This window comes from Astatotilapia calliptera, chromosome 10 (assembly GCF_964374335.1).
Source record: "Astatotilapia calliptera chromosome 10, fAstCal68.1, whole genome shotgun sequence".
Classification (NCBI taxonomy): domain Eukaryota; kingdom Metazoa; phylum Chordata; class Actinopteri; order Cichliformes; family Cichlidae; genus Astatotilapia; species Astatotilapia calliptera.
This window is the reverse complement of record NC_137431.1, coordinates 14,856,315-14,925,794: the sequence shown is the minus strand read 5'-3', so window position 1 is coordinate 14,925,794 and position 69,480 is coordinate 14,856,315. Positions and strand designations below refer to the sequence as shown.

The following is a 69,480-nucleotide window of genomic DNA, read 5'->3' as shown; positions in this document are numbered from 1 at the left end:
GGCTCAGAGCCCTTCTGGTTCTCGCTGACATTCCAGCCACCCGTTGCCCCCCCAGTGTTCTTCCCTTTAAACTCCCAGTTTTGATCATGTTCGCTGATGTCACAGAGCGAGTCGGATCCCAGCGTTCTGGATTTTACATCCGGAATGAAAATACTGCCTGGTCCACCAGCTGGACTATTGCTTCCTGTTCTGTCATCATCTGCAATTCAAAGTCCAAAAGTGATAAATATTAGCATAAGAAAATGTCATGCCCTTTTACACACACGATTTCTGAGAACTACAGTATATGCAATGGTACTCTCTTATAACGAGGCAAAGAGAAAGTCTTTTGCTAAATTAAAACATCCAAAATTTATGCAGTTTGTTTCAGTTCCATGCAAATAGTTACAACAAGGTTTAAGCCCCACCTGTGTACAAGGACTCCATGCTCCTGGATGGACGGAGAGCAGCTTTTTCTGTAAGAAAACAAAAAAGAAATATTAAATTAACACTAACTAGCATGGGCTGGATATTCGCTTTAAGGCCTGCATAATTTTGAAACATCATTAAAGAAGGTCAAAGGAAAAGGCAAATCATGTTGTCCAACTGTTTCTAACTTGCTTGGCTGTTCATGTTGCCCGGTGGGGACGTATATTTAGCTAGTTTTCCTTTAAATAGTTCTCTCCTGTGGGAATCTTTACCTGTCATTCCCTGTGCTCTTATGAGCACACTGCCATTCCGGCTAAGTTTTCCCTTTGGGTCCAAAGACCTTCCGATGTTAAAGATAGACTTCCACTTCTTCGATTTCCCAGAAAACTTTCTCCTGACAAACGAAGAGAGAAGATTAAGCTCACTGGCATCTGTCACATGTCACAGCATCACAGCACTTTAAACACACGTGAGGCTGAGGCCAAATCTTACTTGTTGTCTGATATGTCTATGACGGTGTGATAGAGCGTGGCCGTGCTTGTATCAGGCAAACTGTTCTCTCGCTGGCGTTCTTTATGGAGAGGGTGGTCTGGACTTAAGGAGCGAGCCTGAGCTTCTTCCAAACTCATCAACTTCATTGGCCCACACTGGCCACTGATGGGGAGCGTGGCGTACTTTTCCCCACACTTCGAAACCGGTCCTGGAGAAATATAAAATGTTGTTTTTTGCGCTGGTAACTGAGAAAATGCTTCAGCTCAACATTTCTCCTCAGCAAAAGAAGTGTCATACCTTCTTTGACTTGAATTTGTTCACTGCTGAAGATCTGATCTGCGTGGTTTAAAATAAACTCAACCACCGACTGTTGTATCCGCACCTCCTGGAAAGCCATGTCTCCATTACCAGATGAAGCCTCAATGTCTTTAGATCTAAAAAAGGAAATACAAAAACAAGTGTTGAAACCCAACAGTAAAAACTTGCATTGACACTGGATGGCGTATAATGTGTCTCAACCACATCTAAACGCACCTCAGCAGATTTGGAGCCCACACCAAAGCAAGGTTACGTGTATGCATGTTTGTTTGGGTGCTCAGGGTAGCGAGGTGAGACAAGTGCTTTGCAAGGTACTCCAGAGTCCTAAGGATAGGTGAGAAAAAATGTGTTTTCACACTTATTTAAACACGATTAGTCAAACACAGTAAAGAGTTTGTCAGCAGGACGACTGTCACATCCATTAAAGTTTAAGAAGTTAAAGGTTCACCTGAAGTGAGCAGTCGGCAGTTCTTTGATGACCTTCTGAATGTGTAAAAGTCTCTCATGATCGTCCTGGACTGAGACCACTTCCTGCATGCGAACCGCACAAAATAATTCACGTCAGCCTAATTTTGTTACTTTGAGATACATGAACGCCAGCATTCTTTTAAGTATATGTTAGAGGAAGTACATTAGAAGATTGTTTGAATTATAGAGTACCATTATATTTTAAAAAAAGCATTAGCGTTTTCTCTGCAGCTCTCTAATCATTAATCAGAGAAAACCTTAATATAGCTGCAGAACGACTAGATTGCCCTGCACTAAAACAACATTGAACTTTCTTTTTCTTTTCTTTTTTTTTATCTTAGATTACACTCGATATGATTAATGTTATAATTATCTGTAGGGTAAAAAAAAAATCTAGCTGTCAGGGCTGTTAGCCCTGTTAACAGACAAGCATAGGTTGGTATGTTTGCTGTAAAACTAATGCAGTGGAGCTTCAAACAGCTGAGCTTTTGTAAGTTGCATTTAACTCAAACAGTCAAAGTACAAACCGTCCACCTAAAAATAACGTTTTATGCAAAAAAAGGAGCAACGTTTGCAATCTGAAAGCAATTTAGCACCAACTTTGTTCTTTTAAAGAAAACAATAAAGTTTTCTAAACTGTTCTTATGATGTTTTTAGTGCACCGTGCGAAGGGCAGATTTTTCCTAAAACACTGGAGTCCTGCAGTTTTTCAGGAACCAGCGGCACGAAATGTACGAATGCCAAGGTATGCAAATGCCCCGTGAAAGTACACAGAACGCTGGGCAGAAAATATGATCCTGATCTTAGAGTTTGATATTCCTGTTTCCTTCTTTCCTACTTTCTTGCCTGCATTTTATCCAGAAAATTCACAAATGTTCGGTGCTAAAAATCTGAATTTATGAAGATGTGATTACACTTTAACTGTGTTTTTCTAACTTCGTTGTGCATCTTATGCAACAGTGAAACAGACAAGATGTTTTTCATCTTTAAATTAAGTTTTTTTCATGAGTAACACATTTTTTGGAAGTGGTTATTGTTGTCATTACTGTAAAATTACAGCTGTTATAAACATGAAAAACTCTTTATGAATAGTGTCATTAGGTCAAAAAATACCATTTAAATGCAAATTAGCCAATATGAAGCTGATATCTGCTAATTGTACCCTTGTGAGTGACATATGAGCAGCTGAACGTGCAGTCAAACCACTTCTGTGTCACACAGGATCCCCCCTCCCCCATCACGACAGCAGATGTGACTTGAATGTACTCACGGTGAATTTGCTGTAAAGCTCATATGTGAGCAGAGGATTGGGTAGCTCCCTGAAGTACAGCTTACATAAGGAACCCACACAGTGGATGTCCTGGAGGTACACTTCCTTTGTAAGGTCAGGGCACGCCTCAGAACAAAATTCCTGCCTACACACAAACACACACACAGACTTAGCTGAATGCTTTGATTGTTTAACACCCCTGCTAACTACGATTGCAGAATGTAGCTGGTAAGATTTAAGTCTATTCAGTTGACTTGTGTTATTTTGGGGGGGGAAAAATCACCAGCAAAGATGCAAAAAAGATGCAAAAAAGATCTAAGGAAACACTTGCATAACGCAGATGATTTATGTGTGTTGTTTCTTTCAAGAAGAATACATACACCAGTAACTGTTCAGAGAAGCTGCATATAAACAGAGGCGATACATACAGACCATCAGGATTAGTCTAAGATTTTAAATCGTAATTCTTAGCATGTCATGTCTAATTGTTGCAAATCTTCAAAAAAGTATGGTAGGAGTACCTGAGACGCTGGATATTTGAGGTAACCCCCGACAGTCTGTAGATCCCGTCCACAATCCCATGTTTCTCAATAAACTCTGCACATTTCTTCAGGACCTGAGGAACTTCATTAAAGAAACAATGTTAATTGTAGAGAAACCTGAACGATTATATTTCATCGTGTTTCACCTTTTTTTTTTTCCTTTACACATATCCACATTGCATTAATCGGAAAAGCAAGGGGAGGAAATTGCTATACGTTTAACTTTCCACAGTAACAATGCATACGGTCGACTTCATGGTATGTGGTTTGTTCCACTATGACCGTTTTCGACTCCTTGGGGCTGGTGATTGTAGGTGGACAGGAAGTTAAAAATGGTTTGTTTGTTTCAGAGGAAAGTTGACACACCCAGTCCTTGTAGCTGGGATTACTTACGACATTTCCTCTAATAGAAAACGGCTTTTGAAATGTTACCACTGACCTGCGCAGCTTTCTAAACGACGGCACATCACCTTCTGAACACAACTTTGTCTTGCTCCACTATTTTAAAACCTTATGAGAATGGACTGCAACCATACGATCCGATCGCAGCTTCCCTTTAACTAATTATGAAAATAAAAATTGACTGCAAGTCACTTCCTGGGTCAGCTTACTCTTGCTTTAAAAAACTTCTGAATAATAGAAATGACCTCCAACATTTAATCAGATTTTTCATCTTCCGAGTTTCACGCAGATCAGCAAACTGCTGTCATTAATTATTATCATTAATTAACTGTGCATTATGAAGGTTTATAGAATGTATTTGACATGTTGATTTGTCGTACTTAAAGATGAAAGAATTTAATTAAGGCATTATTATTTTAAATTAGTATTTAAGGTTCCTATACTGACTTACAAGTCTTAAAAGTATATTGCTACTTATGACTGAATGTCAGTCCCCAACTTATTCCATTTGTAGTTATATTGACTGTACAGTAGTGTAAACGCTTGCTGATGTTAGCCTATCAGAAAACGTATGATAGTGGCAGGTGTTGAACTGTTTAACTGTGTCTTGTCAGTTTCATAGGCTAAATAGTCAAAGTGTGACAGGAAACTGAAAGCAGTGTCCGAAATCAACTTTTTGACTTATTGCCAAAGGAACTGGTAGCTTGGAAAAAAGCCATGCATATTTTTCACCACCACAGTTCCTGAAGAATTTCTTTTTCATAGATACTTACATATACACACTTGCCATTGCTGCAAAACTACGTTATTAGGTTGAATACAAACTTAAAGAAGAGGCCATAATATACTTTATTACAATATTGTGACATTATTGTGTTATGTTGTAAAATAAACACACTGCCCCATAGAAGGACAGACTTCTTTAGTCTCTACAAAGTTTAGTCTTTATACTTATCTTTATACTCACTCATTAACTACTTCCATATAGCTTAGAGAAATTAGCATTGGAAAAAAAATGCAACTTAAACATAAACACAGGTCTCAGGAAGCTAAAGGTTACATTCCAAATTAAAAGTCTACTCATATCTGTTGATTGGAAGGTGTTCTTTTAGGACTCTGACTGATAAGGGCTGAAATAGTAAAAAAAATAAAATAAGCATACCATGTTTTTGTTTGCCTGAAATAAAAGTTTGAATATAAAACAAATTAAAAAGTTTTAATCAACATTTAGCTTTTTTAGATATTGAATTTTATGTAATGTTTCAGTTTTTTTCGTACAAAACGAAGGATCTCGCAAACAAAACATAGACTGTGTCCTCAACAAAATGAATGCCTGAATATTACTTGCAGGAGTTAGTCTCTCATTCATCACCACAGACACCAACAATCTGCTATTTAAATTCTCTTCCTTCTGACTTAATTGGACTTTTAATAGCATGCTTGTGGTTAAATTCTGGACGATGAGGCACTCTGGAGTTTCCATTTTGTGCCTCCGCGTTTCCCGACTTAGAGAAGATTTCTGCCTCTCGCAGAAGGACAAAACGCAATTTGATTTTCATCTGTTTTACAAAGAAGCCTCGGAAACAGGATTTGACTGCATGTGGCAACAAATCAATACACGAAACTTTGTAAAAAAACAGGTATTTGCACGTCTTGCTACTGTCATCTTAAATGTTTCATTAAACACTGAACATGTTACAGAAACAGTTGTACGTGGACCAAAGTATTTGATGCTGTTATTTTACAGAGCCAACATCACATTCCTAATGTGAAAAACTGAAAAAAACCTTACTTCATCTAGACAGGAAGTGTATGTTTTAAACTTTCTTGGCATCAAATCAATATTTATTCATTAAATATTATCAACTATTATTTATCATTTGTTTTTTTTGACAGTTTAGATTAAAGTTAATCTTAAAAATGCAAAAGTTGAGAGTATTTTCTGTCAAATACCATTTATTGTAGATGTACAAGTGTGCTGAATGCATTATTGTCACTTGTGCACAACGCTGTGCTTTTAAAGCTGTTTCAGCACTTAACCATACCAAGAAGAGCAATACAGAAAACACTTTCAAATGCGTCAAAATATATAGGTTTTTGAGCCTTTACTCAACTTATCATCTATGTTGTGTTGCTGTGAGTTTGCCGGTTGCTCTCAGGGGTGTTCAGCTACTTTCATGGAGAGTCACTAAGAGTACAAAAGCCCAATATGCTTCCATGACATAGGAGTACAACCTATACCTCCTCCCTCACTTCCTGTGTTGAATACCCCGCCTTGCAGTGTGTCCACTGTAACAGGTCATCTTTAAAGTTACCCTCTGCGTAGCTATTCATATCTGCACGTGGGAGGGTTTTTTCTTCACTCTTTTCATATTTAACATATGATGTCAAACCTCGCATATGACGGTGGTGATAAAAGAACGAGGATGACATAAACGGACACGAAAAACCCCAGAAAGCTAATGAAAACCCGGTTAGTTGAACAATCTGTTGAATGAGTCGGGAAGTCTTTGTTTCTGGTCTGTTTTTCTTGGCTCGTTATTTTCTCACAGAAGCAGGGAGCCGCAGTCCTAGCAAGTCTTTTGGTAGGCACAGAATTACTCATAGGAACTATAGCCACCATAGGAAACTGACACAAAAATGTAAGAGCCACACCCAACGTCGCAAATGACCATTTAATTTAGTCAGTGGGTGAATGAATGACCTTACTAAATGTAAAAAACTTGGATACATACAGTGTGTATATGTAACCGCTGAACAAAGACTGTGTTTATTACATGAAGGAATGTTTTGTCTTCTACTCATACAATTTTTCTGTTAAAATAGCTACAACAACATAAGAAACGACTAGTAAAGCCTATTACCCTCATTATCTTCATTAGCCTCTATCTGTATGGGAAATACTTATTAATAGGAATAGTTTGAAGTTTAGCAACAGTTCTGGTAAAGTAGAATTAGATTTCAAGGAAGCAATTTTTAAAAAGAAAGAAAAGAGTTTACCATCTTGTCCTGAATTCTGGAGATGTTCTATCAGGTCACAGCCGAACGCATTTTCACTTCCTTTCTTCTTGGTCTTCTGCTTCGTCCCTTTATTCTTCATGTGGATCCAGTTAGTAGTCCAGATGATTAAAGCAAAAGGTTCCTTGAGAGCACACCGAATGATCCATATGACCTCAAGAAAGTTGAGTTAGTAGATCAAAAAGCAGCCACATAGAAATCCCAGCAAACAGCTCCCAAAAAATCTGCATCCGCTCACATTCTGTCTGACCACACTGCTGGAAGAGGAGAGGAGAAGTGACGTCACTTTTTAAACTTGAAGTCCTTTAGAGTGTTGTCACTTTAACAGAAGACCAAACACAAAAAAGACACGGTGTGACTGTTGGTTCTCTAGAATGTGGCATTATCTCTGAAAGCTCTGCAGAAACTGTGTTAGGATCCGTCGGTTTCCTGTCGTTTTTCTTTAACCCCCAACCAGTCTCGCTCTGCTCCTTCTTTCTCCTCCTCTTTTCCTTCATTCCACACTGTCTCCTTTTCTTCACAGATTCTCTGTAGCTAAGACGAACATGCGTCAAGAGGGGCAAGAACCCCCCCAATGAAGAATGGCCCTAGTTTTACACAGATTTCTCTAATTTCACAAATAAATACATTCACGTAAACGTGTTGATTTGTGGCAGTGGTATGCCTGGGATTTTTTAAATGCTGAGACTATGCAAGGGGAGGGATGTGACGTTAAGGGAGTGAGAACAGCTGACACTTGTGTTTCTCTCCTAGTTTAGTAATTACTCTCTTCTTCTCTGTATTTTTTTTTTGATGTGCCCAAACCTGGAGCTAACGGGAAAACTTCTCTCTGCCTTCCTGAATGCTCCCAATGTATACAGTTTCCTGTGCAAAGAGCCCCGGCTCGAAAACAAAAACAGACGGGTTCTGAAGGAAGAGGGAAATGGGAGTTGACTGAAGTAAGGGCCTGAAGGGCACAGATGGGAAATGGGGGGAAATGGGGAGGGGTGGCGTGGCGAGATGGACAACACATGGTTCTTGTTACTAACTGCTACATATGTAATCTTTGTCTTTTTCAGTTCAGTTTCTATTCAAACAAATAATGAATTAATGGCTAAAACACTGAGTCGTGTTAGTTATAGAATGTAAATGATTTCTATGTAATATTTTCCATGTAATACAAACACAATTGCAGGGGTCATTATGCCCAACTCCATAAATAGTGAGTCTATACATTCACCTGCCACAATATAAGGTACACCTTATATGTATTGGGTTGGGCCCTACTTTTGCCTTTAGAACTGCCTTAATTTTTCATGGAAACATTCCAGGGTTTTGTCCGTATAAATATGACAGCATCACACAGTTATTGCAGATTTGTCAGCTGTACATCCATGAGGTGAATCTCCTGCTTCTCTCCAGACATCAGAAGATGAGTACGCTGTAGCCCTAAAAGTATGGGCATGGTCAGCATAATATTCAGGTAGGCTGTGGTGTTTATGCTCAGTTGTTACTAAGAGGCCCATAGACCACTACACCACTGACATCATTATGAACTCTAAATCCACAATTTCTTGTTTTTCAGACTATTCTCTGTAACCCATAGAGGTGATTGTGTGGGACAAAATGCCAGATCAGCGATTTGTACAACAACCATTCTATGTTCAAAATGACTGAAATCAGCTGCTACCCCATTCTGATGCTCGGTGTGAACTACAGCAAATCATCTTGACCATGACTACATGCCTTAATGCGTTTAGTCACTGTGATATGATTATACCTAATAAAATGGCCAGTGAGTGCATTCTTGAGCGTTGTGGAACTCTGACGGTTTAACAGGGAAAATTACAGACCCCAAGAAACATATTCCGCAAATGAGGCTTGGAATTTTAAAGCCGTGAAAAACTGAATTTTCCATGAAGTGACATTTTTGGACATAATCGCCGATTCCCCCTGACAAACCACCGAGTGCAATGATTTATTAACTGTAGACATTTATCGAATTAAAACCATTTACTCCTGCCAGAAAAACATGCATATGCAGACACCAAAGAGCATGTTAAACCAGCCTTACGTAACTTGAAAAACTGATTTGGAGTAAAAGCAACTTTTTCCTATACAGAAATAAAAAGCTATAAAATAACAAGCTGCAAACCAAACATTAAAAACATAAGCCTGGTATCACTTTTTAATGGTAAACCAGATAGGGAGTAGTGCTGCCTTTTACACGTCTAGGAGATATGCAGTAACGTTAGCATTAATCTAGAGTTTTGCTTTTTGTCCACCCCATAACTTAAGCCTAATAAGTCTAATAATCATGCTTCTTTTAGCTGTGTTCTGGCCTCCTCCTGCTCCCTGGGGAAATATCTGGCTCCTTGGCTGTTAAATGCTCGGCTCTGTTTACCAGCTCATTGCTGACATTGTCTGCCTCCCGCCCAGTCGCTAACACAAGCAGTGTGAGTGAACCAAAGTAAAATAACAGGCCGGAAAACCAAAACAATGAGTTGACAGAAGCTCGAATTCTCAGTAGAGCAGAGAGAAAACGGCAGACTTGGGTGATGATTCTATGCGGATTCTTTACATACAAATAATCCTTTCTTTCTCTAAAACATTAACCACCACTTTTTACTACAGCTGTCAAAAATGCCAGTTTCCATGTCTTTCTTTTTTTTTTTTTCCCTCTGAGAACATTTTGTTAATCCATCCATCTGTTCTCACTTCTACGTATTTATGAAAAGAAGGAATCATTTTCCCAGGATCTATTTGTTCTAAACAGACATGGCTGATACTGACATCCAGGCACAAACACACCTACACACACACACACACACACAAAATTCTGATTCAACTCATCTGACCTGCGTAACTGAACAGTTTGAAACAACTGGAGCAAAAAGAGGAAACTTCCACATACTTAAATGACTGTTCTGCTACAAATAGAAATGAGAACATCTGACAAAGGAGCTCTTACACAAGCCATATAGTATTTAAAAGCAAGAACAACGAGGTACACACAGCAGGTAGCTGTGGACCTTTTTTTTTTTAATATCTGCACTGTGTGGTTTGTTGAGTAGATCACAGCTCGCAGAGTTGATATTTTTGTGAGTGTTTTGTGAATGTCACATGTGAGCTACATGACCAAGCTTGGCCTCAGCAAGACAAAGCTTTCATTCTGCACCATAGGAAGAGGAGATGACATCATGCTGTTCATACAAAGCCTCAGACATCCCGCTCTTTCTTTGCACTGGTTAATAATAAAAAAAGTGTCTATGCTAAGAGACCATTTCATTGTGTGTGCGACTAATAAGGAGTTATTCTTGTCCTTACTTTGAGTCTTTTAGAACAAGTTCTCCATGTTCTCAGAGTGATGCAATGCCTTGGTAGATCTGCAGCACAATTTGGCTCCAGCTAAATGTGGAAGAAGGGAAATGACACAACTAGGTAGAAAATGTTCTTTATATATACAAAAAACTGTTGATTTTGCATGAGGATATAAGGTTTTCAAGACAGAAGATTGATATTTCAGCTGTATTTGATGCGAGACAGGTGGCTATGTTGGCTTTAGTGATTTAAATAGGCGTGAGGTGCTATGTCAATTTGCTTAAACTATATCAACAGAGAGTCTAACCCTTTGTTTGCATAGCCTATTCACGCCAAACCTGATTAGGCCATGTTTTCTAACTAAGCAGGAATATTAGAATCCTAGAAAATAAGATATAAGTTTACATTATTTGAACATCAAGAAAGATCATTTATTGTTTTATTTTCTTTTATTGTTCCATGTCTGAGCTTAATCCTGTTATTATTATTATAATGAATTGAGGCCACTGTTGTCCCAGTTGTTTGGCAATAAATGCAATTTTCTTAAATACCTTGAGATGTCCTCTTTAAACTGGAAGTTGTGCTCTCCACGCCCTCCTCTGGTCAAATCTTTGCACTACAGCAAGTTGCACAGTGAGGTTGTGCTTCTTATGTAATGCACAGTTACAACAAATATGCATAGGGGCGACCGTGGCTCAGGGGGTTGAGAATCGCATCTGTAACCGGAAGGTCGCCGGTTCGATCCCTGGGCTCTCTGTCCTGGTCGTTGTGTCCCTGGGCAAGACACTTTACCCTACTTGCCTACTGGTGATGGCCAGAGGGGCCGATGGCGCGATATGGCAGCCTCGCTTCTGTCAGTCTGCCCCAGGGCAGCTGTGGCTACAACTGTGGCTTGCCTCCACCAGTGTATGAATGTGAGAGTGAATGAATAGTGGTATTGTAAAGCGCTTTGGGTGCCTTGAAAAGCGCTATATAAATCCAATCCATTATTATTATTATTATTATAGATATGTACAAAATTGAATGCGTCACAAACAGCTGGACATTGCACGTCTTTACTGAACACATTCAGTGACCGTTCACTGTGTAGGGCAGTGATTCTGGCAACTCAGACCTCTAGTAGCAATAACCTGCATTTTCTTTACCTTCTTATTAATTATGAACATTAAGTGCCTAATAGTACTTTGACTTGACCGTTCCCATTTTTTTTAACAAGTGCATAAGATCGGGGTCCTGTGGTAATCACAGGAGGCCCAAACAAGGACATTTTGGTATTTTGTGTTGATGTGCAGTGCACTTTTCCTCCAGATATGACGTTAGAAATCATTTCCAAAAAGCAAAGCTTCCTTCCTTCGTCCTCTGAGATGAACACTTGCTTTTGGTTAATTATTTTCCACAGTTGTTTTTCCTGTTATCCTCAGGTTCAGCTTTTCATTTCTCTCAGATGTGCATGGCGTGCACTGCATAAGATCTTTGCAGACTGTTGTTACTAAATAATTTAGAGCAGGCCCAAGTTCCCTTCATTTGTACATAATTTGTCTTATTGTGAAACTGATAAACACTCTGCTCTCCTGACGTGCCTTTGAAGTCTTTTCCAGCTTTGTGCATATTTATGGTGCGGGAAATAATTATTTGATCCCCTGGTGAATTTGTAAGTTTGCTCACTTAAAAAGAAATAAACTAATACAAAATTAGAGACTGTTTAATTTTAATGGCAAGAAAAATAAATAAACCAAATAAACTAAACCAACTAAAAATCCAGAAAAAAAACAAACAAAAAAACAATACATAGAAGTTATAAGTTGGTCACCAGGTCTGCACACATCTCAGGAAGGATTTTGGTCTACTTCTCTTTACAGAAACTTGAAGTCCTTTAGTTTTCTTAGCCAAGCTTCAGCTTCCTCCACAGATGTTCTATGGGACTGAGGTCTGCAGACTGGCCTGGCCACTCCATGATCTCATGACCTCTTTGGCCTTACCCATGAAGATTGAGTTTGGACTGGAATCAACTGATTCTATAGGAAGCTGTGCTTTATAAACATAAGTTAAGTTGAGATCAGAAGTATTGTGATCGATTGATTGTATTCTGTGTGGCAATGTGGGGGAGCCATAATTCTAGCTAAGACTCAGAATCTTTCATTCCATGCACACAAATCAAGAGTATCTAATAAATACAACATAAAAATATAAATGCATGCGTGTTTGAGTAATTGTTGATTGAACAGGTTAGTGGAAGGGGGACAAACGGATGTTCATTAATTGTTTACTTACTATTGTAACAACCCTGGCAAATGTACTTTTTCCCCATTCTGTTTGTTTTAGTTTTATTGTATTGTACTGCCTTCCTGGAATAGGTGCATGCTGGGGGATGTGTCCTTCTGGAAATCTTTTCATAACCTTGGAATTTTGGGGGAGGTATTTGATATTTTCTCTCTCTTCATTAAAATAGAATTACCATAAAAAATATTGACATAATTTCTAAGTTCTCATAAATGAATCACTCTTTCCTTCTGGCTTTCCAAGCAGACAGTTTTTTTTTTTTTTTATTGCTCCATTTAGAGTAACTTGTCTATAACCCATACCTCCACTCTCACAGCCTTATTTGACACACTTCCTTTTTGGAAATAAACAACTCATTAATCTGAAGGTTTTAGAATTTTTCAGCCAGTAAATGATAAAAGAGTGTTTTTAGTAAAGATGAGAAAACTGGTTTTGTATTATTAGTTTAGCCAGACTGTATTTTTTATATTAAAACAGAGAAATACCTTTTCCCCATAAATTAAACAATACAGTATATTGTACAAGATGATCCCAAACTGTATTTTAAACACTGAAACACAAAATCATAAAACTGTTCATAAGAGAAAATATTTTTATTACGTTGTCTAAAGAGAAAATACCATTTCAAGTCAAATTGTATCCCTTTTCTTCTTCAGAAATCCCATAATCCAAAACAAAATTCTAAACAAAAACTACACAATAAAACTACTTTGAATTTCAAAGTATAAACTGAATTCAAGAGAATTTAAGTTTAAGGTTCTTAATGCTACAATATCACAACATGATTTTGTCAGTCCTGATCAAGTTACAGTTGAAAATGTAACTACTTCAAATGTTTCAGTCATATAAAATAAAAGATTTTAAACCACAGTACATATAAAAACAAACAAACATACATAACATTCATCAAGGAGTGGAAATAGAACTACAATAACAGACAGTATGGCCACCAACACAGAGAACTTGTATTCATAATGGCTACAACACACCGCAGATTTAAAGAGTAGTTGGTTCATGAGCAGTGCAAGAATTCACACACACACACACACACACACACACACCCACACCTCATTGCGACCTGTAACTCACAATCGTGTAACAGCAGAAGTAATCTATATCCCAGTATAGTTACTAATATTGCTCATTGAAAAAGATACAAATAAGAACATATCTTAATAGCAAGTTCACAGCTATACTACCTTGCGTTCAAATAAAAAAAAAAAAACATGACAAATTTGTGTATCAAACAATGCAATGATCAAAGCACGTATGCAATTTGCTCCAGTCTGAGATGCCAGTAAATAATAATAATAAATAATCCACCACCCAACATTTTCTACTAGATAAAAATCATGTTAGTCGTTATAAGAACCATGCTGCATCACAAAACATGGCTCATGGGGCTAATTTTGTAGTTGTGTGTATTAATGCAGCAAATCTGTTTTTCATAGCAATTTTAATGTAGGATGATTTACTGTGATCCTAGAGGAGCTTACAGTGTGCACTAAAAACACTACTTAAGCATAGTTGACCTTCTAATTGACCAATATTCACAGTATTATGGTGTGAAAATGCACAGGTTTCATCAATAGCAATCGTGATAATAAGGCAGCTTACTGTCCTATACTTGTTTTCAGAATGACTGGTATAATTAACTCTTTGAATTCCTTTATTACATCACCCTGTTTTTTTTTCCTAACTCCTAACTCTTAAGTCCTTTCATTTTCAAAATGACATATCTGAATGGAATCCTTTATATATTATTGCATGAGATTTTAATCTTTCTGCTTAATCTGATGTAGTAGTGGTGAAAAAGACGATTATCATGCTGCACTTAAAGTGGTTGTTTACCACTCACTGAACAAAGCAAGCATAAAAAGCATACAAACGCTAGAATACTGCTGCCAAATTTAGAATAAGGAAGACCTTAGATAGCATCATTACTATGATTACTGTGATTTTACTAACATTCCAAACATGTCCTTGTTTTTGCTAGAAAAGTGAGAAACCAAGTGTTGAATCCCATAAATACAGGTGTAATTTATCTATAAACAACTAAATGATGATTTAAATGTGTGCTGTTTATTAGGCACTTTGTGCTTTTGTATTCAAATTACTTTTTAAGTAGTAATTTAAGCTAGTTTGTAGTTTGGGGATGTATCAAAATTAATAATACAGCTTTAGTGCACATTACATTCATAATCCAATAATCAACCGCTATCAGACTTGAACACTAACTGTGTCAGATGTCTTCTCAGTTATCTGACTCATGAGCCAGTTGCTCAAGTTAAAGTTAAAGCTGGGGGAAAATATACTGTGACGTGCTGGGTTAGTGGAGTGGAAAAACAGAAGCAAACATCTAAGAGGTGTTAGATTGAGATGCATGTCAAAAAAAATCATAACAATCGTAACTGCCAAACTGTAACTGTAGGAAGAGTTATATGATATTGCACTCATAATAAAAACACAAGATACACTCTGTTAACAAATGTTAAGGCAGGAACGTAAATTAATCAATGTTTGGCAGCTGAAGCCCTATCAAAATATTTGAAATTGCCAGGTAGGGTGAGGCAGAGCTGCAGATAAGAAAAGAGGTTTATCCAGCAGTAGCAGCACATCATAAGCCATCAGTTTGTTTTCTGTGGTTTACTTTACTTGCACCCCTCCTCTCCACTGCTGCACTGTGTATGTGTCTCTGCTGAGCTCGGCTTGTATTACAGAGACACGGATAAAGCAGAGGGTAGGCCAGACAGGTGAAGAAAGTGTTCCTCGAATTGATGGGAACTTATTACATGTAATAAATGTGTAATAAATATCAATGACTGTAAATCCATCTACACAGTTTAGTTTAGTTTAACCAGAACCAAGCAGTTATCCAGTGTGCTCCTGGCACTGTCAATACTGATGTCCGCCATGATATTTTCTCTCCCCTAAGCATTTGTTTTTACTCTGCTTCTTAACATGACAGACTGTAGAGGTGTGGACCCGAGTCGGGTCTCTCACAAGAGCAGAGTTGAGGAATGCTCATAAATCAAGAGTTAGCCAACTGCCAACCTAGCAGCCAACTGTGAAATGCCGGGGTCGGGACTAAGTTGCATATTTATAGTAGATAAGCTCATAAAGGTTGATGAGGAAAATGTGTAATTAGCCATTGTAAGGCACAAAGATTATTTAAATGGAGAAAGAAAAATGTGCACCGATTTTAACTATCATATATGACTTTTTAATGCTTTAGACCATTTCAAATGAGGGATTTGGATACTTTTCTGACAAAAGCTAAACTTTCCTTGTCAGAAAAATCTTTTGGTTTTTTTGCATGCTGGTAACACCATGAAGATTGGACGTAACTCAAATGTTTCAGCTAACTCTGAATGCAGCTGCTGGTTTAATTTGATTCTAGTATTTAAACTAAATCAAAACAATGTGCATTTTGCATGCTCAACATATTGTCTTCTGCATGTGTAGCAGTTTTCCTGCACTCTGGTATCTGTAAATATAGCAAAGTATTTTTGGTCACAGGAAGGCTTTCTATTTAAGACTTCAACTTCATGGCTTGCCAATGTCCACAGTAACATTCACATAGAGAGGCATCCTCTCAACTGATAAAGTCTTATATGAGCAGCTGTTGAGTCCATCTTTCCTCCATGACTGTGGTGTTCGACCCAACAACCTCATCCTGAAAAGCACAAATCCATACTATGAAATGACCTGTAACATGCTACACACACGTTATTGCCATCTCTACACTACTGACCTGTCCCGGTTTACTTCATTGCCACTGTCTCGTTTGTGAAACACCATCGTGTAGCGAGCTACGTCAGCGGGCGGCCGAACGATCTTCATTTTCTGTAGCTCAACCCTGCATGAGACAAAAACATGCATGCTGAATGAATACGTACTACCAGCAATGTTTAAAATGTAGTCATGTTTTCACTTATTCATGCCTCACCTGATGCGAAGGTCATCATCTTCTCCACCCCAGCCCCAGTATGCATTTGAAAACCCATTCACTTTAAAAAACTGGTCTCTGCTTAAGGCAGTGACTCCTCCAAAGTAGCCTTTATAACGCAGCCTGAAAGTGAACAAACATGAGAAAAAAATTAAAGACAATAAAACCTCTGAATGTATCATCATAGGAAAGAGAATGGCACATGTGGAAAAACAAAGCATTGCTTTTTTCCATGACTCTTCATGACTTACAGTAAATTTCCTCTTAGTCATTCTTACCTGTATCCCGTTACATTGCGGCCAACCACCAAGTGTTTGGGCTGCATGTCACAAACATATAAATTATGATCATTTTCAGGTACCAGGTCCACATCATGGAAGATGAAGCAATCCCAGTTGTAGTCTTTTAGTGCCTCCAAGTATCCAATATTTAGTAACTTGGCACGATTAAAAGTTACATCACCAGCCTTTAAAAAAGAAAAAAAGAAAGTACAAAGATTACAACATGCAAGACACTGTGGAAAGTTCAGAGCTTGTTGCAGATGTCTGTGTTCTCCTGGTGTATGTGATGGGCTGCATTACTCACTGCAAAGAAAAAAAAAAAAAAAAAGGCTTTTACATGTAAAAGTGATTAGGGACAAAGTATGATTTAATGCTGCATATCTTTCTTTATCAAGAATAAAGCTATTCATTACTGAAAGTCACCCTGAAAGTGCCAAAAAAAATGTGTTCCTCTAGTCCAGTTTTGGGTTCCTCCTGTACAGAAGCCATAAGGTGGGTGAATTCATTTCATATCTAGGGCTACAATAATTCACTGACTAACTCAAATAACTCCATCCATCCACTTTCCTCCGCATATCAAATACAGTGATCCGGGGGGGTGGAGTCTATTCCCAGCTACCATAGAGCAAGAGGCAGGGTACATTACTGGACAGCTCGGCAGTCTGATGCAGAGCTATCATAGAGAGACAGATGACCAGTCACACCCACATTCAAATCTGTGGTTAAATTAGAAACACCAATTCACCTAACCCCACTAACTGTGGAGTGTAAGAGGAAGCTGGAACACAGAGGGTTAGTGTTAGGCTGAACAACAGAAACTTTGCTCATAAAGCCCCCGGCCAGATGGTGGTTTGAATTGAGGGCCTTCATGTTGTGAGGAAACAGTGTTAACCACTGTGCTGTCCAACTCCAGCTCGAACTTAATCATATAAAAAAAAATAAAAAGAAAGAAAAACCCCATACATAGGCCATAAAATTTTAATCCACTGAGTGGGACTATTAAGTTGGACAGCGAACTATTATTAGCATTGATAAGATTAACATCTTTACTTATTCTTAACTTCTCCGCAAGAAACTTTGGAGACATGAGAGAACAGATCAAATCTGACATACTTGCTTTTTCTGTTTGCAGTCACTACATACATGCAGACACACCCACCAAATCTATGTCAAGATGCCAGTCCCTTTTGGAGGACTTTTAATGGAATCAGTTAACAAACACTACAGCTTGCTGTGTGGTACTGACTGTCCAAGAGGTTTGTGCTTCAGTTTTAGTGATTGAAATTCTAGTACTTTACTAACAGGGGTGCCTGTAGTATTTTTTTTTTATTGGGATGGGCACATGGGGCCATTCGGCTGGCACATCAAAAACAGAATTTCCAGTTTAACCATGCTGTTGTCAAATATAGGTTACTTGAAAAATATGGCAAAAAGAGAGAGAGAGAAAAAAAGAATAAAAAAAAAAGAATATGGCTCGTTAGTTTCTTGCTATTAAAAGTGGATATCACTGAAAATAGGTACATATGAAAGCAGAGCTGAGAATCATTAAAGCCATGAGCAGAGGCAGTTTAAGATTCACTCTGCCAGTTAAGTTCAAGAGCTAAATTAAAGTTAACTCCAAATAAAAGTATTAGATCATGTAAGAGTGTGAACTGTTGCCTGTTGGTTTTTCAGAACACAGTTCCTTCAGTGTTACCGGTTATATTTTTCCTTTATAGTGTTACAAAGTAACACTATGTATGTAACCAGGAAGTTTCAACAGCTTTATGCAAAATAAAACAGAAATGTCTGTTCCACAAGCATAAGAACTGAATTAGCATGACCTTATATAAAAACTGTGCACAAAGGTGACAAATACCTGCTGGATGACATAAATGGCATAGTGTAGTTGCTGTCTCTGCAAGAAGGGGTGCAAGTGATGCAGGAGGTAGAGGAGGTGTCGCTCTCGGTTGCGATGAGGGATGAGGATTGCTACACTCTGCCTCGCTGTGCAATCCGAGGGCTCATACTCGCCTTCATTTACTTCTTTGTTGTCTTTCTCTACATCCTTCAGTTTCAGAGACGACTCAAAGGACAGTTTCACAGCCCCCACTAGAGAAACAACATTCACATTAGGGCTGCACGATTAATCGTTAGAAAATGGCGATCTCGATTCATACTTATGTGCGATCTCATTTCCAAATGACAACGATTTTAAAAAAAAAAAAAAAAAAAGAAAGAAAGAAAAAAAGACGACGACGACTGTACCGCGTTTTGATCCGGGGCGTAATCTGCATGAAAACAAGCGCTCACTCTTCCTGCTCAACAAATGACAAGCCTTATACCACGTGATACAGAAGCTGTGCCATGTGATGCTAAAATTAGCAGGGAAAAAACAACGGAGAGCACGTCAGGGATGACGAGAAAGTGACAGGAGAAAATCCGTTCCGGTCAACCACTCAAATATCAATATCGGGAACCTTATACAGTGCTTCCCTATACACGTCGAACTCCCGCAGGCACAAAGAAATTACGGAGGCTATTACTTATCACCTGACCAAAGATATGGCTCCCATCAACACTGTGCTAAACGAGGGATTTAGGAAAATGATCAACACCCTAGACAAACGCTACACAGTGCCGTCCCGCAACTATTTTTCTATTGTTGCACTACCTGCTCTATACACGCAGTGTCGAGCAACGGTGGAGACGGAATTTCAAGCAGTACAACAACAAAAAGTGAGACATTTATTGTTTTTATGTTCAGTCTCAACTGTTACGAAGTTGATGTGCAGTTATTAAGTGCAATAAATATTTATACTGGAAAAGAAAATCGTGAGAGAATCGTGATCTCAATTCTAAGCCAAAAAAATTGTGATTCTCATTTTATGCAAAATCGTGCAGCCCTAATTCACATGTTTAACAGTGAACATTTGTTTTAATGTGTATTAACACTTGTTAACAAACTAACATAAACAATCTAACATAAAGGGTTGATTGATGGATTCCTTGAGTTACATGGTAGTTCTTTCATCTATACAAAGGCATCTAAATAGCATTTTGTTCTATACTTACTCAGCAATGGTGACTCCTGAGGGCACTTGGTTTTTTGTGGTGGTGTATTTATTTCATTAGCTGCTTCTATCTGCAAGTCGACCTCGTTCCTCTGACTCTCTTCTTTGACATGAGTTTGTTGAGTGCCGGGGTAATGCCAGATAGGTTTCACCATCTCTCTTGAAAATATTGCTATCCATGCCAGTACTGACAGCACAAGAATCAGCAGTATGACGTACTTGCTCTTGCGTGAAATCTTCCTCGAACTTGAACAATAGCCCATGGCTATGTGACTTTGCTGATGTGAAGGCAGAAAAAGTGAATGTAGATTCTGTAAGCTATAGTTTACGCTACTTCTTTCACAAAGAACGTTTCAGCAAAAACAGTGACAGCCATAGAGTTGCTGACCAGTCATCCCATGCTGATGAGACATGCTCCTTGACTATATAGAAACTAATTATTATAGTCACTATAATATAGAGCAAGCACTTATTTGTGAAATTCCATTGGTGAATCAGAAAACTCCACTTTTAGACGGGGGGCCATAAGCTTGGGCACTCCACCAACTGGGAATAGATGAACAGAAAATAAAAATGTTAGAACCAAAAAAAGGGTGCATTTTTGCTTGGAAACATGCAACACATTTTGAGGGCAGGTTTTAGCTAACAATATGTGACACATTAGCAGGAAAAGCCACATTAAGGAACCAGCTTACCGTGTTACTTGAACTGATACGTGTACTTTCTGAACCTGTATTACCACTTGAGCAGATTATTGCTCAGATGGTAGTTTCACTGGTAAAGTATTCATTACAGAAAATGACTGCATAATAAAACAAACTATCCCGTTTCAAAAACAGAAAATGCCCAAAGATATAGAAACAGCTGATAAGTTGATCAAAACTGTGGACTGCTTGTTAATAGTAGAAATTTTCTTTAGATCCTCCTGAGAACCGAGGGAAAAAAAAAAAAGCTGAACCTTTTTTGTGATTTCCTTCCTCTTTCGAACTAAAAGAGCCCAGCCAAACACACGAGAGACCAATTGAAAGCCCTGGATGGCCTCCATTGAGTACATCAGGATTTAGTAGGGTAGCTCAAATAAATCAAAAGACATAGACCAAAAACAAATGTCCATTACAGAGGAGATTAATGAATGGGCTTTTTTTTCTAGGTCTCCTATTTAAACCAAAAACATGTAAAACAGAGTAACACTCCAGTTTCATTGACATACTACTATAATAATACACTCTCTCCATTAAATCAAACACAGATGCCATCAGCTGACATAACAATTAACGCTAACTCTTTTTCCGTTAACATTATTATGATAACTTTTTAACTCACAACCAGCGACAAACAAAACACATGAAAGCCATTATGCTATTGCTAGCATGGTTGTCCTCTCTTGGGATGCTAGCAGGATCGTTAGCAGGAAAGCGTTTTACAATTTAAATATTAATGTTCTGCCATTTTTAGTAAGATTTCTCTGAGTTAATTTTGAGAACACAGTCAAGCTAACGTCGACTAGTTCGTCCATAACACGAGGTGCAGATCAACGAAACAGTACCTTTTTGTTTTCCTTATACTTGTGCCAGCTCCTCTCTCTTTTGACTGCAGTCCTTTTTATGATTGCAGAAGCTCACAACTTACACGTTGATGCCCTCACATAAACGCCACCTGTAGTTATAGCTTACCTGCTAGCTAGCTGACGAATGCGGATATAACGGCTATTAAAAATAAAACATTAGCATTAAAAGAGACACGTGTCTTGGAAGCCGAGTACAGTCTGGCCTTATTTCAATTTAGCGCAAAACACCAATTTCCTTACCTGATACTTAAGTAGCCTTTCATAGACTACAACATCGCTGTAATTAGCCCGTCTACAAGCCCACCAGTCAAGTAAACGTAAATTAGTAAGGACTTCCGTTCCACGCATTTCATAATAAAGTTTTACCTTTAAGACCTTGAAGAGATCTCGGGCGGCGGGGGTTTAACGGTTATATTATTTATTATGAGTAAATCTTCTTTAATTTCTGCTTTTTATATTATTTGCTTATGCCTCATGAACGCCGTTTTTCTGTTGAGGCAGAAAGTCTGCGAGTTGATGATGATGATGTGCGTCACATAAATACTTCCGTTGTGAAAATTTCAAAATTGAAGTTTGCGATCTGTTGATGACACCAAAAACTACTGGAGGACAAAACTCACGGATACATTTTTAACTGTTGTTACGTTAGTTTATAAATTTTCACTACTATGCAGTCATTCCTCTACACACAGTGCTTCTGATTCTGCTCATATTTCTAAAAAAAAAAAAGCAGAAGAATCTCTAACAAGATTAAAAGGTTTTATCTTATCTTTATTCCCACTTAAGATGTCTTATAAATGACTTTAGCTTAATTTGTGTCTATTCTACCTATGCAAATTGGTATAAATTGACTATAATATGGACTTGTTTATTTATTTGAATTTGGATTTTGTACTCGGGGTTTTTAATTTGTTTCTATTTGTTGTTGTTGTTGTTGTTGTTTTTGCTAATTCTGAGCATTGATGGAGAGTCATAAGTAAACAGCTTGTAGAAAAGCTAAATGCAACAGCACTACAGCCTTTGAAAGTTTGCTTTCCAGTCTTTTCTCTTTCCACGTTTAATTTTGTGAGATTTTTATGTGAATAAAATATGAAAGATTTAGCTTAAATAAACTTTGTGAAAGGGTAAATTTCTACTCCACTGTAGTTAAAATTCAATCAAATTTCCTATTTCCACTTGCAGGTGTGCCAGTGTTTTCCATTTGAATAATTACAGTACTTTGACAAAACCCTCTCCTTTTTCAGCTAGGGCAAGCTTTGACAGATGTGCACAGCATGCAATGCTTCCTGGTTATTTTGCTCAGTCTATGGTTCATCCCACCCTAGAGTTCAGATGTCAGCAACATGCTGGTCGTGCTGCAGAGCTATATTTGAGCCTCTACAGATAAAGCTCGTTTCTTCCTGTCAACAGAGGAGTTGGTTGTCCAGCTGCACCTCAGTCAGTTTCAGGTCGAGTGTGGTCCTGAATAACTGAGCACACTGACCTCTTATTGAGACATGTGGGAGGTCTGGTGCTTGTGAGATGCCCTTTTACCTTATTTTTGTAACATAGTGTACATGTATTATATTATATTAATATGCTATTACATAGCTCGTGGGATTTTATTATATTTTGAGATTGGATGTGGGGTTGTGGTTTTGACTTCAGTTGTAGAGGGCACTGAAACAATAGATGTCACTACTTTTCAGAGGAATATTTCCTTGGCTGCGTTCCTAGATGGTGGTGTTGAGCTATAAATTTTCCAAGTCTTGGCTTTCATGTTCACACAGTGTGGGCTATATAATTTCTGTTTTAATTAGTCATAAAATATGACTGGACTTTCATCTAAGTCAGAAAAATAGACAACGTCAGTGTACTGACACTAATAATATGTAAACCATCGTGGCTATCTCCGCCTTTATTAAATACACACATTAAACATTCACAACAGGAGAATTAAAGAAACAATTTCATTTCATAACTGGCCAAACATCCATTAACAGTATTCATTTGAAACATGCACTTCCTTCTGGTGTAGCTCAGACTTGATGAACTGACAAGAGACATTTTTGACTATATATTCAGATTGAACTGCTGAAACTCAACTATATTGTGGTTTGTCATTTACTGACCAGTTGAGGTCATTCCAAAGTAATAATTTTGATTAAATGTGGGGTACTCTAAAAAACTGGATTTGTCCTTTTTTAATGTCTCCCTGTATTCATTTCTTTTAAGGGTTGTAAATGTAATTTGTTGTATTGAGTTTCAGGAGATTCTGCACCATCAAAGAAGTCTTACATTATGATACCTTCTCTATTGTATTTCACTTTTGTGTTGATAATTTCATATACATGTTAATACTCAGTTCTCTATCCTTTATCATTCTTAAGGAGTTAAACCTTAAATTAAAGTAGAAAGTTCACAAAAAATATCATTAGCTTTGTAAAGGTACAAGGTGCTCTTTCACAATATTCTGGTAACAAATGATGGGATGTTTTTGAGAGCAGACTCCACATAGCCACTATTATACTATTATTTGTGCTCAGTACACCCACGAACATGTACATTTATGGGTGTACTGTATCGTCTGTTCAATAAACGTTCAGTGATTTGTTAAACAGCTTTATATGTAAAAGTATCTCTGCAGCCCTGAAATAAACACGTACCATAGAGTTTAGAAAAGTTACAGATTTTACAGTTGGCAAGCAGATGGCTACTCCTCACACCACCATTGTAAAGAAATGACTGCAGGGCAGGATTACTGCACGAATGACATTAACATGCGAGACAGGCCTGCACTGTTTGCAGTTGTCAGATACTTGTGATAAGCAAACCACAAGCAGAGCAAGTTCTTAGAAAGACCAGAATCCCCTTTAGTCAGTGTGTTCACCAGATTTTCTAGTAATAAGATCTATTTCCAAGAGAATTTAGGTAATTTTTACTTGCATCTTGGTTCATTTTTATTATATACATAACATTATAGGTAGTTAGTTTGTATTTTACAAGCTCATAGTGTCATAACAAAATACAATAGAGGGAATATAGGAGGATATTTATCAGAGGAGGGAACATTGTGCCACAAAACAGTGCGAACGCCTTTTAGAAAGTGGATAATCCTTTAAAGAACAGGCAACAATTGGAAATTTTGCTTGTATTGCTGTGTTTTACCATATTAGCAGAGTTAACATTAATCAGAAATACTAAAAGTAACAGAATTCATAGACAGTATATTGTTTTGACTGATCATTCTGATAAAATATGGAGAGGGAAAAAATTTAAAGAAAAAAATCTACATTAAAATAAATTCCAAAACAAAGTCTAAAAAAATACACTCCTACTTAATTTGGATCAGTGAAGGTGACACATCAACACCTAGCAATCACATCAGAGAACTCCTCCTGGACTCCTCGAAACTCAAGGACAAAGTAACTGTTCCACTCCCAAAGCTCACCCTTGGCCTGTGCTTTCCTGAGGCAGTGTCGTAGTCATTGCCATTGGTCTTGACGCTGATGGATGAGGAAGGAGTTGAGGCAGAAGACCCACCGAGGCTGCCGGACTTTTTTCTTGAAGTTGTGCTGTGTTTTAATGTAGCTTTGGCAGCCACTTTGAAAGCATGGGCTGCAGTGCTGCATCTGACTTCCTCAATCGTGTTCCTGGAGGGTTTGAAGAGGATGATGTAGACCTTGTTGAAGAAGATACAGGCTAGCATCCCAAAGCTAGATGCCAGGATAGCAATGACCTCCACAGCTGAAACAAACTTGCCGTAAGTACTGAAGTATGCAGGAATAAAAGAGATCCAAACAATAAAGAATATGAGCATGCTAAAAGTAATGAACTTGGCCTCTGTAAAGTTTTCTGGAAGTTTCCGTGACTTAAATGCAAAGAAGAAACATATGGCTGCCAATATGCACGTGTAGCCAATTAAAAACCCAAGAGCCATCACAGAGCCCTCATTGCATGTGATAAAAATGATCTCATCGATGTCATGATTTTGGTAACTAGAAGGAGGGGCGTTGTAAAGCCAGACCACACATATCATGACTTGGACAAATGTGCACAGAAACACCAGGAGAAACTGCAGATTCAATCCCCACCATTTACGATGGAGACTCGTAGGAATCTTGGCCTCAAATACCAAAAGGACTCTGTTAGTTTTGACAAGGATGCAGGAGATGCAGAGAACAAAACTGACCCCAAAGGCGGGTTGGCGTAAACGGCATGTCCAGTCTTGTGGCTCTCCAATAAAGATGAGAGAGCTGGAGAAGCAACAGATAAGTGAGAAAAGGAGCACATATGATAGTTCTCGGTTTGTGGCCTTCACAATTGGGGTGTTGCGAAATCTGACAAAGACTCCAATCACAAAGGCTGTCAAGACAACACCCAGTACTGCACATATAGCCAGAGCTATCCCAAATGGTTCTGTCCAGGAGAGAAACTCGACTTCCTTGAGGAAACAGAATGTGTGGTTCCCGTTTGACCAGGAGTTATTTGGACACTTGGCACAAACACTGGCATCTGTATAAGAGAAACTGTGTTAAAACTCTATCATTCATCAAGTCTAACATTAACAGAGAGTGTTTTGCATCTACCTACATACCTTTATGATTACTGTATTCACCATCAGAACACTCTGTGCATTCAAAGCAGCAAGTAGGCATGCTGTCTATGATCCCCTTTCTTGTGCCAGGTTCACAGTCCTCGCTGCAGTTAGAGAATGGCACCTTTAGAAGATAAAATAACAGGAAGGTTAATGAGAGGGGTTGATTTAGATGGGCATTCAAATGTAAAATAGAAATAAAGAAATCCCCCAGTACTAATTTAAAAAGAAGTCTACGTTACAGAAGCGGAAGGCATGGAACTTCACACACACCATCTTACATAACAGAGACTGAAGCAGACACCACCTGACTTATGGATGTGGAAACTATACCATACATGTGAGTCTCAAATACTGGCCCTGTAAGGTGGGCCATACACTGCATTTCCAGTGGTGGAGAGAAAGGAGGCCAACAGGGGGACTACTTCCCAGATGGCAAGGGCTAAAATGCAAAACTCGGAGCTGAAAAATGGTAATCCACAACCACAAAGGTGACATCTGTATTTAGCTTCACATAAAATCACAACTTTAGTTTTGGTTCACTCTTATTGCTCCGATAGTACTTATGCAGGCAGCTGTTTTACCTTAAAAAGTACCATTTATCAGCTGAGACACTGATAAGTCAGAGCCGCGTTCCCTTGTTTTTCCTCAATGACAAGAAATAACAGTGTTTTAATGGATATACAAAAGAGTTTCACTGACCTCTGTGCTATAGCCATTCCAAAGAATCTTTGTCCTGTCAATGAACAGCTTGGCTCCTCTCTTGGCATGCATGTTGTAATATCCAACCTCCTCAAAAACCACAGAGCCATCTTCAGTAGACCTGTGCCAGTTTATAATGGTGTAATTTGCTTCCATATCTGAGTTCTCGTCAAAGCGCATCTTTTCTCCCATGCTGTTGGTGTAGTTCAAATGCCTAAGCTGCTTAAGGACCTGAGAAATAGAAGAACATGCTTTCATCATTCACACATTGGCATATCTAATATTTAACTCCTTTTATTAAACATAAATTAAATACATTGTACCTGCCATGCTTCCATTTTTTTTATATCTGCGCAGGAATTGTTTGCAAAAAGTCCACGTCCAGGTGTGCATGTGAGTATGTCCTGTAGCGCCTGTGCTATGGAATAAACTGCAACATAAACGTTATAGGAGATACGAAGGTGTTTGTAGTCCAGGTATGGTGTTTCAACACTTGCGATGTCCTCCTCACCACTACACAAAGGCCTGAAACTAGTGCTGCCATTCTCACTTTCTTGGAATCTCGGGCTATCTTCTAGATAGCAGTTGAAAGTTTCTTCCCAAAACTCTCTGACAAATTCATTATGACTGTCTTTCTTTGGTTGGACGTGCCGTAAGAACTCTCTAAAGCCAGGTATACGACCTGCCTTTAGAGCAAAACCAATAGTCCCTGCCATAACATCAAGATATTCTGGTTTAGCAACAAGGGAGGAGATTGCCCAAGCTTCACTGGCTAACCAGATCCGATCTGTGATGTTTCTCCTAACCATCTCTTTGATTAGAGGTTCGACATCTGGGCCACTGGCGAACACAACGATTACTTTAGCTGTGGAATTTTCAATCCTGTCAGCCAGTGCTTTGATTTCGTGATCCTCAAAATACTGAGAAATAAGTTCATTTAGATGAATGCAGATGTCTCGCTCTTCCATCTCCTTCTCAAACTTTTCAATCCCTGGACGCCCATACTCATCATCGGAGGCCACAGCAATGACCCAGTTCCACTGAAAGTACTCAATAATGTCTGCCATGGCTGTGGCCTGGTACTCATCTGTAGGAATGGTTCTCATGAAGGACTTGTACTGATTCTTGTTGCTCAGTAGGCGGCTAGACGAGGCATAACTGATCTGAAACAGGAAATTGCTCAGTTAATCTATCAGGTTTTCATTGCATCTTCTTAATTATCTTTAACCACTTTCAAATCATTTATTGAACAAACACGAAAATCATTATATGTAGACTTAATTTTTATGGATGTAGATAATGAAGTAATGATGTGTTGTTGACATAGCTATTACCCAGCAACTCACCTGAGGGATATAAAATAGACCCAGCAAGTTTGCAACTGCTGTGGAGACAGCAGATCCAGCAGCTCCTACTACTGCAATGGTTGATGGTATGTGATCAGTACAGTTGCAAAACTCATCTAAATTTAAAGAGTCGATCTTATTTTGGGCCACAAAACTTAGGGTGGCTTCCAAGGCTTTTGACACAGTGTTGCAAGTGTCAAAAATCCTGTAGCCCAGCGTGATGTTGGGAAGGAGCGTACTGCTGTTGTTAATCTCTTCAATCGCGAAAATCATGGCCTGGAGCCAACGAAAACCACGGAAATTGAACCTGTGCAAAGAAAAAAGGCATGAGTATGACACACTTGGTTTGCAAAAGGGTTTTTTGTTACCTCAGAGCATAAATTACCTGACACACTGAGTGGATTCTGGCCGGGCTGCAAGGTCTTGATCTTTGGATGCAATGCCAAAGTGTAAGGGGAAAAGACCTCCAAGTAAAATATCACCAGTCATCTGTGCTCTCTGGTGGGGTCCGTACGTTGAAATCACATAACTGGACCCCAGCAGTGTCAAATAATACAGAAGCAGTCTCATCTTTTTTTGTCTTTGATTGGATACGATTGTTTTCTGTGACTTCCCAGGGTGAAGAAAATTTCAATATTAACTTCTCCCATCAATCTGCCTGCTGGGTTGTTTTGTGTTATTCATGTTTATGCTGATGAAGGTCTACCTGTTTGAAACACAGAGATGAACAACTCATTGGTTAGAAATAAGTACCACTGGTGAAATCGTTAGAGTTTTCCGTTTTTAATTCAGAAAAACACAGGAATATGCCGAGTGTGTAATACTGACTTAACTCCAATTATTGAGTTCATTTTCCAGCTTAAGCAGGGACAAAATATTGTAATGAGCCATCATGGCCTAAGGCTATATTTCTTGCTTGAGCCAGACCACTCAGATACAGAAGTTTTCTAAGAGTTAGGATTTTTCTTAATGAGCTGACTTCTTTAGTTGTAATTCTAAGAAGAGATAAATTTAAACATTTCACACCTCACTAACAGTGTCATAGTGTTCTTGAAATATCCTAGATGAACTGAAACAAGCACAGGATATACATGAGCCAAGAGAGAAGTCACACTCTAATGACCTTCCTGCAAATGCTATGGCCAGTGAACCCAGTCACCATGGAGAAAAGCCATAGCGGCCCTGCTGCAGCTGGTTAATACTGCTGGAAAAATGCTGGGGCAGAGCCGTGATAATGAAGCAACTACAACCCCTAGGAGCCATTGTTTGCCACATTACGGAGAAGAAGAATTTTTATTGCACTAAGGAGAAACAAAAAAAAACACATCAATTTTCTACAATTAGGATTTATTACATCTTGCAGGTAAATGTTAAAAAAACAGAAAGTAACTCAGTTAATTCAAAGAACAGTTTTAACTAAACTGTGATTAAAAATCGATTCAAAAGTGTTTTAAAATCAATAAAGCCAGTAACCATGGTTTTATTACTGGTTTCAAATGATTAAAAACCTAAATTAGAAAGTAGTTATGGGTCTATTGGTTAAAATAATGTCCTGCTTTTTAAACATCCATTTAAAACAACAAAAATATGGCATATAAACTCAAATAAAACTTACCTCCCAAATTCCCGAGTATTACTTAAAGACATGTGAAACAGTCAATTTGCAGCTATTCGTCGATTTTAAGGACTTTTTCCAAAATATCCTGACTGCTGAATGATTTCGCTAGACAATGCTGCTGGCTTCTGAACCTCTTTCTGCAGATGAATCATTAACAAAGAGAAGGATAGGCCATTTCCTTCAGCTAATGAAGTCAGCTCACAGTTCACTCCTCCTGAAAGAAATCACATCTAAAGTGGCAGAGGATAGGTTGGGGCTTAAAATCTATTCTTTTGTCTACGCTATTACAAATGAAAATTAATGTATTTCCTAGTACACAGCCTCATTGTTGGATTAAAAAAGACGAGTTGTGGAGATTGCCTTTCTGTATGGGCTTTGATAAAAATGGTATTTTAAACTGGATTTGGAACAGGGTTCTGTGTAATATTATTAATAGTAGTAGTATTACTATTTTTATTATGTAATAACTAAGTGCCTTTTTCACGTTTACATTTTTATTGTATTTCATCTGCATTGTGATTCCATGAACTCCTGGAAGCAATGGATTGTACCCTTATGTTCAACTAATTGTTCTCCAAACAATTAGTTGATTCCCGCTCTGATGAACAAGTCAATTTGTTGCTGAGGAGATGTCTCCAGTGAAAACCATTTCACTTTACAACGTGTTGACTTACCAGGGTCCCAAGGCGACTGTGTGTTCACGAGACATCAGGCACACAGAAGCTCTCCAGAGGTTACAATAAGTCTAATAAGTCTGTTCTAAGTTTCAGTCAACTTCTTTATAGCTAGAGGAAGGTCGTCATACTACATGCAGACCTTGGTATGCTAATCAGCAGGCGTATAAAGTACTGTGAGAACCATTAACAGTAGCATTTGTTAAATGAGGCCAATAATCTTACAGCAAATTAGTGCATGCTTAATTTGTTCACATATTATTGAAAGAAATGACAATAAATGAGTAAATGTGTTTCTAGATTTGAAGTAAAAATAAATTATAAAGTGAATTAATAAATTCACCAGCACGTCTTTATGACCGAATGTATGAATCAGTAAGAGCAATTCATCATTAAGGTTTCAATAGCTTTTTTTTTATAGCATTCAGTTTAATTCAAATGTAAAAACATGTTTAGTATAAGTGTCATCTACGCACAAAAAACAGCTAAAATAAGTTTTTTCCCGCTTGCTCCCACCTTTATAAAGTCTTGATATGTGAGTGCTCACACAAATCATTCTGATCCCCTCTTTTTCAGAAATGGCACATAAGTCTGAAATGTAACATAATGTGTAAAAAAATGTTGGGCTGTGAAGAGTTCACGGTGAATGAATTTATTCTCATACACAGTGTGGAGTGGGACAGATCAAAACAGACTCACACAGAGTTTAGCTAGAAAGGTAGGAATGCCTCTCTTTTTTTATTGATGTGACTTTAATATATCAGCTGTAATCTCAGTTTGTTAGTTTGTGTAATTAGTGTGCATGGCTTATTTTGTAATGACATCTTATCTGAGTCACGGTGAATCATCGGTACATTATATAAACACTGTAAAATCATAAATTTATAATGATAAAGCACTATCTGCCCTCATTTACTCAGCAAATAGACCATGAAATATACTTGTCAAATTCTTGCATGAATAACAAAGTAAAAATTAGTGCTTATAGTCTCTACTGTTCAGTAAAGTCTCTGTATGTGTAGTTGTAGCTTACTGTTGATGGTATGAAATGTGAGCTTGTTCATTTGTGAAGTCATATGGTGATTTATACACTAATAATAATTATTATTAAATGCATAAAGGCTTTGAGTGCTCAAGTAGAGCAGAACAGTGCTACGTAAGAACTAGTCCATTTATCATTTACCAACTCGGATTAAATGAACTGTAAAACAAAACAAATTTACTTTGTTTGATCAGATAACAGCATAAAAATAATTAAAATCTAGTCCTGGTTGTATTCACAATTTTCTCACTACCAGTTCTCAAGTTTTGATTTTCTTCTAGTACCCACACAATTAACTGAATAATTCCTAATTATCACAGATGTCCGGTGCAAAGGTGCTGCAGTTTCTGCAGAATATTTCACGTAGAAAACCTCTGGAGCCTGAGGGTGAAGTGTCCAACTTTCGCCGGTGTCTGACTACCCTTGATTTGGTGGCTCTTGGGGTCGGCAGCACACTGGGGGCCGGTGTGTATGTGCTTTCAGGAGAAGTGGCCAGAGCTGTGGCCGGGCCTAGTATCATAATCTCCTTCCTGATAGCAGCAGTGGCCTCCATCTTTGCAGGACTGTGTTATGCTGAATTTGGAGCTCGTGTTCCCAAAACTGGCTCTGCTTATCTCTATAGCTACGTGACTGTGGGTGAGATATGGGCTTTTGTCACAGGCTGGAACCTCCTGCTGTCTTATGTCATAGGTAACAATAAGGCCATTGAATGAATATTAATCCTGGAAAAATCATAGATTAAAATAATATTTGTCAAGTGATTTTAAGTAACACTGGGTATTGTTTGCTAATGGCTTCTGTTGTTAAGGGACATCAAGTGTAGCCAGAGCATGGAGTGGGACCTTTGATGATCTCATTGGAAATGTCATTGCCAACTCTTTAGGCAAACAGGTTGCAATGGATTTACCTGGATTGGCTCCCTATCCAGACTTCTTTGCAGCAGGTATCATTATGCTCTTGGCAGGTAAGTTTCATATACTAAAAACCTAATTATTTATTAACATAATACAGGTACTCTTAGTTTATTGTAAGTTTAAAAAATGATTAAAAACAAACAAACACAAGAGGTTAAAGTGTCCTACATATTTTTGACTAAAGTAAATATTTGACAAATGAGTTTCCACTAGGTTCATTGACATGGTGAAATTAATTCTTATATATTTTTCTTTCTAGGGATTCTTGCATTTGGTGTTAAAGAATCGGCCACTGTAAATAAAGTTTTTACAGCAGTTAATATCTTGGTGTTGCTCTTTGTTATCCTCTCTGGGTTCATAAAGGGGGACATCAACAACTGGTACAGATATGAAGACACCCTTCCAAACCAATCCGAGTATGGCCTCCCAACTGCCCCGTTATTTTGGCTTCTGCTGTATTTTTCTTTCTTTTTTTTAGCTGCTTGACTGTTGATCACTGTTTACAGGAACTATACGACCCTGAATAAAACCACCACATATGGCAGCGGAGGATTTTTCCCTTTTGGTTTTGAGGGGACATTAGCAGGAGCAGCCACTTGCTTTTATGCATTTGTTGGATTTGACTGCATTGCAACAACAGGTAACTTTTAGAATTTAAGTGCAAAGCCAGTAATTATAATGCACTGCATAAGGAAAGTGAAAATTTGATCACAATGACATCAGAAGATGTTTGTGGCAATTTCAATTGTCCAGAAAAACACAGAGATCTTTGGACACTAGAATATTCTCTACAGCATATACATTTTGTAAAATAGTTTATTTTATAGACATGGTGCTATGTCATAAAAACGCATCTAAAGATTAAATGATGGCATAAACCACACTGGGATAATTTTGTGTTTTTCTTTAGGAGAGGAGGTTCAGAACCCTCAGAAGTCAATCCCACTCGGGATTGTGGCGTCTCTCCTTATCTGCTTCTTGGCTTATTTTGGTGTGTCTGCCACCCTGACTCTTTTGATGCCATACTATTTGCTCAGCGTTCACAGCCCACTGCCTGTAGCCTTTACATACATCGGTTGGGGCCCTGCAAAGTATGCAGTTGCTGTGGGATCACTCTGTGCGCTCTCAACAAGGTATAATGCATGAAGTATCACGTATAAACAAACCTACAATTCTTTATACATTACAATACCCCTTTGGTGACATTTATAGCACATACACCAAATAAAATCAATGGGATCATTACTAGGAATTAAAACAGGGACACGAGAATAACTGAATTGCTGTTAATGAGCTATGAGCTTTTTTCCGAAGCCTTCTAGGATCAATGTTCCCGATGCCTCGTGTTCTCTTTGCCATGGCCCGGGATGGACTGCTCTTCAGACCTCTCAGTAACATGAGTGACAGACAAAGTCCTGTCATTGCTACACTGGCTTCAGGGGTCGTAGCAGGTATAACTAACTTTAGAAGAGATTATAATATAATTATTATTATTAATTATTTGATTTTGTTAAGGCCATCAGCTACTACGCTGATAAAATGGTTGCAGAATTTATAAACATATTTAATTTCTCCTACTTCTTTGCAGCTATCATGGCTTTATTGTTTGACCTGAAGTCGTTGGTTGACATGATGTCGATTGGAACCCTGTTTGCCTACACACTTGTTGCCATTTGCATTCTCATATTAAGGTACAGATGATCACAAGTATGCATGTTGGCACTGCACTTATTACTGCTTATTATTGGTATATTTTGCACCTAACAAACAAGACTTTCTTGCGTTTTTTAAAAGTGTTCTTCACCATTAGTTGTCCAGCTTTCTGAAGGTCTTTCAAAGTTTTTCTTTGCACACTGGCTGTTTTCACTCAGTTTTAGTTCAGTCCTTGTACCTGACCATTTTCAGAGGAATGTTTTTTGTTTGTTCAATCACTAACCTATGAATCCTTCAAATATAAAAGGGTTTCTAACTGAAAGGATGAAATGGTAATATGTCTAACAGACAAAGCATCAGTTTAAAACTGTATCTTGACGCACTTTGTTCCTAGCAGCCTGTCAGACCCCCCCCCACAAACATCATTGGTTGCTATTTTTTTCCAGTTAATGCCAAAGATAACACAAAGAGCTATTAGCCAGAAATTGGCACATCTTTGTCTTTAACCCAGTATTACAGTTTGCTTGGACTTGTTAGTTATTTCTTTGGAGAAGTATAAGATGATTTATGTATATATGGTTAATGAGTGTATTGTTCTCTTGTGCTTCTGAGTTTGGTTATAGTTCTTGATTTCTCGTTATGTTAGTCACCCCTCGTGTCCTCTCTCTCTCTCTCTCTCTTTCTGTCCCGTGCTTGCTCTCTCTCCCTTGTCTCAGTCATGCCTCTGTGTTTGTTTACCCTTTCCTTGCCTTGGGTTGTATGTCTTGAGTCTGTGTTTCCGTCCCTGTGTTTATGCTTCCTCTCTTATTTTGATAGTCTCACCTCCTGTGTCAGTTTTGCTCTGTCTTGTTTCCCTGATTTAGTTCAGCTGTGTTCACTTACGTGTTTCATCTCCCTGTTTGCCTCAAGTGTATATTTAAGACCTCAGTTTCCTTAGTTCCTTGTACCAGCCACCATCATGCTTTGTCTCCCTCGTGTTTTGTTCGCCTAGTTGATTATTAATTCCATTCTGAGTTTCCAGGTTTTCTAGTTTGTGGCTTTCCTGTAAGTCTTTTTGAGTCCAGTTCTGCCTCTGAATCCTGCATAAAGGTTCAGCATGCCAAACACAACACTACACCACAATCTTGGCATGGCGTCCAGTTTGTCTTTAATAAGTGAAGAAACTGGAAATGTGGAGGACAAAAGAAGACATGGCTTGAAATATTAGCTAATGAACAGTATCTGAAAGTCAAAATATACAAAGAGCCAACACAGGATTTGAGAGATTCATCTGTCCCCTCAGTTGTTCCAGCCACTGGATGATCTCACTGGAACGATGGCTCCCCTTCAAAAGTGATTTTAATGAAGGGAGCAAGGAGTAAATGCTGAGCTTTGCCAAATACCTCAACACAAGACAAGAGCTAGACTAAAAACCAGTGACAACAGGTCTTATGGAGTGATGTCTGCAGCTAAAACACGGTGGAGACCTTGTCATGTTGTGGGGCTTATAGCCAGTGCTGTTGGAGATCTTGTCTAAACTGAGTGGCAACCAGTGGTGGCTCATTAGTTAAGGCTGCTAGGGCTTAACAAAATACAGTGGCTTGCAAAAGTATTTGGCCCCCTTGAACTTTTCCACTTTTTGTCACATTACAGCCACAAACATGAATTAATTTTATTGGAATTCCACGTGAAAGACCAATACAAAGTGGTGTACACGTGAGAAGTGGAACGAAAATCATACATGATTCCAAACATTTTTTACAAATAAATAACTGCAAAGTGGGGTGTGCATAATTATTCAGCCCCCTTTGGTCTGAGTGCAGTCAGTTGCCCATAGACATTGCCTGATGAGTGCTAATGACTGAATAGAGTGCACCTGTGTGTAATCTAATGTCAGTACAAATACAGCTGCTCTATTGGGAGCAACAACACCATGAAGTCCAAAGAACACAGCAGACAGGTCAGGGATAAAGTTATTGAGAAATTTAAAGCAGGCTTAGGCTACAAAAAGATTTCCCAAGCCTTGAACATCCCACGGAGCACTGTTCAAGCGATCATTCAGAAATGGAAGGAGTATGGCACAACTGTAAACCTACCAAGACAAGGCCGTCCACCTAAACTCACAGGCCGAACAAGGAGAGCGCTGATCAGAAATGCAGCCAAGAGGCCCATGGTGACTCTGGATGAGCTGCAGATCTACAGCTCAGGTGGGGGAATCTGTCCATAGGACAACTATTAGTCGTGCAGTGCACAAAGTTGGCCTTTATGGAAGAGTGGCAAGAAGAAAGCCATTGTTAACAGAAAACCATAAGAAGTCCCGTTTGCAGTTTGCCACAAGCCATGTGGGGGACCCAGCAAACATGTGGAAGAAGCTGCTCTGGTCAGATGAGACCAAAATGGAACTTTTTGGCCAAAATGCAAAACGCTATGTGTGGCAGAAAACTAACACTGCACATCACTCTGAACACACCATCCCCACTGTCAAACATGGTGGTGGCAGCATCATGCTCTGGGGGTGCTTCTCTTCAGCAGGGACAGGGAAGCTGGTCAGAGTTGATGAGAAGCTGGATGGAGCCAAATACAGGGCAATCTTGGAAGAAAACCTCTTGGAGTCTGCAAAAGACTTGAGACTGGGGCGGAGGTTCACCTTCCAGCAGGACAACAACCCTAAACATAAAGCCAGGGCAACAATGGAATGGCTTAAAACAAAACATATCCATGTGTTAGAATGGCCCAGTCAAAGTCCAGATCTAAATCCAATCTGTGGCAAGATCTGAAAACTGCTGTCCATCTAATCTGACTGAGCTGGAGCTGTTTTGCAAAGAAGAATGGGCAAAGATTTCAGTCTCTAGATGTGCAAAGCTGGTAGAGACAGACCCTAAAAGACTGGCAGCTGTAATTACAGCAAAAGGTGGTTCTACAAAGTATTGACTCAGGGGGCTGAATAATTATGCACACCCCACTTTGCAGTTATTTATTTGTAAAAAATGTTTGGAATCATGTATGATTTTCGTTCCACTTCTCACGTGTACACCACTTTGTGTTGGTCTTTCACGTGGAACTCCAATAAAATTGATTCATGTTTGTGGCTGTAATGTGACAAAATCTGGAAAAGTTTAAGGGAGCCGAATACTTTTGCAAGCCACTGTATAGAGAAATAAGCGGTCACTCAAGACATATATGTATAGACAAGGTTGTATATTTGTTATTGAAAGAAGCTTACCTTTTATGAGTGGTTACGAAGAACCTGTGATAAGAGACGGAATTAAGTTGTTTATACAAATGAATTAATATTATTACTGCCTTCTATGATGCTTACAGTATACCTAATAATATGTTTAGATACACAGGTCAGTCACAAAATGGCTCAACAACCTCAAAATATTGACTATGATACGGTCATATTACTGTCATAAAATGTGTGAGTACGCTAGATAGGGAAATAACAATGCACAATAATGAGCGTAATGAAATTAAACAGATGAATGACTCAGGGTTTGCTTGTTTGAAGAGTTTATGAAGACATCAGGTTTTCTTTACTTTAATCAGTCGCTTATAATTACAAAAGATCATGTAATGAAGTGCTGTTGACTTGATGTGTGTTGTTCAGACATTAAAAATAGACTCCAGGATGTGAACAAGAAAAAAAAAACAGGAATATAATAATTTGGTGCTTTACGAGAATATTATAAGTAGAAATAACTAAAAACCTTAAATGTTTTCACTTTTTTAAAATTATATTTCCTTAATTTTACAGGTATCAAACTGACCTCAGTGATGATTCTAGTCTAAGCAAAGCAGAACCTTTTACCATTGGAGGGATATTATGTCCTCCATACCAAGCCACTACAAGGACATCAAAAAATGTGTCCCTTTTAACTTTTGTTATTAGTGAGTCATCATCTTTCTGTTGTACTGTACTTTTTATTGATTTAATTTTTGATTAATAGAACTCAAACGTATTGATTCTCCTCAGTCTTTTTAGCAGTTGTTCTCAGCGTCTTCGTATCTGAGGCTGTAGATTACCTGCAAGCCCTGGAGTGGTGGAGCATACTTTGTCTTTCTGTGATAGTAGCAATGATTTTTCTAATCATCCTCATCGTCTGGAGGCAACCGCAGAATACAGCAGAAGCTGCTTTCATGGTATGAAAGAAAGACAGTGAAGACTGATTAATGAAAGCATAGAAATAGAAACAGAAATTTAGCCAACCTGTATTATCATTACATGTTTATTTATTTTTTAAGCTCCAAAGTTCTGAATTTTGGGGGGTTTGGGTTTTTTTTTTTCCTTTAATATCTTTTAACAATGCTTCTCCTCTTTTATATCCCCAGGTTCCTTTTGTCCCATTACTTCCTATTTTTAGTACCTTTGTCAATGTCCATCTAATGGCTCAGCTTGGATCAGACACTTGGATCCGCTATACAGTGTGGATGGGAGTAGGTATGTGCAGCACATTTCTGCTACAGAATACATAAAAAAGATTATACATGTGCAAAAATATCTCTTTTTATATGTGTGACCGCTACGTTTCTTTTAAAATTTTGAACAGGTTTGATCATCTACTTTTGTTATGGTGTTCGCCACAGTGTGCAGAAACAAAGGCTTGAAAATTCACACGATCGAGTCAGTATTCACAGCATCGCTGCTGCTATGGAGCAAAGCACGAAACCCGGACAAGACGTAACTGGATAAATACATAGTGTATTTAATGACATAAATTTTAAAAAGAATACCTGATTTGCATAAATCTCACAATGGTGATTGTCTCAGGAATTCACAAACTTTTATTTGGCAGCATCCAGCAATGCAAGGCTTTATGCAATACTCTGCTTTTATATTACTGTTTCTTATAAGTATTAATTAAAGGAAAGAATGAGGAAGGATTCAGCAAGTATTTCAAGTATAATCACATAGTTATTAGTATTATATAACAAAAAAACCCCTAAAACATTTAGCTTATATATTAAATGGTAGAAAATCTAAAGAAATTTGGATTTTGTGAACAACAGAGTTTAAGATGACAATGTTTTTAGTAGAAGCGACCAGAATGGACAGAAGGACAGCTCAGGTTGAGCCATTTGGACACAAAGTCAGAGAGCCAAGATGGCCTGGACATGTGCAGAAGAGGGATGGTGGATACACTGGACAAAAGATGTTGAAGATGGAACTTCCAGGGAGGAGGAAAAAAGGAAGACCACAGAGAGGGTTCATGGAAGGTTCATGTAGTGAAATAGGAGGACAGAAATGTATGCTAGGGACAGGGTGAGATGGAGGCAGATGATCCCCTATGCTGAGCCCTGAAGGGGGATTTTGTGATCATCCTGTCACAGTTGTTCAAAAGGAATTGTACTCACGATGCCCATTTCTTTTATGTGACAGAGTCATATTACTCACGATTCCTTCATGTTTAAATGCAATTCAACTCTTTTATTTTTCTGTACAGAATACATTGTAATGGAATGGGTTTAGTTTGTTTGCCTTGTACTTAACTGCCAATATAGCCAATACTGTGTTATTAAATGGACTTTAAAGTAATAATTTTCTATTGCTGTAAACATTTGATATGCATGAAATTAAAAAGGCATTATAAGTTTTGAATGAGATACTCTGCACTTTGACTCCTGTCTCCCTATTTTCAGTTTTTTCTTTCTTACATACCTTCCCTATGACAACCTTTGTAAACATGCCCATACACAGCCATGCTGCCTCCACGCTATGATCAAATGCCACATTTACTTACAGCACGTGATATGAGAGGAACCAATGAAATGTGTGCTTTGTTTAAGCAGGCACCGTTTTTAAAAAATGCTCTCGATAAAAACATAAACAGGCCGTCTGTAGTGAAAGGCAAAAGAAGCCGTCCTCAAAAAAGAAAAATTCCACCTGCTACTCTGGAGGAGTTGTCACTGCTATTGGATACACTGCTGGAACACAGTAAAGCTGTGGGTTTGTCAGGAACTGAGAAATATCACACTAAATACACTGTATATTCACCTACATTACCCCAGTCTCTGGCATTTTTACACAACAAAGGCACACAGTTCCTTGGCCTTACAGTTCTACAGCTGCACTGTGTAAAGTGTCTAAATGCTGCAACAGTGACTGAAGAGCAGGCAGAAGCTACTGAAGGACACACAAGACTTCAGCACAAGAAGTTGGTTTCGATGGTGTGCAGGAAGAATCACAGCTTCGGTGATGCACGCTGTATTTGCCACAAGTTTGGAAACACCAGCCCAAAGTGTTGTTAATTGTGTGAGCTACCCTGAAAACTGTCTGTTACACAAACAAGATGGGGAGTGGAGCATGAAGAGGATGCATGAAAGGCCTACACCCAAAAAATTGCAGCACATCACTACAAACTGCAGGTTTGTTTATGCAGTTTTATTGTGAACACAATTTTTCTTGAACTTGGAGCATCTCACAATGTGTGACTGTTGTGGGGAGTGGTGCCTGGAGATTAAGTGTCCTTTTAAATACACAACGGACAGCATTAAGCAGGCATTGGATGCACAGGATAAAGACTTCTGCCTGGAGTCAGCTGCAAATGGACTTCACTTAAAGAGGGCGCACCCCTACTACTTACAGGTGCAAACACTTTGTCACCAGCTCCAACCACTGTGACCTCGTTGCATGGACTCAAAGAGACATGGCTGTGGTACACATCTTCCCTGATGTAGATTTCTGGGAACCACGTTTGAAGAGAGCACAAGAGTTCTTCAAAAAAAAGAAAAAAAAAAAAGTGTGCCTTCCAGAACTGGTGGGAAAATATTTCTCCGAGCATAGTTCTGTTCTGAATGCCCCATAACTTTTTATTTAGGGGGTCTAGATTGATGCCTGAAGTGCATTGCCATGCAAATAATTTTCATTTACTGAATATGTACTTACTAAGTACCACTGTTTAAAAGATGAATAAAGAAACAAACAAATTTTTGCCTGTTATTAAAACCACTTTATAGAACATCAAATCAGTTACAATGTAGAATCAATGTCGTTTATGGTTTACAACTGACAAATTTTTTTACATAAAATATTGACAGCATTTACATAATAACACTCACTAACATTCTGTAAATTTACTGTATCTTTTGAAAAATTATAACTACATATACACAGCACAAGACTTTTAATAGTACTTAAGAGCAAGTTTCATTTTCCCTTGGTTTTACTACCACAATGGGGCACATGTTCACCAAAACGCAGCAAACCTTTACTATCTTATCCTGAAGGGCCTCCTCTTCACCCTCACATTAAAGAAGTAATCTGATTGGCATGGTGGTATGCAGCATTTTATACCTGTTGCGTAAACTACCTACAACTCGCTCGACATGAATTATTAGGTGGGCAATAGCTCTTGTATCTTCAATGTCCTTGGCATCAAGTTGACAGAAGCCTTTTGTAAATGCGGGGATCTTAACCTCTGCACACAAAGATGCTGGACAGGAAGATCAAATGTAAGGCGGAAGAGTGAGTAAAAGCATTTGGAAATGCCACGGTTTCTTTGATGCTGGCAGGAAAGCTTTTACATTGTTGAATAAGGAGAGTAAAATAGCAAAACAAGGTATTCCAGTATAATATTTTACTTTTTTGGTGTCATCCTTTAAAACATTTTTCATTCAGCTGTCTTTTTCAACTGTGATTCAAGCGTTCTGTTCTCCTCCAACAGCTGGTTTATTTCTGCTCTGTTCACAGCACACACAATCCATCGGCTGTCTTTTAGCTTCTGCATCTCTCTCTGTCCCATCTCCATTTTCTACATTTGTTGCTACTACCTCAGCCTCCACTCTTGGCCACAGCCTCCATCACGTGGTGATTAAGGTGTCGGTCTTCTGTCATGTCCATCTCTGGCAGCTCTTCATGTAACGTCTATGCAGGCCTCACCTTCACACTCTGCTCCTCCATTACTAAAGCCTGTCAGATACAATGAGTGCATAAGGCAAATGTTCACCAGAAGCCCACTTAAAAGTGCATGACTCATCAAAAAGCTATGAGCTGATTACCGGACAGTGAGAGCATTTTTTTATGTTGGTGGGAGTTGTATTTACCTCCGACTGCTGCTCTTTGCTGCTTCCGTCGCATTCGTCGTCTGTGACGGTCCAAGTTTGAAGCAGGGATTTCGGAGTGCCCCATGTATAGCGTTGGAACCCAGTCAGGATTTGTTTCATCCATTTCATAGGCTGGTTTGCCTGCAATTATGCTAAGTAATTAGCAACTCTATAAATAGAACGCAGTCCTGCAAAATCACACATTGAGATATTTGTTCTAATTTGCTATGACTTCAGAGCGAAATAAAACTAATAGGCTATACAGAGTAATATGAACTTATTTAGAACTTACCCGAATGAAAATGTCTGGAACACACCAACAGATATCTGGGGATGGTAGAGAACTGGATATCAGCTCGTCTCACAGCTGCTATCCAGGCTATACGCCTTCTTTTGGTAACATCCGACACATGAGCTCCCTGGTTTTGCTTCCAGGTGGGGAAACAATGAAAAGACAGCCCATTTTCAAGCTTATTCCCTTGCCGGTCGTGCGATCTAACGTTACAACCCATCACACAGCAAGTACGAACCATAGCGGATATTATTCGTGTGCTTTCGCTCGCTTTGTTTGGCCTACTAAAATGGCACCTCGACCAAAAATCCTGGCCGCACCCCCTCTCGCGACGTCATATTCCAAAGCCCATTGGCCATGCGAGGCCCTGTTAACCAATCAAAGGGAAGACGGCGATACACTTTAACCAATCGGCGACTCTCCCTGTGGGGAAGCGCATTGTTCAAAAACCCAAAAAGCAATCGGGTAAAGCGGCTCAGCTGGTGCTAAGAGCTCGAGACGAGGAGGGTTTGTTGAACTTATACAGTTTTACCTCAACGTTGGCTTTTGGCGATCTATCGTAAACATTAAGCTAACGAGCTTACAGGAAACCAGGCACATTTTGGACATTCCAGGAAAGTTAAAGTGAGTTTTACTTAAACGTGGGCAATACGACGTTAAACAAGATAACGTAATAGTTACAAAAATAATATTAGATTGTAACTATAACTGTTTGACGGAGTTATGTAAGTGTGTGTTAAGCTAAATGCAATATCTACGTTTTTTGTGTGCTTGTTTTTGGTTTTGAGTGACTGCACGATTTTCCCATTTAAAACCAGGAAGCAAGTCTCTTTGTTAGCATATATTGGTACTTGTAGTAGAAATCATTGTTATTAAATGTATGTTAGCTAGTATAAACATTAAAGTGACTCTGTTTAATTCACTGCAATATAGGCTCCGTTTACTACGTGCTTACTGGAGGCTAAACATGGCTACTTGCACATGTAAAGGTTCAGCACTGAGGTTTTTATTTTAGTTGCACTCAGTGCTGAGACACTTTTTGAAAGCACAAAGTCTTCTTGCTGTAACAAGCAGTGAAAGGTGAAGATGGCTCGAGTGATTTTTTTTTTTTTTTTTTTTTTTTTTTTTTTGAATGCTAAACGTGGATTTGATACTTTTTAAATGCTGCTCAGTGTAACACGAAATACCATTTGGATTAAAAAAAGGGAATGAAATTGAAAAACCGAGACTTCTAAACTCGCTCATCGTAATAGCTACAAAGACTAAGCATGACAGGACCTGCTGTAGAGCAGTTGTATTGATCAGCACTAATGCCAAACTTGCCTGGTCTGGTGAAAGCCTGGGAAATATTTCCTGTTTGACTACTTAAGCAGGTTCAATTTGGCTTTAAACAGTAAACTAGTGTTCCTTTACCTGTCAGCTTGTTTGATGACGACACACCCATGTTTAACTAATTCATAGCAATGAAATGCTTGAGCAGAGAATAACATCATTACATCATTATTACAAACAACACAGACACTTGTGTGAGTGTGTTTAGTTTTTCATCTTTTATGTTGTATATTGCTGTTTTTTTTCCAACACAAGCCTATATTATCCTTTCAAAGTGACTTGTGCACACGCCCTAAGTCAAGCCCATGTTTGAAACATTTTGTAATCCCCTTTTAATAGAATTACTACATACTAATGAAAACGTGTTATCCTTGGAACAGATAGACGGGCATGGCGCTGTCTTTGTCATCTCCGTGTGGATGCCCCTCTGATGAGGAGGAAATGGCTGTGTTTGAATCTACAGCAGCAGAGCACGGAGGTTTGGCCAGACCACGTCTACCAGAGATCTCTGTTATTTCCCCGGGCCTGGACACCAGGCCATCCATTACAGGGCCGGTAAGAGTTCCCAAAAAAAAAAAAATCATATGTCCCTCAGGTATAACAAAACATGTTCAGAACAAATCTATATGAGATTTTTTTGTTTTTTGTGTATGTCTATATATATAATTGATCAATATTGCCAGAGGTGTAACTGTTTTTCAAAGCCATAATTTCATACCTCGCTTTTCCTTCAGAGGAGATGAATAACAGCCCCCCCAAAAAAGAAAGGGAGGCAGGGAAACATTCTGTTTAAACTACATCATTCTGACACTTTTCCAGTTCACTTGCTATACCTCTCTGATTCTTAAACACAGCTGCTTTCTTCAGTCTGGCAGGCTTAAATAGGCATTAAAAGCCCAGATGGGTATTGCAGTAGAGCGAGATGCAATATGTAAAATTCTAAACCCTGGGATTGCAGTTTGGTGGTGTTAATATTTTTCCATTCTACCATCAAAACATTTACAAAGATGCTTGTGTGTTTAGAAAGTAGCAGTGAAATCTCAAAGCTGCAATGAAGGGGCCACCGAGAGGGTGAAGGTTTTCCTGCGCATCCGACCACTTACTGACACGGAGAGATCCAGAGGGGAAGAGCAGGTAAGACATTAAGGTCAACATTTTTGTTTCTTCTAGGATAAAAGCTTTCAATACTCTGAAACTGTACTTGAGTCTATTTTGTTTTTCTTTTAGGGTTGTGTGGCTATCCAAGACGAAGAGACCCTGCTGCTTAAAGCTCCAAATGACTCTCAGAACATGAGAGCAGCAGAACGAGGCATCACTCCGAGTATTCACAAGTTCAGTTTCACGAAGGTAGGAGAGTCGTATGTGTAGCTCCTCTTTACTTAAACATACTGTTTCCAAAACTGAAAACCCATTCAGAAAAAAACTGTAGTAATCACGTAATAATATTTTCAGAGAAGAACTTGAAGAAAATGAGAATGCTGGAGTGAAACAGACCAGTGAAGATGTTTTTTTTTTTTTTCTTTCTTTAAATGTCCCCTTAGATATTTGGTCCTGAGACAGCGCAGCAACAGTTTTATGAGAGCACAATGAAGGCGATGATAAACGATGTGCTTCGAGGAGAAAATAGACTTCTCTACACTTATGGTGTAACCAATTCTGGAAAGACGTACACCATTCAGGGTGAGTTATTTTCTGTTCTGCAGATATTACTTGGACACATAAATCCCAGGGTTAATTATGAGGTTTGTTCGTTATGTAATCGCACAACATAAACCATGCTTGTCAAACTTTGGCCTGCAGGCAGCGGTCGAGAGGCAGGCCTGCTGCCCCGGGCTTTAGTGTCCCTGTTTAGGAAACTGCAGGGCCGTCTGTACGGTGGCATGAACCTGAAGCCTGTCTTATACCAGGATGTGAGGCAGCTCAGTGCCAATGAGGTCAAGGCAGAGGAAATCCGCAGAAACTCTCTGCTCAAAGAGGTAAACATAAATATGACTTTTAAAGGCCTTACAGCATTACTCTGGAACACATTGTAGCAACAAGGTGAATTTTAGGATGCATTTGGACATTGTGGTGCTCCAAACGTATGTGACTACACTTTGGTATATTTGGCATGTTCTTTTCCTTGCAGACTGCTACTTGGTTAAATGTTTTCCTGCAGATGAATTATGCATCTTCTGATTCTCCTTCCTCTTGTGGATTTCAGGATGGGAATTCTCGTTGCACTGGCACCACCACAAGCTGGGATAGTGGCATCGGAGGACTGTCTGCTACCACTACCTTTGGCACTCAGCTGGAAGGTGAGGATTTTCATTCCTAAATGGAGTCAATTTTCTGCTAAACGCACCACATGCTGTATTTGGAGTAGAATAGTTGGTGTTTGATGAGTACACAGCACTGTTTACAATATAAGAAGTCAACATCAGCGTTGTTTGTGCAGCACATACCAATTTCCAGTTTAAACACTGCTTTCTTTATATTAAAATCATTACTGCCTTAAAAAAACAAAACAAACATGTGACTTTTAATTTGCCTCTGCAGACACGGACAGTGTTTGTCTGGAGCCGGACAGCCTGTCGCACAGCGGAGGGGAAGATCTCGAGGAAGGAGTGCAGTTTTCAATCTGGGTGTCCTTTTATGAAATCTACAACGAGTTCCTGTACGACCTACTGGACGCCTCGCCCTCCCAGCAGCCCCGGAAGAGAGTCACATTGCGGCTAAGCGACGACAAGCAGGGCAACCCCTACGTGAAAGGTAACAGTGGCTCATTCACAGGAATGGAGTTAAAACTAGATCAAAGTATGTTGGCCTGAACTTCCTGAGGCTCATTCCCACCAGGCAGCCGCTCTCATCTGATGTATGTTACGCTTCATCAGGCAGGAAATGATGTTTAAAAACTGTAAATTGCTTCTTTCATTTTCCTCAACTCTACCTGCAGTCTTTGTAGACTTTGTGTTTGTGGGAGTGCAACAACACACCACAATGAATGAGTGCATGAATAAAGAACTGTGCAAAAGATGGTCACGACTTTGAACACTACGTTAGCTTAATTCATGTGTTTCCTGCATAACAGCATGTGTAACTACTGCTGCAGCTCCTTCACGTGCACCACATTGTGCTTCTTCCTGTTGTATCAGACCTGACCTGGATCCAGATCCGCAGCGCCGAGGAAGCCTGGAGGATTCTGAGAGTTGGGCGTCGCAACCAAAGCTTCGCCAGCACTCACCTCAACCAGAACTCCAGTCGCAGGTAGGAGCATGTTAAATGACGTGTTTACCTATTGAAACCTTAATTTGAGTTACACTTGTGGACACTCTGATCATAAACGTATCACTTACACAGCCACAGCATCTTTTCCCTCCGTGTCCTGCACGTCCACCCTGGAGCAAATTCAGGCCAGGCCATGCACATCAGCGAGTAAGTTGGCTTTTAATTACCCAGTCTTGATTTCAGTTTTGGGTCATTTTAACTTATATTGATTAGAGTTTGTAAAGGTGATAATGTAAGTCTGTCTCCTTTTTAGGCTGACTGTGTGTGATTTGGCTGGGTCCGAACGCTGTAAAGATCAGCGTAATGGTGAGAGGATGAAGGAGGCCAACAACATTAACACCTCCCTCCTAACACTGGGGCGCTGCATTGCTGCCCTGAGGCACAACCAGAGCAATAAGTACGTTTTAAAATGTTTAGGTGGTGTAGTAAATTAGAGAAATGGTTGAAACAGATCATCTTGTGGAGCTTTTTACTGCTTTTCTGCTCTCAAGATCGAAAATGCTAAATTGCTATAAATTTTCTTCACGTCAGCTTCTGCAGTAATTAAATTATTGATCCGCTAATTTATGGCGTGTGGATTTCCTGCACTAAATCAACTTTTACAGCTTTTAGGGCGTTTTTGTTTTTTGCTATTGTACATATAAAGATTTAATGACCAAATGGGTTTTAATGTTTTCCTACTGCATCAACAGGTCACGGCCTCCTCAAGTGGTGCCTTTCAGGGACAGTAAGCTGACCCGTGTCCTGCAGGGTTTCTTCTGTGGGCGAGGAACCTCCACCATGGTGGTCAACATCAATCCATGTGCATCCATCTATGACGAGACCCTCCAGGCCCTCAAATTCTCTGCTATTGCTACCCAAGTAAGAAACTCATTTGTACACGAGTACCTGAGTGGCTGGTTTAGTTTTGCGTCCTGTGTGAGATCAATCAAATGTGCCGTTTCTCTTCTTTAAGCTCGTCCACGGCCCGTCCACGAAGACCAGAGTGGCCTACATCCTGTCTTTACTTCGTGATCCAACAGGAAATGGTAATGACAGCACGGTGATGGAGGAGGAAGAGGATGAGAGTGATGTCGACGATGGAGATATCACCATGTTAGATACTAAGGTAACATCCTCTGCTTTTTATGTAACACCTAAATATTAAGCACTTTTATTTCACTGACAAAATAAATCAACCTTTTATTTTGAAACACTACTTAAACCAAGTAACCGTAACATCTTAAATGTGTCAAACTGTCAAAAATCTATTGTTCTAACAGCCGACTGTTCTACATTAAGGCTTTGCTGCAGGCCATTGATGTTCTGAAGAGAGAGGTGCAGCGCCAGCGGGAAGAGAAAGAAGTCCTAGAAGCAAATGTGAGAGAGCAGGTGGTCTCTGAGATGATGGAGGTCATCTCTAGAATGCAAGATGGTTTCAGGTGTGTGTGGGTGCTTGTTTGAATCTGAAATGCCAATTTAAAGGCTTTTTTTTTTTGTAATACTTTTTAGTGGTAAGGAGCAGTAGGCACATCTAATAGTGTTTTCTTGGCAGGGATTTGGGAGAAATGTGTTGTTTAACTGTTTTTGTAATGACTACATATAGCAACATTTTATATCTTCTCACCCTGTAGTGAGACACTGGATGCTGAGAGGGCGCTCATTGAAGAGAGGTATGAAGACAAGATAAATAGCCTGCAGAAACACCTGAAGAAATTCTACACCCAGGAGCTAAAGGTCAGTTAATGACTTGAAAGTTTGTAATGCTTTGCATTCTCTGCAAATTAAGCATTCGCAACTGTTTGCGATGCTCTCGCTGAATCTCTACCAAATTTATTTCCGTTCTCCCAGGAACGTGATCAGGAGATTGAAGCTCTGTCTGCTGCTCTTGAGGAAAAAAAGAAGGCAAATGAAGCAGCCCCCATGACGGCGCCACCTGGAGACTCTGAGGGCCCTCGCCGCTCTCAGCGCGTCAGTGCGCAGAATGAGCTCGGCAGACTGCGCACTGAACTCGACCAGTGCCGCACTGAGCTGTGCACCAAGACTCAAGGTACAGTCTGACTGGAAGATTTCTGATTATATGCACAAGGATATTGTTCATGATGGCTGACTGATTTGTTCTGTTTGTCTGTGCAGAGGTGACAAAGCTTAAGATGCAGCTAGAAGTGCCAGGTAGTGCTGGCACTCTCACCTCTGCTGCTGACCGCAAGCTGGAGGAGGGTCAGCGGGTCAGTACATGCTCTACACAAACTCACTGCTGCATGTGAGTCTCTGGACTGTTTGAAAGATTAAAATTTGTATGTGTGTATATATTTCTTGTCTTTTACAACAGAACCTGCGTCAGCTGCGCCTCAATCTGCAGAGGCTGGGGGTGGATCTGCAGTCTGGTGAAAGAGCCTGCTGTCGCAACACAGGAGGGGAGAGGCTGCGCCACGCTTTAACAGCTGCAGATGAGACTTTAGCCAAACAGGTAGAGTCAAGCAATGTGCAGTGTGCAATTTGCACATTCAGTTTTACTTGTAAACTAAGATTTTCTTTAAATTATTTAACAGGGTGCTCAGCCCTCTGTGTTCTGCAACAGCTGAGAAAGTATTGAACACATTTTGCAAACTGCATGTTAAATTTCCATCAGTGCAGAGTTTAAAAGCGCTTTTTCCTCCTAGTTAGAAGCAGCTTGTGAGGATAAAATGCATGAACTCTTTTTAAAAAAAAAAAAAAAAACCTGCATTATATTATGAGCAGTTCTCATTTTAAACTGTCGTTTTCTTCTCCTAACTCACTTGCACCGGCAGATTTTAAACTAAAACAAGGTTTCTAACATCTGCACAAAGCTGTCAATGAGCTAGAGCATGTTTAGCTGTTGCTTTTTGCCTCACCTTCTGAAACTAAACAGCCCTCCCTTCCCTCTCTGCTCCTGTCTAACCTCACCCCCTGTCAACTGACTTCTTCTTCTCAGGGCCAGATCCTTATGGAGCTCCAGAACGACCTGATGCTGGTCAAAGCCGACTTGAGGCGGAAAGCGCAGACCCTGGCCCAAACACAGTCCCTCCCTCCCCAGCTGCCCCCGTCTGGCTTTGCTGCCCCCAGCATGCCGGGCTCCTGCAAAAGGAGAGGCTGTGGCGCCGGCGCACCGAGCGACCCCGAAAACCGTCCGCCGCAAAAACGACAGTTTTTCCAGTCTCTGTTCCCATCTCGCACCCCAACACGTAAATACAACACCCGTGCTGCCGAGGATGCAAATCTGACCCCCTCCTCAAGGATTTTGCGGTCCCGTCAGCCATCTCCACTTTCTAGTCCGGTCGTCACCCCTCGTAATCTCAGGGGGAAGTACTGAACTTTAAAGCAAACTAAGTTGCTGTTGTCTTTATAATATTTTTTTATGTTTTTCTACTTTAACTATATTATTGGCATCAACTGAACTGTTAATGCTTTAAGCTGAGGTAAAGCTGCTTAGTGACTGTATGGTTAAAATAGTGCATGTGTGTTAATCAACCTGCTCTGCCTCTGCAACTCCACTTTGTGCCTTTGTGCTGTACTCTCCCTCCACCACTCAATATAAATCCTACAAACACATTTGAGCAGCCTGAATATAATCATGCTTTAAAACTGTAGTAAATTATTTTACCCTTTCCAGTCAGTCCCTGCAAAGACTGCTGTAAACTATTTACACATAAACCGTACCGATGAGCAATGAAGTGAGAAGTCAAATTCCCATTTGTATGCTCTGTGCTGTAAACTTTAGACTGTGTGTGTGTGTTCGTTCATTCATATATACATGTTAATCTTGTCTGTTTGCTCTTGAACATTTTATTTGGGATTCTTTTTGTAGTATTGCACTATTGACCATTAAACCTTACCAAAAACAAGAAATGGGTATTTACTGTATGCGATGCTGCACCGTGCATACTGACCTGTCCAGTGCTTACTGCAGGTACGCTGATTGTTTTCACATTTCCAGCAAAGACAATGTCATGGGCTGGACAAAAATGGTCAGGATTGCTAGTTTTACAAAAACAAATGCAGTTTATGTAAATTCCAACGCAGCCCTCGTCAAGATAACCTTCAGAGCAGTTTCATGTCACAAGATAGGTAAATTGTCCATATTTTTTTAAGCCAATGAAGAAGAGAGTTGGTGTCAGGGTGTAAATGAGATGAGATTCAGGGGAGACACCCTCCTGACTGGAGTGTTGTTGTTTGAGAGTGGTGCAAACAGGTCTGCTGAAGGTGTCTCGATTTGATCTCTGACCTGTGAGATCTGCCGCAACAGAGCCTTTCCTTCCTCACGTGCCTGCAAGACGAGGCATGACCAATCAGTACCGACCACACAACAGCAACTAAAACAAGATGCTCAAATCGTACAGGAACACTTACGTCATTGTAGTCACAACAGCGCTGAGCGCAAAGGGATGCCTCATCATAGAGCTTGTTCTTGAAATAGTACTGGCCCAGGTACCGCAGGGCTGTGCTCACCTCAGCATGCTCCAGTTGTTCCTGACAAGACTTAGTTTGGTTAGAACTATATTCCTTTATATTAATGCAACACATGACCTGGAGCACAAGTGGGAAAAACAGAGCCAGAGGGCTGGAACCTCCAGCCACCGATGTCATCCTCTTAATTGTTCCCATTTGGCTAATTAACACACGAGTAAAACAGCAGAAAATGAACAGATGCAATGATGCATTTCTGTATTTCATTGGTATTTAAGTCTGTTTTTGCTTGCAGACATAACTCAATCTGCTGGCTTTGGCCCTGGGGGGGGCAACAGCTAATTTTGGAGGCCTTCTAATAATTTAACCAATACTTGGGTCAAGATTTTCATTGCTCTGGACATTATTTATTAATACACACAAAGTATTAAAAGCTAAATTGTTGCAGAACAATAGCTAAGTTATGTTAGTCATGTGACACGTTCCTCTACACAGGCTTCACTTGCATGCAACTGAAGCCTGTCCAAATGTTCAAAACACTGTCAACAGTTTCTCTATATTAAAGAATCTGTTTATAGAGATCACCTAGATAACAGCATAATTGGATTTCCTTCATATTTATGATCATGTATTGTAAGGGTAATGCTGGATTTTGATGACGGCTGAACAGTTGTCTGGAGTCAATATTTACAACATAAAACATTGTGTTAAATCAGTTGCCTGCGCAGCAGTGATAATCAGACAGACACTGTGTGGATGTAGGCTAAAGTTGATATAGCATTTAAAGGGATTATTTTATTTAATGAACCTTTTCACTGTAAACCAGACAGTTTAAAAAAGTGAAATGCCTTTTTCAAGATCTGGCCTTTGTTTACCGTCTAAAACTCTGTCTGGTCCCCAGGAAAAGAAACATGCTGGCCCATTTTTGTTTGTAGTAGATAAAATGAAACCCATTAATGATTGCCGATTCCAAATCCACACGCATTAATAGACTGGATCTAAAGCCCCTTCAGTTTGGGAAGAAACATGAAAGGATGCTGCATTCAGTGACGCTGGGAGACAAAACCTGGATTACAGTTTACCAAGTCATCTTTGCTTGCCAGTCAGGCTCTATCACATGAAACAAATTAATAATAATGCATAATAACTAATACATAATAATAGCAAGCTGAAGCATCGTGATCTCACTTGAAAGAGCAAATCATCGCAATCCTAGACCCTGAGAATATGAGTGTCAGAGCTTAATTTAAAGTGCTTACCCCACAAGAGAAAATGTCTTGAATGTAAAGCATGTAACACTGGGCAGCATCGTCAGACTCATTCAGCTGTTCGTGGAGCCTAACAAAAATAACAAACAACCAGAAAAATAAATATATAAAAAAGGAAAATAAATATCGAGCAGCAGATCAGAGCCTCGTTTCTTCAGAGCACTGTTGTTCAGCTCAATATAGTGATAAACACTTACTTTGCCAGTTTGAGCAGAGCCATTTTCTCTACATCTCCGACAGAATATGCTCTCCAGTAACACTTCGCAAAAATAAATCCATGACACAAGTTAGAATCAAGAAAAAAGCTTTGGAACTGACTACAGAAACTACTGTTAATTACTGGCAATGGGTAGATGTGTACCTTCTTGGCTTCGGCTTGCTGTGACAGTTTTTCGTAGCTTTCACCCAGTGCGACCAACATGCGAGAGTCATTCGGCCTGAGAAAAAAAACCAACAAGTGTTTATATATATGTATAAGTTTTCTTCCAAAAACCGTCCATTCTTTATAACAGCAGCATGAAATATCATCTGCTTAGCTTAAGTCCAAACCTGAGCTGGTGAGCCTTTCGATAATAGTACAAACAGTAAAAGGGCATCTTGAGGATCTCGTATGTCTGACCAAGACCATACCAGGCACGGTAGTCTCGCTTATTCACTTCAATGGCATGTCTGAGGAAGAAAAAGGACACGAGACTAAAATCATAAATCCGTTTAAACCTCCAGACCTGTGTCACCTGATAATAAATACATCCTGATGATGCAGATGCTGAGCGCGACTATGAGATATCCAGACTGACCTGTAGGCTTGAATGGCAGCTGAAGTGTTTTTCATTTCCATGTACTCGTGTCCCATGAGTGTCCAGGCACCGAGACAGCGAGGGTTCAGTTTGAGGGCCCGCTGGAAGTAGAGAGCTGCTTTCTCATGCTGAGAGCGTAAGCTGTAATAGTTACCTGTGGATCAGACACACGACTTACTGCAGTACAGGAAACACTAGTTTTCTTTTACAACATATATTATGGATTACATGTACATAATGAACGATCCATTTGTTTTAAAACTAGCATAAGTAACGTCCTCTTGCAGCCGGTGACCTCTAATCTCATTAGTTCAATGCTTACCGATAACGCAGCACGTCTCCACTCTGTACTTGTCAATCTCCACCAGGTTGTGGGCCAAATAGCTCAACTCTGGCTTCATGCTCTGTGGAAACATGATTACAATCAGCAACACTACAAAATTTCAGTTATGATACTGACTTTCCTATTTTCTACAATTTTTTTTCCTTTGACCCCTCACTGAAATAATACAGAAACTGGCCCCCATGTCTTTGTGCAAACCACATCAGTCATACTGATTATTGACTAATGTTCTTCAGATCTCACATTGCAATTGGCATACACTTACTTTGACATAAAGCAGATTTGAGAATGTGTCCATGTTGTCGATACGATACGGATCCTGCTCCCTCAGCTCATTGAACAGAGCCAAAGCTTGATCAATATCTGAAAGAAGGGGAGACAGCGTGCTGTAAGACTAGGCCCGCTTACATGCCATTCATCAGAAATTCAAAATTTCCACTGAAAAAGTAGAGAAAAAAAACAAACCTCTGATATTGTGGTAGGCCACAGCAATCTGTGAGATGATGTAGGTACTTTTCGAAAAGCCAGCCTCTATTAGGTTCTGGTATTTTTGCAATGCTTCTTTGATCATCTGCAGCTCTGTGTACATGTGGGCCATGAAGAAGTCTTTAATCCAGCAGTCTGGCAGAGACAGTGACTTCAGCTGAGGGGAAGCGGTAGAAGCAGACAGAGTCACTTCAAGGTGAAATATTTCTGAACATTTACTGAATATGTGGACCCTGTATTTTAAAATTATTTTTAAAAAAGGAGTGATTTTTTAATTGAAACTGTTGCTGTGGATTTGGTGAGTTAGCTTATGGAAATAAATGCTATCAGTTTCCACAGTTTCTGTGTGTCAGAACATAAGGCTTGTTACCATTTCAATATTGGTGACAAGGTTACTGAGCTCCAGCCATGCGCCCCAGTGCAGTGGAAGTGCATGTATTCCCTCAACAAACACGTCCACGGCCTCTTTCGGAAGATCCAGCTTTCTTAGAACCACTCCATACCTGTGTGTTCACACAGACACAAACATGATATCATCTGTAAGTAATCCACTGTATACGTCTGCATAATGGCAGTAATGTGTTTCACTATGGAGGAGCAATCTTACAGATAGAGGGTGAAGCCGTCCAACTCTCCTGCAGTATGCTTCTTACTGAGCTCGACCCTTAGCTCGCGCAAAGCTTCATTGCGCACCTGACCCTTCTCCAGAGGGCCTAAAACACAGAAAATATATAAATAAGCTATAAAGACTAATACAATTCCTCATTTTTATCTTTTATGGGTCTAAAAGAAGAATTCCTCACCCAGGCTGTCCACAGTCTCATCATCCTTCTTTTTCTCGCCCGACTGAAAAAAGAAAAAACAGAAGGACAATGACAAAATGTGTTACAAATGCAACGATCAAAGTAAAATCGGGCTTCCTATGAAATAAAAAGGAAGGATCAAAAGGACGTGGGCATGCTCGACATCTACAGAATCTTACCAGATAGCGAGAATACATATAGAGGAAATAAGCTTTCTGACTGCGACAGCCTTTCAGAAAGTAAGCAGCACGATCATATTCTTTCAGGTCAAAGTATGATTTGGCCAGTGTAAGTGCATCCAGGTCTTGTGCATCTTCCTGCATGATGACAAATAAGAGCCATTTGAATAACATCATTAAGTTATTACAAGATCATCTTAATATCTACATTGCAAGAACTGTCAACAGGGGGCAATATACACATGTGAAAAATAATATTCTGCCACCTGCCAGAAAATCTGTCTGTCTTTATTGTCTTTTAATTCTTATCAAACTTTAGATAAATTCCAGATCATTATTTATTCATATTATAGTATAGTATGAAAATTATCACCACACCCATATCCACATATCCTAAACGATCAAAATTAAAGACAAACACATTTTGAAAAGATTGTGTGCGCAGACAAATCTTGATATAGCCAATTCCTGTTCTACACACCTGTTAACTAAACAGTAAAACATCAGAGTTCCCACAATGCCACTGAGTGACTTCTTCCTTTATCACAATAGACACTGGCACTGGGGTTTATTTGGAGATTCTACACCTTCAAGTGTATACACAAACACGCAAGTGTCATTGATGAAAATACAACAAATACAACACTTTAATTACTAATTGCTATTTCGATCCATTTTAGTAAATGTACTAACCTTTTAACACCCAGTTAAAATCTCGATTATACTCCAGTGGCATTAAAACTCACTGATGAGCCTAGAGTTCAATTTTCTTGCACAACCAGGGTGTCGATTTTTCTATGAAAATAATACTCCAGGGAGGTTTGCACGACATCGGACCGGTTTGTGCAAAACCTTAAGCACTCTGGATCTGCAGTTCACTTGCACTAGTATTTCTGGAGGAGTCCAAACATAAAACTAGACCTGAGCCATAAAGCATTAAGGGTTGTCCTCCACAAGACGGGAGTCATGCCACAGGTAACATATCAGATTCCAATGTAATGTAGTAATAATGGAGCTATAAAACACGTGTTTACAAGTGACAATTTTGCACCGTTTCACAGACACGAATGAAGAACTGGAACAAACTGTACTGCATGTGAAAGAACGAAGAAATAAGAAAAAGAAACATCAGTAACAACTGAAACCCAGAAGGGTCCTCAATCATGACAGTTTTACAAACCTCTGTTAAAGGGGATGTTGGTGGCAGTTCATCCTTTGGCAGAGGATCCAAAGCAAATGCCAATTCAGAAGCCCTAAAATGTAAAGGAACAACCGCAATTTTAATATTAACACCTAAGTGCAACATTTAGCATTAGATTTCTTCCTCATCTGACATCAGTTCGTTTATTTCCATTCATCTAAACTCCCCAGTTTTAATTTACTGATCAAAAACAACTGACTAGAGAGACGACCTGAACCAAGTTATACCTCAGGCACAGGCAACACTGACGTTACACATAGTGGACTTTGTCAACACAACTAGTAAATCTACATATACGGTCTGCTTATGTTTAAGGTGACACTGACAGCAAAGTTAACGGCAATAAACAGCTAGCTAATACAGAGACTGATTTTTTTTTTATCAGTGCTAACGCAGCTAACACGTAACTAGACGTCAACGCTTACTGTAAAGAGCAAAAAGACAGCCAGCTAATGGCACATTATTCACTGGGAGTCTCACCACTTTGCGCTGTGTAAAAGTCCTCTTTCTTTGCAAAGCGATATCACCGATATTAGCTGTTTTTTGATTTGTAACAGATCCCCAAACTCACTACAGAGAGCCGCCATTTTCATATTTTACCAAGCAAGTACGCTATTGGTGGAAGTTTCAAAGAGGCTGTCCCTCTTCCTCTTCCGCTTTTCCTCCAAAATAAAACCCTCTCTGTCACACCTCCGCGGCTGGCTTCATCTCCACCGCACGTTACAGGACATAAAAAATGGATCTGTCCTGGATTTTAAAATGAGAAAAATTCAATTCAGTTTTATTTATATGGCTTCAAATCACAACAACATATAGTCTTTATAGTGCAAGGCAAAGAAGAATTGAAATTATAGAGAGAAACCCTTAACAAACACACTACCCCCAGTAAGCCAGCTCTTGGCGACAGTGGGAAGGAAAAACTTCCTTTTAACAGGAAAAAATCTCAGGGAGGGACAGCCATCTGTCTCCACCGGTGAGTTGAGGAAGGCAGGATAAAAGGCACTCTGTGGAAGAGAGTGAAAGATTAATGATAACAAAATAAAATGCTAAATGCAAAGCGGTATTTGAAAAACTAATTACACACCATGGTTTTATAGTTTGTAGTTCAACTTTTAGCAGCAATAGCAAATTAACTTGAAGAAATCTTTTTCAGTATGACTTAATCAGTCTCTCACGTTATTTTGAAGGAGTTTTAGCACACTCGTTCCACCACTGTTTGAGTTCATTGAGGTTTGCAGGCATTTGTTTTTGCACAAAGACCACCCTTACTGTCTCACCACAACATTTTCCTGCGCCATTGCAACACCTTGATTCTTATCATTTTCTGCCATTCAGTCAGATGACCTCACAGTTGACACTAGAATACTTTGGTATACAGAGGAGTTCATGGTTGACACAGTGACTACAAGGCACACAGGTCCTGTGGTTGCAAAACAATTCCAAATCATCACTCTTCCACCACCGTGGAGATGTTATGAGATGTTTGTGCTGATATGCTGTGTTTGGTTTTCATCAGACTTGGCACTGTATTATGGTCAAGCATTTCAGAATGCAATTTGGCAAACCTAAGCTGTGCTTTCATGTTCTTTCGCAATCAAAACCATACTTGTTCAGTCTTTTTCTAATTGTACTGTCATGAACTTTAAAGCTAATGGCTTTAGCTGTAGCCTGCTGTAGAGTCTGAGGTGTAGCTCTTGTTTTTTTGTTTTTTAATTTTTACAATTTTTTTTTTTTACAATTTCTCTGACCATTTCATGGTCTGATCCCGAATTTGCTGGAACATTTAGTCCTGGGAACATTGCCATCTGTCTCGAATGTTTTCCACTTGTGAATAATCTTTTTCAATGTAGAATGATGGAGTTCAGATTGTTTGGAAATGGCCTTATGACCCTTCCCAAATTGATGGGCAGTAACAATTGCTTCGCTAAAATCACTGCGGAGATCTTCCCTCCTTGGCATTCTGTTAACACACACTGAATGCTCAGCAGCAAACTGCCAAGACTTGATTTTTATAAAGGTGCTCACACTTGCTGATGATTAATCAAGAGTTAATCAAGAGCTGATTAGAAGCACCTGGATGCTATTTAATCTCTTAATTTCTGTGGAAGATCATTTACTCTGTACCTAGACATACAATATTTCTGCATTTTGGCAACATTTTTGTCAAACAAATAAAGAAATGCTGTTACATGTCATGTTATGTAGTTCATTTCAGAATCAGAATCATATCAGAATCAGAATACTTTATTCATCCCGAGGGAAATTAGGGGTTACAGCAGGCAGCACGCTAATGGCGCATGCGCACTCACAAAGGAACCTTCTGACCAACTTTACACAAACATCACATTGGGCAGACATGTCAGAAGGTAGGCTGATAGGAAAAAAACAACGAAAATACACTACATGAGGTAAGAGGAGGAGAAAAAAAACTCCACTCAGACTGAGCTCCTAGTGGGAGAACAGTTTGATAAAAGAAAAAACACCTCAGCACAAAAGCACATGACTATCAATACACCATAGAAACACGAGACAAGCAACAGAGGCGGGTAAAGGGTAAGAGAGAGCCGGCGTAGACAGCGCATCCGGTCCTGCAGCATCTGTGCTGGTCCAGTTGACTGCTATCATCCCCGGTAGGGCACAAGCATCGAAGGCGTTGGAAAGGGAGGGGGATGAGTGAGTGCTTATCAGTGTAAGTGTGTGTGTGTGCGTGTCCATAGTTTAGCTGAGACAGTGTCCTTCGGCCTATCAGGCTAAGAGCAATCATTCAAAATAATATTACCGCTGTTATGTACAGTGTCATTAGAGGACCACGAATAAATTGTTGCCCTGGGGTCTTTCGGGAGGTAAGTAAAAATTTCAGGTTCTATTTCCTGCTTACGTAATTTTAAGACCTGCTAAGAACTGGAGGTTTACCAAAAATTGAAATCACATGGCCCTTCAACTTGTTTCACAATCCGTCTCAGTAATCATACACATATCACCACTCCTCACAACATCAGAGCATGGTCTGGTTGAAAACGTGGATGGTGTTCTGAGGTCTCTCCATTCCTGGACAGTTTGTGGGACTATTTTAATGTGTTGGAGGCACCGATAAGTAATATCAGAGGTTCTCAGCTGGATTCTTGTCTGATGAATATGAAGACTAGTCAGTGGCTTGAACACCTTCACTGTCCTGGAACTGCCTACATATTCTGGCCACATGAATCCTGGCATTGTCTTGTACCAGCAGGACCCCAGGGCTCACTGACAGTGGATATGAGGATTTAATCCCAGCACCTAGAAACTGTGAGGATATTGCTGGCTAACATGTTGTGGTGTATGTGACCTTCCAAGAATACGAGACCACCACTAGACCTAATGCCAGACAAGAAGGTTTTGGGTTCAAGTCCATTTTTGGGGCCTTTCTGTGTGGAGATGCATATTTTCCCCATGTCTGCATGATTTCTCCCCAGTACTCCTCCCACAGTCCAAAAACATGCATGGATTGAGGTTAAATGGTGCAGGCAGCATAAAGTTTACACACTTTCTCAAGACCATTTCACATCTGTCACACGAGGGCAGTGTGAGCATGGTGGGACCTTGAAGCTCTGATGTTTTCTGGAAAACGTCAGTCAAGCTGTATGGTGCTCGGCTGTGAGCACAGGTCCCACCAAAGGACACCGGGAACTAATTTTACCCTTATGGAGTCTGTTTCAGACAGTTCAGTCTGAAACACGCACACGTGAGGGCCACTGGAGGTCATTTCGTAGGTCTCTGGTGGTGCTAATTCTGTTCCATCTTGCACAAAGGAGCTAAGCTGATGCTCTGCCCAGCTCTCCTCATGTAGTGGCCCGTCTCTTGTATCCTCCACACTCTTGACACTGCACTAGGAGAAACAGCAAACCTTTTTGTGATGGCACATATCCTGGAGGAGTGAGGCTATCTGTGCAACAAGAATGCCGCTCTCATGCTCACAGTATTGACAGAAAAAGCAAAACTAGAGAAAAATCACCCAGGATGGATAAAGAGAGGGGGATGGTCTGTGGCTACTACCTTAAAAAAACAAATAAAAACTTTCCTTTTTGCATGTTGTTCTGTTATTGCCTCTCAAGTGCACCCGCACATTCATTTCCATCAAAGCAAGTGAAATAAAGCCACTATTGTTTCTGCTTTCTACCTGGACAGATCAATATGTCTGAAGTTTGAATCTCTGTGATGATCAAATGTTTTGTATTTTTCATAGCAGCTGATGACATCAAGAAAACCCTGTGGGCTATAATGAGGGACAAGATGTTCTTTTTTAGTAAAGAATGATACACCAACAAAAAAATCACTAAAGACCCTGTCTAAAGAAAAATGTGTTCGATCAATTAATTTAATAAAAAAATTATGACTCCATTTACCTCCCAAAAGACCCCAGGGCAACAATTTATTCGTGGTCCTCTAATGACACTGTACATAACAGCGGTAATATTATTTTGAATGATTGCTCTGCAGGTGAAATGATTAAACAGTCAATTATTATTTGTTCGAAAGGGCAATGCATCATTTTATAAATCTCTTAAGCCATTTAAATAATATTAATAATGTCAAGATCCATAAATATCATCTTGCCAACGCATGCACCGGAGTCATGGCAGTCTGAATAGGACCTTAACTGCGTTACCTCAGCAACTCAGTGCACCGCAGCTGTTATTTTAAACACAGTAACTTATTTTCCGAGCCAGTGCAGCTCTGTAAGGGCTACCTCGTCTTATAGGAAGCTTCGAGGCAGTTTCTTTTTTGTCTAAATAAATAAGGCTGTTTGTAATAGAAATAAAGATAATAAAAAATGAGGTATTTAAACTAATAAAGGCCCATCTCACAACTGTTTTGTAGCAATCACATTGAGTACTGCTGTCCAGGATGCTCATTGGTTTTTAAATACAATTGGGAGAAGTACCACCCTGCTTTCATGTCTGCAATCAAATACTGGATGAAGACATCGCAGCATCATCAGGACTTTTCACTCTATATTTAGCTGTTGGTTGAGACGCCTGTTAGCTCAAGGCTTACAGCTCTGTTGGCCCACAGCTTACTGCTACTTCACACTCAGAACTTCAAATATCCCCACCACCAACCCGGGCTTAACCCTGCTATGAAGTGGATTGATCCCCGATTTCTACAGGGTAGCATCCCCAGAGGATCAGAGTTAAAGCAACTGATGCGAGGGGAAATTAGAACAAAACACTGGGATGTTTGTTGTCCAATCAAATCATTATGATGAGCTCTGTGTTTTCAAATGTGAGCGTGCAATGCCTTTCTTTACTAATATGGACTGAACACTAGAGTTCAGCTTAATCCTAAAAGTCCCTGAGTAGAAGCATACCTTTATGCTTTTCCATCTCTTTTAAATATTTTCATCAAGTCACAGTGAGAGTTTAGGCCATTTGCACAACAGTGGTTTAACCACTAATTTCTCTGCTTAATGATGACCTGATTGCACACCTGAAGGCTTTTTTAAAAATCTTTCTTTCTTTTGTGTCTGCTTTCCCCTGAGAATGACAGGATGATGTTGGTTAGACTTTCTTCTACTACACAGACAGTAACATTATAATGAAAAAAATTAAAGCTTTGATAGAAATCAGGATCAATCTCAGATTAATTTGCTGTGCATCAGTTGTATTGAAGACTTTGATGGGGATATTAATGCCAAGTTCATGCTCCAGTGAATCCTGTCACTGCTCTGTTAAAATCTGCAATTTATTATAGAGAAACAATAGCTACTTATTGCAGCAATATCTAAGTCAGCAGTGAGTTTGAAAAGAGCAGAATCATTATGGTTCTTTCTTGTACCAATAATGAATGTTACTTGATTGCCTGCCCAGCTCCTGTCACTGGCATCTGTGCTCAACCCCGCTTCACTGGTGCAGAGCTGACATAGCTCATCATGTCCTTGTCTGTCAAAATCAGCAGTGTCACTGGCTTTGGGATTTCCACCACGCTGCACACGAGTACTGGCGCAGAATTTTTATCTATACTACTCTTTTTTCCTAATTTAAAATCTAACGATTCACATAATGGTTTAGGTATTACACGGAGACTCACAAAATAAAAATGGAAGCTTTTTCAACTACAAATGCAGTGTGGCTTGCCTCATGCTGAAGCTCAAAAGTTGTAAGTTAGTGGAAATCTAAAGCCACTTTTTCCAAAGACTTAACTAATGACAGAGTTTTGAGCACCATCAATAAATCCATGACCAGCATGCACCCTTGAAATAGTACACCAACTCTGAGCAGCCGCTAAAACCAACATGAAACCTGCCAACTGCCCTTTGATCATAAAGAAAGGTCATTCTTCAAGCGCTAAGATTTTTCTCATGCCATGCTTTGTGCACACGGAGACGAAAAGATGCAGTCTCACGACAGACCTCACACAGGCTGATGCATCAACAGTGGGCAAGGAGGGATCGATAAACTTTCACATGTTCCTCTTTAACATTTGTTACGCTGTAATGAATAAATAGATCTGGTATTTATAAACAGCTCGTATTTCAGTTTGAAATGAAAAGGAACCATTCATCACAGACACAGGGAAAGCACGCAAACTGGCCCTGGTGGGATGATGGATTTGAACCCAGGACTTGCCTGCTGTAAGACAACAGTAGTAGCCAATACACAACTTTACTGCTCAAAAAAAATGAATGGATGGATGGACAGAAAAAAATCCAGGGCTGCAGGAGGGCTGGCGTCTATTGCAGCCCTCCTGCAGGAGGAGAGAAAGGGTACAAACTGAATGGGACGCCAGTGTATTGCAGGGTAAAGTAGACAAGGCAATCATTTCTGCAGCAAAATGATGTTTCACTGCAGTAGTTTAGTTCCTATCTTTAAGTTGAGTGTAGATCTTAGTCCTTGCATTGTTGTTATTAAATACATAAAAGCTTAATATATAGAAATATTATATAAATATTAAACATATATACATCCACACCTTTGTCCCAGTAGAACGTGTGAATGTTTTTTGTGTGTCGTGGTTGTTTTTATGGTGAAACCTTTTCCCCTCTATGTTCTTTCCTTCACAAATACACTGAGTCAGTTGGTTTTGCATGGATAAATTGTACAGTGAGCATAATTCTGGCAGTTGTACGGACCGCATGAAGAAAAGTGTGCCTATTTTTGCCAAGAGGTGGCACTGTCTAACTGGATTCCCAAATTCCCAAATTTTCACTCACTCACTGCAAAACTGTGAGGTTTAATCGTTACGGAAATCACACAAAGGAATGAAAAATACGTTTTATTTTGATTTGAGTTTCCAGGAAAGTGCTGGAGTGAAATTATCTCCCTGTATCATCATTATTCTCCTGCAATTCAGACAGCGACCGTAGCCATCCAAACCCTCCCTTTTCTGAAAGGTAGCTTAAGAGTGGTGTGTTTGAGATGTCTTTTATTACTTGCTTGAATTTTATTAAAAGAACTGAACTGGGATTTGGTATGAGAAATAAATTGTCTCCGCTCCCTCAGGACTCCTTAGGGGGATGAGAAGATGACAGAACAGTTTTAACTATGGGCACAGTAAAGTGAGATTAAAGCCCTCCGCAGGAGTGCCGCGTGATTCTGGTTGCTCGGATTGATACAACGCTTATAGCACATTAAGAAGAAGAAAAAAAACTTGGCAAGGCTGAAGATACGGTGCTCACAAAACAGCAAAATATAATTTCCCTTTTTTTTTTCCCGGTGCAGTGTCTCCAGTAATCTCTACACTCTCTGTTGGACATCCTCTGTCAGACATGTCTCCCTATTTTTTTCCACAGTGCAAAAGCCACTTAAGGAGACTGACAAAGTAATAAAGCAGCACTGCAGTTTACAGGACTGAGCACATGGCTCACTGAGCAGGTTGAAATAGGTGCAGAGACAGTCCGTATAGTCTATTCCTTCTACTCAGCTTTTCCCTGCTTCCACAGTTATGCACACAACCATCTCCGAAGTCTTTTCCCTGCCTTCTTGCCTCGATCCTACTTTACCTAAACATCCAAAACACCTTAGCTGCAGGTATGGGGCAGTGAGGATGATATTTGAAAGGGAATATATGGCAATAATGACTGGTTTGTTAGTTGTTTGTGCACCTTCACATTGAGACTAGTCATTTATTTATCCATATAATACACGCTTATCTAACCTAAAATATACATAATATGCAAGTCTTTTTATTTAGAGCTGAAAAGTACCAATTTTCTATTTGCAAAAAAAAAAAAAAGAATAAATAAAATAAATAAAACAAATAGCCTACTGCCTTCAAAATGTAAAGTTCAAAGAGTTCCAATTAATGTGAAGTTCTTTATGTGTTCCCACTCACGAGCTATGTATTCTTCCCCAGGAAAGAATCTATTACTTATTTCTCACTCCTATTTTTCTTTTCAGCAGGCAGTATATCAAAGGAGATGGTGGAGTAGATTTGTCTCCAGCGGTACAGAAGAGAAATAGGAACTTGAAAATATTATCAGCCAAGAATGTCTGAGGCAAGAAAAGACAACATATTGCTGGGTGAAAAAAAAAAAGGCAACATTTCTACACTTTTGTACATCTGTTACATTTATGTAAGTAAGCGTGAAAAGCGGCTTTACAGACACGCTCAGTCCCTGTGGTTTTGATCTTCAGGGTCGTGTGCAGGACCTTGTGATTGGCCACTGATGATGCTGTTTCACTGGACTGAGAACAGCCAACAGCCATGTCTCATCAGGGCAGCCACCACCTGAGCACTGGGCACTGCACCACATGGATATAGTCACGCACTGGTTTTGCTCTGGGTCTTTTTTTTTCTTTCCACAAGATAGTGAAATGCACACTTTCCAAAGAAAGAAAAAGAGTGCTATTCACTTCATGATACCAAAGCAATTTCAAGGTCTTATTTCTCCCCCCCTTGTTCCGTCTTCAAGTGCCGTGTCATGAACAACTCTCAACAACATTTTTCTATGAAGAAAGTGTTTTGAGTGAGGTCATATGAGGAGATAGCTGGTGTGTGTGTGTGTGTGTGGGGGGGGGGGGGGGGGGGGGGGATGAAAGAAGCATCATGCATAAGATGTGAGACCAAATGCTGCAGTAACTATATCCTCCATGTGAAGGTGTCATGTGATGTATCCCAGCAACATGTCACGCCACGGATAATGGCTGAGACAGATGTGTCATGTCTGTGCACAGCAAGAGAGAGAGGGATATGTTTTGGTTGTGGGATTAATTTGCCTTTTGGGACAGGTGCTGTGAGGGCCAGGAACAGACACAATAACTCTAGTGTTACATGCAACCACCTCTAAAGTCCCTCCCAAGTCCCGCCCCCTTCCCATTTAAACAACTCCACAAGGCCACTGGGAACATGTAACTGACAAAATTCATATGGAAAGTCTCTGTCAGTAATGGGCTTTTACACTGCTGTTATTACATCCTGTAACGTGATACCATTTGTTCTCGTGGTCTGTGAGAAACTCTACTTTAGCTGGTGGCACCGACGTAGCCAGATGGTCTCCACAAATTATACTAAACCAGTCTGAGTCACCCCTGATTTAAACCACACGCTACCTCATTTTTTAACCACATAGAAGAACAACTGTGCTCCTCTTCAGTGAGTAACGGTTTTATATATTCGGGTTTTAATAATTTTACATGAAGGGGTCCTTGGTCAACTCAAGGATTATGTTGTGCAGATGAATCTAGACATGTAATAAGCCCCTCAAATATAATTATCAGCAGATGTAATTCAGAAATGGCAGCACAGAATGTGGATGAGATGATGGGTTGCTGCGCCCAAGGCTATGTATATATACATTATTTAATATTTTATGACGCATGACTTTATACATGAATTCTGATATCAATTCTCTTTCCTCCATAAAACCCAGAAGAAATATTACTAATTTATAATTGGGCTATGCTCTCTCTCTCTCTTCCCTCCGCTAAGTGGCACAGTGCTGATAATTAATAAAAAGAGATCAACAATAATATTATTACTATTAATATGATCACCAGCCCTTTTCTTGCTGGTTAAAAGCTACAAAATTAACAGATTAAATTCTTTTATCTGTTAATTTGAATGTTTAAGTGTTCCTTTTCCACTGCTGAACTAGACACCGATGAGGATCTCAGCTGATAATAAACTTAATGTTCGAACCAGTATGTGAAATCACCAAACATCAGTAAACGAAGGGCTTAAAGTTTTGTTTTTTCATCTCCTCCTGAGGCACTCAGTGCTGTTAGAGATCTGACTTTTCTTGTTTCAGCAGCTGCGTCTTTGACCCCTTCAACCTCACTGCTGGTGTGCCACTCATTAGCGATCCTAAGCTGGACGCTCCCAAACATTGTTCAAATCAACAAGGCTTTCCTCAAAATTTTGGCAAAGCCCCAAATAGACGAGAGTGAGAATTAAACACGAAAGGAAAAACATTTAATATCCAACAAGTGTAAGCAGGACTACTTGCAAACTTTTAGGACTGAAAACCTGCACCAGAGCTTACACTCCGCCATTCCACACAATTTTTCATGTTGACAAGTGACTTTAATTTTAAAGGTGAGGTTATTTGCTTCGTGGTTATGCACTGCTGCTGCCGTTTCTCCCTTTCCTGCCTTTTACAATTTTATTCCCTTGACTGGAAGCACAAACAAAGTCCATTCTTCCTTTGTGGTTCATTCCCATTGTCGTGACCTTTGTATACATCCTACTGGAAGCCGCTGCCTACTTTTGTGAAATGACTCACCTCATGTCCTCAGTTGCAGTCACTGTTAACATACGTAGTCATATTAAGCACCCCAACCCGCCTTTTAAGTTCCCTGGCAAGCCACAGATGACATGTCCCTGTGGACAAAACACTCAAGCTCGCTTCAGCGAATTCTGCTGGGACTGTCTGACCATGTCATGCTACTCCTCGCGGGGACTATTTTAAGTGTATAAAATGGGTTATGTTCACTGCGGCTCAACTGGGACACTTCTGATGAGTTCTTTGGCAACAAGGCGTCAAATTGCACATCGTTGTGCGTGAAGATATGTGCACCGCCGCTGACAGTGAACTGCTCTTTTTTTTAAAGAAGAAGAAGTCCAGAAGTAGCAGCATGGTGTAGACCTCATCAAGGTTCAAGGAGAACAGAAACATCGCAGAGTCCCCATTATGCCACTATTTTATCCCTCAAATTCAGACTGCTGCTGGGGTTTGTAATGTGGGTACATGGTGAGCCACTGAGCTTTTAAAGGCTGAGGAAGTTTTCTTCATTTAGAAATCAAAAGAACACCCATCCCTCTTTCTATCTCTCTCCCACTTTCTTTTTCTCTCTGCGTTTCACACTTTGTTTCATTTTCTTAAATGCACACAGTGGCCTTGAAACAAATTAATTAAAAACTTAGCAGAACAATTGAAAACTGATGTGAATGAGGACAAAAAGAATCATTAAGATGATCAAACAGCTGATTTCACAGACGACGCACTTCTATGTATGTGTGTGTTTTTAAATTTTTTCAAAAAGCATTTGATCTACAACTGCACATAAAGTCTTTTTTATTATTTTGAATGGCATCTTTCATTTATTAAGGGAGTTAAAATTAATTGCAGGTCTTCTTCACAATGATGTGGTTATTAACAAACCTATGCAGTACTATCGGGAAGGGGAAATTTCTATTCTCCTGTTTCTGTTTTCTGCATTTACAATGTGTTATTGTTACTCAAGATGAATCGACAGCACAAGACTGAGCTTTTGTTGTAAATTCTGATTTAATTATTGCTCAATAATGACTTGCAGGGTTTTTTGGTAGGGCATGAGTGAGAGAGAGAGAACTGTATTCATTTTAACATTATGCATGTAGAACTTGTCAGTCAAATGAGCTGAGGTTCTTGTCCATCATCTACATGCTGATTTTTATTTGTTAAAGAGTAAGATTTGATTAATTAAGTTAATAATGCTGATTACCTTGTATCACTGGAGAATGATGCTACGCCTCCAACTTTGGGTTAAAACGCAGTATTATGTACCACATCTACTTGAAATTAGTAAATATATATGTAAGCAGTGGTCCATTTAAATCCATCCATCCATTCGCTTATCCTTTTCAGGGTCACAGGGGGTGCTGGAGCCTATCCCAACTGTCATAGGGTGAGCGGCAGGGTACACCCTGGACAGGTCGCCAGTCTGTCGCAGAGACAGACAACCATTTGCACCCACATTCACACCTATAGGCAATTTGGATCGATCAATTAACCTATCCCCACAAACTGCATGTCTTTTGGACGGTAGGAGGAAGCCAGAGTACCTGGAGGGAACCCACGCAAGCTCCACACAGAAAGATGGTGGAATTGAACTCAAAACCTTCTTGCTGTGCGGCAACAGTGCTAACCACTGTGCTGCCGTCCATTTACATCCCATGGCTTAAAAGACAGGTCTTTGACTCCAGCAAGGAAATACAATGCACTACTGTACTACTGCCAAGTTCATTGTCTTAAATTACAAACAAGTGCTAAAAGTGGCTGTAAGATATGAAGACATGCTGTCATCATTACACAAGCGAAACTCACTGTGTGACCTGCAATCATATGTTGGCTCTCAGTCATCAAAACTAAAAATGTATACTTATTTTGAAACTGATGCTAGCAACATGTTTTGAAACAGTTTGAACAGGGAAACAAAAACCCGAGGAAGTTTTCTAATTCAAAAAAGAAAAAAAAAGAAAAAATCCTAGTAAATCTCAGTTTTTTCTTCTTGCAGCAGCTCCCTTTAGCAGCTGCCACATGGGATTATCTACCTCCGTCTGACCCCATCCCTTGCATCCATCATCAGATCTCTGTATGTCCTCCTTTCCTACATCGTGAATCTTCTCAGTGCTCTTCCTCTTTTTCTCCAGTCTGGCAGCTCCACAGTCAGCATCCTTTGTTTAATATATCCACCATCTCTCCTCTGCTCATGTCCAAACCACCTTTGCCTCTCTATCTTTGTCTTGGAATTACTTAACCTGAGCTGTCCCTCTGATATATTCAGTTCTAGTCCTGTCCCTTCTGCCACTCCCCCCAAAAAATAAAAAATGTTTTTACATCTTCAACTCTGTCACCTCCAGCTCGCCCTCCTGTCTTGGAAGGACAGGGGATTTTTGCCCGAATAAGACCTCAAATCTCACCAGTCATCCTGACTGATTTTGCACTTTCCTAACTTATATTAACCTCTTTCTTTTAAAGACGTTTTATTGTAACTTTGTGCCATCATATTCAAACACACAAATCATAGCAGGT

General features: G+C 39.6%; 6 protein-coding genes and 1 long non-coding RNA gene across 9 annotated transcripts in view; 2 read left to right on the top strand and 5 right to left on the bottom strand.

Annotated features, from left to right (window-relative positions):
• The window catches only part of arhgap31 (Rho GTPase activating protein 31), a 10,789-nt gene extending 3,451 nt beyond the window's left edge, over window positions 1–7,338 (bottom strand). The window contains exons 1-10 of the mRNA XM_026182428.2: window positions 6,901–7,338; window positions 3,478–3,580; window positions 2,957–3,101; window positions 1,667–1,749; window positions 1,435–1,542; window positions 1,198–1,334; window positions 901–1,108; window positions 681–802; window positions 408–455; window positions 1–199 (exon numbers count right to left, since the gene is read on the bottom strand). The exon at window positions 1–199 is cut by the window's left edge and continues 434 nt beyond it. Coding sequence (XP_026038213.2) covers window positions 1–199; window positions 408–455; window positions 681–802; window positions 901–1,108; window positions 1,198–1,334; window positions 1,435–1,542; window positions 1,667–1,749; window positions 2,957–3,101; window positions 3,478–3,580; window positions 6,901–7,000 — 1,253 coding nt within the window. The 5' untranslated portion in view covers window positions 7,001–7,338. The remainder of the gene's footprint in view (window positions 200–407; window positions 456–680; window positions 803–900; window positions 1,109–1,197; window positions 1,335–1,434; window positions 1,543–1,666; window positions 1,750–2,956; window positions 3,102–3,477; window positions 3,581–6,900) is intronic.
• Window positions 7,339–13,076: 5,738 nt separating this feature from the next.
• On the bottom strand, window positions 13,077–21,702 carry b4galt4 (UDP-Gal:betaGlcNAc beta 1,4- galactosyltransferase, polypeptide 4). Of its 3 annotated transcripts, none has more exons than XM_026182664.2 (7): window positions 21,589–21,702; window positions 19,783–20,327; window positions 18,587–18,819; window positions 16,726–16,913; window positions 16,448–16,570; window positions 16,253–16,357; window positions 13,077–16,174 (listed from the first exon to the last, which is right to left on the bottom strand). In XM_026182664.2, the coding sequence occupies exons 2-7, from the start codon at window positions 20,042–20,044 to the stop codon at window positions 16,045–16,047; spliced, it is 1,041 nt and encodes a 346-aa protein (XP_026038449.2). In that variant the 5' UTR covers window positions 20,045–20,327; window positions 21,589–21,702; the 3' UTR covers window positions 13,077–16,044. The 3 variants fall into 3 exon arrangements, with proteins under 3 accessions (XP_026038449.2, XP_026038450.2, XP_026038451.2); XM_026182665.2 differs by lacking the exon at window positions 21,589–21,702 and adding an exon at window positions 21,455–21,559; XM_026182666.2 differs by lacking the exon at window positions 21,589–21,702 and adding an exon at window positions 21,328–21,466.
• A 2,557-nt stretch (window positions 21,703–24,259) lies between these two features.
• casr (calcium-sensing receptor) lies at window positions 24,260–28,675 on the bottom strand. The gene is made up of 6 exons (XM_026181464.2): window positions 28,358–28,675; window positions 27,973–28,279; window positions 26,950–27,789; window positions 26,627–26,857; window positions 25,925–26,048; window positions 24,260–25,842 (listed from the first exon to the last, which is right to left on the bottom strand). The coding sequence occupies exons 1-6, from the start codon at window positions 28,540–28,542 to the stop codon at window positions 24,707–24,709; spliced, it is 2,823 nt and encodes a 940-aa protein (XP_026037249.1). The 5' UTR covers window positions 28,543–28,675; the 3' UTR covers window positions 24,260–24,706.
• A 2,122-nt stretch (window positions 28,676–30,797) lies between these two features.
• On the top strand, window positions 30,798–38,690 carry LOC113030233 (cationic amino acid transporter 2). The gene is made up of 12 exons (XM_026181467.2): window positions 30,798–30,982; window positions 31,627–31,996; window positions 32,115–32,270; window positions 32,480–32,636; window positions 32,727–32,860; window positions 33,131–33,353; window positions 33,535–33,671; window positions 33,809–33,911; window positions 37,610–37,743; window positions 37,829–37,995; window positions 38,185–38,293; window positions 38,403–38,690. The coding sequence occupies exons 1-12, from the start codon at window positions 30,911–30,913 to the stop codon at window positions 38,543–38,545; spliced, it is 1,905 nt and encodes a 634-aa protein (XP_026037252.2). The 5' UTR covers window positions 30,798–30,910; the 3' UTR covers window positions 38,546–38,690.
• A 2,089-nt stretch (window positions 38,691–40,779) lies between these two features.
• LOC145431551 (uncharacterized) lies at window positions 40,780–42,517 on the bottom strand. Its single transcript, XR_013911899.1, has 3 exons — window positions 42,188–42,517; window positions 41,896–42,036; window positions 40,780–41,761 (listed from the first exon to the last, which is right to left on the bottom strand). It is a non-coding gene; the product is annotated as an uncharacterized LOC145431551 (long non-coding RNA).
• Window positions 42,518–42,622: 105 nt separating this feature from the next.
• Window positions 42,623–50,635, top strand: kif20a (kinesin family member 20A). The gene is made up of 19 exons (XM_026181466.2): window positions 42,623–42,811; window positions 43,900–44,074; window positions 44,543–44,653; window positions 44,747–44,866; window positions 45,061–45,199; window positions 45,320–45,495; window positions 45,723–45,816; window positions 46,058–46,270; window positions 46,654–46,765; window positions 46,859–46,933; window positions 47,040–47,183; window positions 47,479–47,647; window positions 47,742–47,894; window positions 48,068–48,207; window positions 48,400–48,502; window positions 48,617–48,815; window positions 48,902–48,993; window positions 49,098–49,235; window positions 49,722–50,635. Exons 2-19 carry the CDS (start codon window positions 43,910–43,912, stop codon window positions 50,097–50,099), a joined length of 2,721 nt encoding a protein of 906 aa, XP_026037251.2. The 5' UTR covers window positions 42,623–42,811; window positions 43,900–43,909; the 3' UTR covers window positions 50,100–50,635.
• cdc23 (CDC23 (cell division cycle 23, yeast, homolog)) lies at window positions 50,557–57,096 on the bottom strand. The gene is made up of 16 exons (XM_026181469.2): window positions 56,751–57,096; window positions 56,250–56,322; window positions 55,070–55,207; window positions 54,891–54,933; window positions 54,695–54,800; window positions 54,458–54,590; window positions 54,067–54,244; window positions 53,867–53,964; window positions 53,581–53,662; window positions 53,259–53,412; window positions 53,011–53,130; window positions 52,823–52,898; window positions 52,659–52,720; window positions 52,453–52,531; window positions 51,137–51,256; window positions 50,557–51,053 (listed from the first exon to the last, which is right to left on the bottom strand). The coding sequence occupies exons 1-16, from the start codon at window positions 56,861–56,863 to the stop codon at window positions 50,901–50,903; spliced, it is 1,728 nt and encodes a 575-aa protein (XP_026037254.1). The 5' UTR covers window positions 56,864–57,096; the 3' UTR covers window positions 50,557–50,900.
• Window positions 57,097–69,480: the final 12,384 nt, after the last annotated feature.

What these genes read in the sequence shown, in the direction of transcription:
- kif20a (XM_026181466.2), top strand. Translation starts at nt 43,910, where the DNA reads ATGGCGCTGTCTTTGTCATCTCCGTGTGGATGCCCCTCTGATGAGGAG. An exon ending in GATCCAGAGGGGAAGAGCAG is followed by an intron (nt 44,654 to 44,746) that starts GTAAGACATTAA and finishes TTTTTCTTTTAG; the next exon opens with GGTTGTGTGGCTATCCAAGA. An exon ending in AGGCACAACCAGAGCAATAA is followed by an intron (nt 47,184 to 47,478) that starts GTACGTTTTAAA and finishes CTGCATCAACAG; the next exon opens with GTCACGGCCTCCTCAAGTGG.
- casr (XM_026181464.2), bottom strand. Translation starts at nt 28,542, where the DNA reads ATGAGACTGCTTCTGTATTATTTGACACTGCTGGGGTCCAGTTATGTG. An exon ending in GGAATGGCTATAGCACAGAG is followed by an intron (nt 26,049 to 26,626) that starts GTCAGTGAAACT and finishes TATCTTCTAAAG; the next exon opens with GTGCCATTCTCTAACTGCAG. An exon ending in TGAATACAGTAATCATAAAG is followed by an intron (nt 25,843 to 25,924) that starts GTATGTAGGTAG and finishes TCTCTTATACAG; the next exon opens with ATGCCAGTGTTTGTGCCAAG.
- b4galt4 (XM_026182664.2), bottom strand. Translation starts at nt 20,044, where the DNA reads ATGGGCTATTGTTCAAGTTCGAGGAAGATTTCACGCAAGAGCAAGTAC. An exon ending in CGCAATGTAACGGGATACAG is followed by an intron (nt 16,571 to 16,725) that starts GTAAGAATGACT and finishes GTTCACTTTCAG; the next exon opens with GCTGCGTTATAAAGGCTACT. An exon ending in GATGATGACCTTCGCATCAG is followed by an intron (nt 16,358 to 16,447) that starts GTGAGGCATGAA and finishes TGTCTCATGCAG; the next exon opens with GGTTGAGCTACAGAAAATGA.
- LOC113030233 (XM_026181467.2), top strand. Translation starts at nt 30,911, where the DNA reads ATGAATTTATTCTCATACACAGTGTGGAGTGGGACAGATCAAAACAGA. An exon ending in CCTGCTGTCTTATGTCATAG is followed by an intron (nt 31,997 to 32,114) that starts GTAACAATAAGG and finishes TCTGTTGTTAAG; the next exon opens with GGACATCAAGTGTAGCCAGA. An exon ending in TACAGTGTGGATGGGAGTAG is followed by an intron (nt 38,294 to 38,402) that starts GTATGTGCAGCA and finishes AATTTTGAACAG; the next exon opens with GTTTGATCATCTACTTTTGT.
- cdc23 (XM_026181469.2), bottom strand. Translation starts at nt 56,863, where the DNA reads ATGAAAATGGCGGCTCTCTGTAGTGAGTTTGGGGATCTGTTACAAATC. An exon ending in AAGACATTTTCTCTTGTGGG is followed by an intron (nt 51,257 to 52,452) that starts GTAAGCACTTTA and finishes AAGTCTTGTCAG; the next exon opens with GAACAACTGGAGCATGCTGA. An exon ending in GCTGTTGTGACTACAATGAC is followed by an intron (nt 51,054 to 51,136) that starts GTAAGTGTTCCT and finishes CTCGTCTTGCAG; the next exon opens with GCACGTGAGGAAGGAAAGGC.